Source organism: Hordeum vulgare, chromosome 3H (genome assembly GCF_904849725.1).
Source record: "Hordeum vulgare subsp. vulgare chromosome 3H, MorexV3_pseudomolecules_assembly, whole genome shotgun sequence".
Lineage (NCBI taxonomy): Eukaryota > Viridiplantae > Streptophyta > Magnoliopsida > Poales > Poaceae > Hordeum > Hordeum vulgare.
Window position 1 is genome coordinate 197912118 of NC_058520.1, and position 72089 is coordinate 197984206.

Consider the following 72089-nt stretch of genomic DNA (forward strand, 5'->3'; position numbering starts at 1 on the left):
GTGCCTTAATGCTCAAATAATGACCCTACACCAAATATTGGATTTGTGGGAATTTATTTGAATAGGGTCCTAAGCAGAAACTCATTTCTTCCCATTTCTAGGGTTTTCCAAGTCTACATTGGAAAACTTGTCCAGCAAATCCCAAATTTGGTGTGCAAGCCAATTTTCATCTATTATTTGATCCTGTTAAGTTTCATAGCCATTGGAATTCATCTGGTAGCCCAACCACAGATCAAACACCTTGTGTGCACTCACTAATTTGGCTTCTATTGCCCCTTCTACTTTTACCCTTGAGCTCAACTTTCTACCACTGCCTCAACTAGTTACATTTCACCTCCAGTAACTTTCCCATGGCCACTGGTCAATTATTGGGGAAGGTCCCTTTGTAAGTTTCTCTCATTTTTACCCTTGGCAGCACTGTTTTACCTTTCTTTCCATTCTTCTGCTTAACCCAAGACCCCCAATTCTTTCCAGAGCCTCCCTTGTGTGCCAAAGCATCATTTAGAACCAAGTTATGGCATGCTCATGTAGGAAAAATGAGCAACACTTCTTCAAATAGATTTCTGGCTGAATCTTGGTTTTGAACATCTAGTACTAGCTACACTTGTTTTCTCGAGCTGCAACTTTGCAGTCTTGTAGTCCTTCTATAAACAAGAGTGCTAGACATTTTTTCATTCCATTATCACTTCTGCTAGTGCCCTCATTAGTAGCCCTAAGATTCTTGTTGCAAGCTTAAGCCCAGTCAAACCCTATTCAAATCAGCCCCACTAGGGACCAAACTCCTCATTCACCTTCCTGGTAGAATGCCCCACCTCCCAGACATAATTTACTGGTCGTTTGGGCCCTGTAGGCACAGGTGGCCGTGGTGACCACCACTCTGGCCTGCAGTATGGGCGCTCTGCGTCTTGCCTCCTCCTTCCAGGCCTCTTTCGACCGTTTCATCGCGTCTCAGAGCACCGGGGTATCTCGTTTGACTGGTCCAACCCCCTCCACGACGCTAGCTAGCCTCCAAGACGCCCAAAGACGCATGTCTTCCCCGTGCTCTCAGAGCTCCAGAAAGCTCCCGAGCTGTCCTTCTCTCTCTCCTCTCTTATCTTCTCTCCCGAGCCCCCAGTATCTCTTTCCTCCTCCCCTGGCTCCCATTTGGCTTCTCCTCTCTCCCTTGAGGCACCCCATTTCTCCTCCCGTGCTCTGTCTTCTCTCCCATGGCCGAATCTTGCCGGCGGCTTCCGTTCCAACTTGGCCAGGACCGAGGCTCCCCTCGCCCTAACCTCCCCTGCGGGCGCTCCGGTATGGAGTAAGCACGTTCCCCTTCCTTAGGGCCTTCTCCTGGTGCCAAGGACCCGGGACTGGAGGAGGTTGCGGCCACCTCCACTTCCCTAGGAACCGGCGACGCTCGGGCCTTCTCCGGCCGGAAGGAGCCACCCAGTTGGGCGCAGCTCGTGGCCCTGGTGCCCACCGACGGCTGGGCCATAGCCAGAGGTGGCCGGAGGCGTGGGTCACCGGCGGCAAGACTCCCCTCCTCCTCTGCTGCCCGTTCGGCGGGAGGTTGAAGAAGGGCCGCGGGCCCCGCACGTTAGCGGGTTGGCGAGACCGCTAGGTGGGCCGCGCCACTTAAGTGGCAGCGCCCCCACCCTTGCCGTCTCCCTGCCCGGAAGGCGTATTCCTCGCTAGGGCGCCTCCTGCATGGCTTAGCTGGCCAGCTAGCGCAGCTGGGCCGGCCTGGAGGCCTACCAAGCGCCAGTGCGCAGGATAGCCCCCAAAGCTTAGTTTTTCTCTTTTTCAGATTTGCTTCAACTTCAAAAATCCATTACAAATTCATTCTAACTCCAAATCTGTTGATTCAAACTCCTGCAGGATCCTAAAATGAAGCTCTATCCGAATATGTGCCTTGCACATTTTTCCAAGAAAACTTTCTGTGATATTATTATTCAAATGCAGATTTGAATATATTCAAATGCAGATCGGAAATGGATTAGATTTATGATGTGTCGACCGTCCCAACCTTACCCAGTACGACCACGATACCCCTTTATGGGACGGGGCTTTGTTGAATACTCTGGTCGGTGCTAGCAAAGAGCCACATTACTAGTGGCGGGAGTGATCGGTGTCACTCTCGTGATGGGGTCGTGCCAGGTAGGACGACTATGCCATTATTATGAGTTCCAGGCACACCGTTGGTCCCTGCATGGTTGATACAGTCCAGAGTCGGTGCTCGTAAGACGTACAACATGTGGGCTGGGTACCAATCGAGTGGATCTCTTTGTCTAGTATTGTCAGGGGAAAGATGATGATCGGATACTTACCTCGGGTATATGTGATATACCGCGAGTCGTGGATGACACGGAAGTATTTCGTTTCTCGTGGGTCCAGCGTACTACCTCTGCAGAGTGTAAACTATTCGAATAGCCGTGTCCACGGTCAAGGACAGTTGGGTGGTGCTGCTTAAACTACGTCCAGAGTTTCCACATAAACCAAGTGTGTGTGCGTGGTATTAAAAATGTGTTGTTATGACAATCACAATAATATGATCAAGTTCGGTGACTTGACATATAGGGTAAACCCGGATGGTTTAGCCCTCACTAATAAATTGAGATTATGACAAGTCCGATGACTTGGCATATAGGGTAAACCCGGATGGTTGAGCCCTCAATAATACATTGAGGTTATGACAAGTCCGATGACTTGGCATATAGGGTGAACCCGGTGTGTTCAACCCTTAGCAGATATGTTGATATCTGTAACCTGTTCTTCAAAAGTAATTCTTTAACCTGATGCATATACATGATCATTCCACCCAGTTGAGTTACACTAAAGATGCATGATACTGTCATCCTTCACTTTCATTGTTCGTATCATGGGCTGTTTGCGAGTACATTCAAAGTACTCATTGGCTTTCCACTGGTTATTTCATTGACCAGGTATGAAAGTCAGGGTATGGTGAAGATTAACTCGGTGACATTCTTGCGAGCTAGGATGCTTCCCTGTCAGAATGCCTGTAGGTTAAGGCTGATGGCATCGGTTCACGCTTTCAACCAAGAATTCCGCTATTGGTCCAGTTTGGTGCTTTGGCCTTTAAGGCCCTATGTATGTAAGACTCGACCGAAGTGGTCATTTATTGTATCAAACGGTATGTATGGATGTAAGACTCTATTATTCAGTATTTGTGTTCAGTGAGCATTGATCCTTGGGATCACTAGGCATGGCGATCTCGACTTACCAGTCGGGGTCCCCACAAAACAGGAACTTGCACTGGGTTATTTCCCAAAAATGATGTAAAATAGCATATTATTGCATATAAAGCATACACGGTAGATAATAAAGTAGCATGAAGCAATAAAAAATTATAGATACGTTGGAGACGTATTGATGTCTACTATGCAACTTTATATTTGTAGATGTTGTTGGGCCTCCAAGTGGAGAGTTTAGTTGGACAACAAAAAAACTCCCTCAAGAGGATGACCTAAAGTTTATAAATCCATGGGAGGTGTAGGATGAAGACGGTCTCTCTGAAACAACCCTGCAATCAAGTACAAGAAATCTCTTGTGTCCCCAACACACCCAATACAATGGTAAATTGTATAAGTGCACTAGTTCGGCAAAGAGATGGTGATACAAGTGTAGTATGGATAGTAGAGATAGATTTTTAGAATGTCAATAAATAAAAAACAAGGTAACAAGTGGCAAACAACAAGCAAAGCATTGTATAAATGCTTGGAAATAGGGCATAGGGTTCATACTTTCACTAGTGCAATCTCTCAACAATGCTAACATAATAGGATCATATAATCATCCATCAACGTGCGACAAAGAGTCACTCCAAAGTTTCTATTAGCCGAGAACATAAGAAGAAGTTGTTGTAGGCAGCGAACCACCTCAAAGGTATCCTTTATGATCAATCCATTAAGCTATAAGTGTCACAAAGTGCCCTAGAGTTTGTACTAGAATAACACCTATGGTACATATCAATCAACCCTAATATCACTTAGATACTCCAATGTCACCTCAAGTATCCGTGGGTTAATTATTCGACATGCATCAAATAATTTTAGATTAATCGTATTCAATCCAACACAAAGAACTACAAAGAGTACCCCAAGATTTCTATCAGATAAAGTAGGACAAGAACGTGTATCAACCCCTATGCATAGATTACCCTAATGTCACCTCGGGAATCCACAAGTTGAGTACCAAAACATATATCGAGTGAATCAATGGAATACCCCATTGTCACCATAGGTATCCACATGCAAGAAATACATCAAGTGATTTCAAATCCAATATTCAATCGAACATATAAAAGTATCAAAGGGAAATATTCAATTCATCACATCGAGATAGCAAGGGACGGACACCATATGATCCAATTGTATTAACAAAGCCCGTGATACATCAAGATTGTGGCATCTCAAGAACAAGAGTGAGAGAGAGAGATCAATCACATAGCTACTGGTACATACCCTCTGACTCGAGGGTGAACTAATCCCTCCTCGTCATGGTGGTCACCAGGATGATGAAGATGGCCTCGAGTGAGGAGTTCCCCCTCCGATAGGGTACTGAAAAGTGCTCTGAATGAGATTTCTTCTACCCAGAGAGTTGCACGGCAGAGTGGAAGTTCTAGGTTAACTTTTAGGGGTTTGTGGATTTATAGAAATTTTCAGTGTTGAAATCATGTTAGCATGAGCCATGTGGGCCCCATAAGCTAATAGGGCGCACCCATGGGGGGTGCGTGCGCCGTGCTGGCTTGTGGCTCACAGGTGGCTCCCCTCTGGTGGTTCTTCACTCTGCTCTTTCTCATATTGTCCATAAAAAAATTCAACAAGTTTCGTGCGATTCCGAGAACTTAAAAACAACACCACGACAATTCTGCTAAAAACAGTGTCAGTCCGGGTTAGTTCCAAATAATTCATATATAAGGCAACCAAACCATATAAATGTATTGTTGACATAGGTAAATATGACATGAATACTTCATAAATTATCGATACATTATAGACGTATAAGCATTCCCAAGCGTAATTCCTACTCGTCCTCGAGTAGGCAAATGTAAAAAAGAAATAATTTATGAAGTGTGAATGCTAGCATAGTGAATAATTTTGATCAAGGGAATTTCTGTCACTTTTCTAGTATCATAACCCATAACTTCTTCTCACGAAAGTAATTATGATAGATTAACAATCAATTCACATGTCATGGTTCAAACAGTGCATTCTCTTGAAACATAATAACATGTTCTTAGTCATTAAACAATTTCAATGCATCATAATTTCAACAAAGTCTAAGTAAGAGTTGCACATAGTCAATTATCATATAGTCTTCTATGATTACGAATAATCATAGCATATTTTTAGAACAAACATCATCCATCAAAAACAAAGAAAGATAGGGGCTCAGTGTTTCGCCTACCAACATACTTATCATGAAGATAATTGTCAACAATAATGAATCATGATCAAATATATTTGACTGGATATATGTGTTTGGATCTTTCCCCACCACATGTGCTTGTCAACTAATAGAATAAGTTTGGAATAAGAAGTTTACCAAACATGAAAAGTAAATAACATGAAAGGAAATGAATTGCCCCTTCGTAGAGGGAAGCAGGGATTTGCAGAGGTGCCAGAGCTCATTGATTAAAACATAGACGAATATATTTTGGGTGATGCGCCTTTCTTGTCAATGTTACAGCAAGGGATTTCAATATCTTCGAGGTTAATCAAATTATTGGCAATTCCCAAACAGAATCAAAATTTACTCCCCCTCAATCATTCAAACACTTTCCATGGCTAGCCGTTGACTTCGTGTGACAACAGTCCTTCCCTTGCAATGGCACCAGAAGAATGCCGCTAGCACTCCCGGGTAACGAAACTAGAATAATGTTGTTGACGGCCCACCAACGCGTGTGATCATAGCAGTTTTCGAGGGTAGAGTATTCAACCCAAATTTGTTGATCGCCAAACAGGAGGTGAGAGAATACTCTCGAGTATTAGCAGCTGAATGTGTCAGATTCAACCACACCTGAAAGATTAGTATCTGCAAGCAAAGTAGTAACATCAAAGTTGTATGATAGCAACGATGTGAGAAACGATCTGTTGATGGCAGACTATTCCTAACTGTCGTATCAATGGCGCCAAGTTGCCCGTTGACGGAAATTGTCTTTTCCCGTCAACACCGAGCGAATCAGTACTGTAGCAGGTAGCAACAGTGTAACGAGTAATAGCAGCGGCAAGGAACAGTAGTAGTGACAGCAGTAGCAAGTAGCAACAATAGCAAGCAACAGTAGTAGCCGCAGAGCAAGACATGTAACAGCAGCAGAGCAAGACAAGTAACAGCAGCAGAGCAAGACAAGTAACGGCAGTAGCAGCAGACCAAGACAAGTAACAGCAGTAGCAGCAGAGCAAGACAAGTAACAGCAGCAGTAGGACAAACTCGTAGGCAATGGGTCAGTGATTCTTTTGGATGATATTCATCATGCAACAGTTATAACACGGAGAGATATGTGGCTAGCTCCCGTTCGTCAATGTGATGTAGGCATGCATTCCGTGTGTCGTCATACGTGCTTAGGGAAAAGAACTTGCATGACATCTATTGTCCATCCCTCCCGTGGCAGCGGGGTCCAAAAGGATACTACGGGATATTAAGGTTCTCCTTTTAATAAAGAACCGAAACAACGCATTAGCACTTGGTGAACACATGAACTCCTCAAACTATGATCATCACCGGGAGTGGTTCCGGTTATTGTCACTCCGGGGTTGCCGGGTCATAACACATAGTAGGTAACTACAACTTGCAAGATCGGATCTAAAACACACATATATTGGTGACAACATAATAATTTTAGATCTGAAATCATGGCACTCGGGCCCTAGTGACAAGCATTGAGCATGGCAAAGTAGTAGCAACATCAATCTGAGAACATAGTGGATACTAGGGATCAATCCCCGTCAAAACTAACTCGATTACATGATAGATCTCATCCTACTCATCACCGCCCAGTGAGCCTACGAATAGATTACTCACGAACAATGAAGAGATTCATGGAATTGGAGAGGGAAGAAGGTTGATGATGACGATGGCGACGATTTCCCCTCTCAGGAGCCCAAAACGGACTCCAGATCTGTCCTCCAGATGAAGAACAGGATGTGGCGGCGCCTCCGTATCGCAAACGCGACGAAATCTTATCTTCTGATTTTTTTCTCGGCGAAAGTGAATTTATAGAGCTGAGATTGGGGGCGGCAGAGCCACGTGGACCCCACAAGCTTGGTTGCCACGACCAGGGGGGAGGCCGCGGCAACAGGGCTTGTGGCCCACTGGCCCACCCCCTTTGGTGATCTTGGCGCAGGTATTTTTATATTTTCCATAAAAATTCTCCGTAAATTTTCAGGACGTTCCGAGAACTTTTATTTCTGCACAAAAACAACACCATGGCAATTCTGCTGAAAACAGCATCAGTCTAGGTTAGTTCCATTCAAATCATGCAAATTAGAGTCCAAAACAAGGGCAAAAGAGTTTCGAAAAGTAGATACGACGGAGACGTATCAAACTCCCCCAAGCTTAAAACCTTGCTTGTCCTCAAGCAACTCAGTTATCAAACTGAGAGATAAAGAAAAACTTTGACAAACTCTGTTTGATCTTGTTGTTGCAACTATGTCTAACTCATAACCAGAATTTCAGCAAGATCACAAGTTAACCACATAAGCAAGTGACACAAAGGTCTCACGGTAAACTAATATCAATGGCATAATCAACTAGCGAGCAAATAATAATGAGTTTCAGATACCAACAATTCAATCAAAACAGGCATGAAGCAATATGAATAGGTGGTATCTCGCTAGATCTTTCTCAGACCGCAAAACATAAATGCAGAGCACTTTCAAAGATCAAGGATTGACTAAACATTGTAATTCATAGCAACGAAGATCCAGTCATAGTCATACTCAATATCAATCAAAAGCAAGGCATAAAAAAGACAGAGGTGCTCTCTAATTGGTGCTTATAGAAGAGGAGGATGACTCAACAGGAAAATAAATAGACAGGCCCTTCGCAGAGGGAAGCATTGATTTGCAGAGGTGCCAGAGCTCAATCTTTGAAAACAAAGATAATAATTTTGGGTGGCATGCTTTCATTGTCAACACAATGACCAAGAGTTCTCAATATCTTCCACGCTACTCATGCTATAGGCGGTTCCCAAACAGAAAAGTAAAGTTTTAACTCCCCCACCACGAATCAATCACACTCCACGGCTAGCTGAATCCTCGGGCACCGTCCATACTAACATCAATCCAGTGGAGTCTTGTTTTACAGTTATGTTTTCGATTTAAGCGTGGAACTGGGCATTCCAATTACCGGCCCCTTTCTCGTGAATGACAGTGAATAAATACATGTCGAGGATAACACGCCTAACATGGAAGATACCAATAGCCCTCTGTCACCACATGAGCGGTTCGGGCATGCAAAACAGATTGTTTCTTGAAGGTTTAGAGAATGGCACATGCAAATTTACTTGGAACGACAGTTAAATACCACACATAGGTAGGTATGGTGGACTCTCATGGAAAAACTTTTGGGTTTATGGAAGTGGATGCACAAGCAGTATTCCGCTTAGTACAAGTGAATGCTAGCAATAGACTGGGAAGCGACCAACAGAGAGCGACAACAGTCATAGAATGCAATGAGTTTGACTAACATGGAGTGCAAGCATGAACAGGATATAAATCACCATGAACACGAACATCATAGAGGCTATGTTGATTTTGTTTCAACTACATGCATGAACATGCGCCAAGTCAAGCCACTTGAAACATTCAAAGGAGAATACCATCCTATCATACTACATCATAGTCATCTCAAAATCTATGTTGGCATTCAAGACAAACCATTGTAAGCTCCTAGCTAAATAAGAATGGCATCAGAAACTATGATCTCTAAGTTGTCATTGCAAACATGGTTCTCTCACAACAAAGCTGAATCTAGGACGACAAGCTAGTCATATTTACAAAAACAAAATAAATAGAGTTCATACCAGCTTTTCCAGTCTCAGTCACTTCATCATGTATCATCATTATTGCCTTTCACTTGCACGATCGAACGATGTGAACAATAATAAGCGTACTCGTGCAATGGACTAAGCTGAAATCTGCAGGCAAACACAAAGGAGAAGACAAAGTAATATGTCTCTTTGAAAGATAAATAGGTATGCATGCGAGAGCCACTAAACATTGTAACCAATATCTTCTACCTTGACCCACAGATAAAGAAAACTATTTACACGGGAAAGCTCCCAACAAGCAAAAGAAGAAAGGAAAATATTTTTGGGTTTTCTCAAAAGTACACAAAACAAGAAAACAAGAAAACAAAAATAAACAAGCATGGATAATACAGTGGCAAAGTGTGAACACCGACGAACAAAGTAAAAGCATAAGCATGAATGTAAGGTCGGTGAGAACACGTACTCCCCCAAGCTTAGGATTTTGGCCTAGATTGGTCTATTCCCAAGGACGGTCCTGGCGAAATCCAAAATCATAATCGGGGTTATACGGGAGCGCTGCAGCCACTGCCTGAATAGCTGCCTCACGAAGACGAGCAGCCGTCGCCTCCCTCTCATACTCCTCTGCCTCTCCTATGGTTATGTAGTATCTCCGTTTTACCTGAAAGTCAAAGAAAGCAGGAGCAGGAAGGGTAATATGGAAGACACGCTACCGGTTAAATATCAATCGGTATAGGAGGGATTCATCATCCCTCTCAAGAAACTAGTAGCGTGTCAAAGCGACGCGGTCAAGGAAAGCTGGATGGAGCGGGGGATCTCCTGCGTGGATGGGTACTCCAAGAAAATTTGCTATGCGAGTAGCATAGATGCCGCCAAAGAAATCACCCTCAATAGCGTTCTTATTCAGCCTCCTTGCTATAATAGCTCCCATGTTGAAGCTTTTGTCACCCGTAACTGCGCTCTTAAGGATAGTAAGGTCGGATGCACACAGATGGCAATGTTCAACCTTACCGTTAATGCATCTACCTATAAAGAGGGCAAAGTAGTGCAAGGCAGGGAAATGAATGCTTCCTATGGTAGCTTGCGTGATGTCTCTAGTTTCTCCAACAAATATACTAGAGAAAAAAAAATCTCTAACCGAAGATTTAGCAAGATCTTTAAGATTACCCCCATCAGGTATTTTGCAAATCCTATTGAAATCCTCCAAATCCATGGCATAGGATTTATCATACAAGTCAAATAGTATGGATGAGTCACGTCCAACTGAAAATTTAAATGTACGCACGAAAGAGGCAGTGAGCATAGCATATTGTTCACATTTATGTGAAAGGAACTCTTCTAACCCGGCATTGCGGACAAGTGTATCAAACTCATCCTTGAAGCCTGCTTCGATCATGAACTCATCGGAAGGCCATTCACATGGTTGTACCGGTGCGTCCCTTAGTTGATAAGGATCGGGCTCCCAAAAAGAAAGACGATAACCCTTCTTACTTGAGGAACCACCATGAAACTTCCTCCTGAACATAATTTCTCTTTGCTGAAATTTCGAAGTTCAAGAGAAAAGTGAATAAAGACCAACCATACCTTGTAGCAACTACTCCTACTATTGCCTAGAGACCGTATCACGCGCTAAAACTACTTTGGACCAGCTAAAATCAACATTTCAAGCTCAAGAACAGGGTCACCAAGGTAGCAAGAATACGCGAAGGATAAAGCATTAGATCAAAAACTAATTGGACCAATGGAGGAGTTACTTACCAAGGAGTAATTTCCCCAAAACGGTTCGAAGAATGGTGCTTTGAGCAAGGAGATCGAAAATCACACCCAAATGAGCAAGAACACGGGTTTGAGGTGCGAAACAATTTTTTCTGGAGGAAGAAGAAGAGGATAGATGCTGGAATGAGTGGAGGGGCCCCCTGTGGGCCCCACAAGCCTGCTCCCCGTAGCCAGGGGGTACCCCGCGGTGACAGGGCTTGTGGGCCACTGGGGTGGCCCCCAGGCCAGCTCTCTGTCCCAGTATTTTTCAAATATTCCATAAAAAATCATACTAGATTTTCAGGACCATCGGAGAACTTTTATTTTCGAGGTATTTTTCTCCGGGACGCTAAAACAAAAAACAGGAAAAACTAAACTAAACCTATCATTTTTCTTCTAAGCAACAGAAAGTGAAAGATTAAAACAAAGGTATGTGACTCTTTGGTTCATCCATTTCATGGTCATCGAAAGAAATCCGTCAATGGGGTTGATCAAATCCTTATGACAAAACTTTCTCGAGTCGCAAGAGAGAACGAAGAATTTTTGAATAGCCACTAAGTCACCTCAATGGGGATATGAATCTCCCCAACAAGCAATTCATACTTCATCTTGACACGAGGAATAGGGCATTCAAAGCTCCCAATAAGAATTGATGAAGTTTTTTCGATAGCATTGATGCAATGTACTTGATATCGTTTCTTCAGAAAGTGCACGGTATGCTCATTACCGTTGACATGGAAAGTGACATTGCCTTTTTTGCAATCTATAACATCCCCTGAAGTGTTTAAAAAGGGTCTTCCGAGGATGACCGCCATGGCATCGTCCTCGGGAATATCCAAGATAACAAAGTCTGTTAAGATCATGGTGTTAGCAACCACAACAGGCACATCCTCGCAAATGCCGACAGGGAAAGCAGTTGATTTGTCGGCCATTTGCAGAGAGATTTCAGTGGGTGTCGACTTATCCAGTTCAAGTCTACGATAAAGAGAGAGCGGCATAACACTAACACCAGCTTCAAGGTCACATAAGGCAGTTCTTACGTAGTTTCCTTTAATGGAGCAAGGTATAGTGGGAACTCCGGGATCACCAAGTTTCTTAGGAGTTCCACCTTTGAAAGTGTAATTGGCAAGCATGGTGGAGATCTCAAGATCTGGTATCTTCTGTTTATTAGTCACGATATCTTTCATGTACTTGGCATACGGAGACATTTTGAGCATATCAACTAACCGCATCTGCAGAAAGACGGGTCTTATCATTTCAATAAAGCGCTCAAAATCCTCATCATCCTTTTTCTTGGATGGCTTAGGAGGAAAGGGCATAGGTCTCTGAACCCATGGCTCTCTTTCTTTACCATGCTTCCTAGCGGTGAAGTCATTCTTATCGTATCTCTTAGGTTGTGGGTTATCAGGATTAACCGTAGGTTCAATCTCCACATCCTTATCATTGCTAGGTTGAGCATCATTATGAACATCGCTGTCCATATTGTCACCAGGTTCATGTTCATCACCAGATTGTGTTTCTGCATCAGACGCAGAAATATCATTTGGTTCTTCAGGTGTGACAGTATTTGGTGAACTAACATGCAGGTTTCTATCATCCTTCTTCTTCTCCTTAGGACGACTGGGTGCATCAGCATTAATTCCTTGAGAATCTTGATCAATTCTCTTAGGATGACCTTGAGGATACAAAGGTTCCTGAGTCATTTTGTCTCCTCTAGTAATGACTCTGACAGAGTTGTCATTTAATTCATTGAGCAAGTTATTCTGAGCTTTAAGTACTTGTTCTACTTGAGTAGTAATCATAGAGGCATGTTTACTCAGAAGCTTCAGATTATTGACATTTCTGTCTACACAAGCACTTAAATGACTAAGCATACGAGTACTTTGTTCCAAATGTCTGCTAACATAATCATTGAAACTCTGTTGTTTGGCAACAAAGTTGTCAAATTCATCAAAGCATAGGCTAGCAGGTTTATCAAAACAAATATCACTCTCATCAAACCTACGCAGAGAATTTACTTCCACTACCTGTATCGGGTAATCGAGACCATGGATCTCTTCGATAGGTGGTAGATTTTTGACATCTTCAGATCTAATGCCTTTCTCTTGCATAGATTTCTTAGCTTCTTGCATATCTTTGGGACTAAGGAATAGAATACCTCTTTTCTTCGGAGTTGTCTTAGGAGGTGGTTCGGGAATAGTCCAAGCATTATCATTGATCAAGATGTTATTCAGTAGAGTCTCAGCTTGTTCTACTATTCGTTCCCTAAAAACACAACCGGCACAACTATCTAGGTGGTCTCTAGAGGCATCGGTAAGTCCGTTATAGAGGATATCAAGTATCTCGTTCTTCTAAAGAGGGTGATCAGGCAAAGCATTCTGTAGCTGGACGAGCCTCCCCCAAGCTTGTGGGAGACTCTCTTCTTTGAGTTGAGAAAAGTTGTATATTTCCTGCAAGGCAGCTTGCTTTGTTATGGGCAGGGAAATATTTCTCACAGAAGTAATAGATCATATCCTGGGGACTACTCACACATCGAGGAGCAAGAGAAGTAAACCAGGCTTTAGCATCATCCTTTAGAGAGAAAGGAAACATCTTAAGGATATAGTAGTGGTGGATCTTCTCCTCACTAGTGAAAAGGGTGGCTATATCGTGTAGTTTGGTAAGATGGGCTACGACCGTTTCAGACTCATAACCGTGGAAAGGATCAGATTCGACTAGAGAGATTATTTCAGGATCGACAGAGAATTCATAATACTTATCGGTGATAAAGATAGGTGAAGTGGCAAACTTCGGGTCGTATTTCATCCTAGCTTTTAGAGATTTTTCCTTCTACTTGAGAAGTAATTTCTCAGCATCATAGGCATCCTTACACGCAAGAAAATCTTCAGCTATCTCTCCCTCCATAACGTAACCCTCAAGTATATTAGGCAATTCATATCTAGGAGAGCTAGATCTAGTAGGGGCAAAAGCAGGTTCTATCTCAATAGTATCGGTAGTTTTAGAAGCATCATGAGCATTGGCAGTAACTCTAGCAATATGAGCATCAAGGAACACCCCTAGTGGCACATCAGGCAAAGTAGCATCTCTAGCAGTATCAAGCATAGCATCATCAGGCAAGATAGCATCTCTAGCATCATCAGGCAAAGCAGTATCAAGCATAGCATCTCTAGCATCATCAGGCATAGTATCTTTAGCAGTATCAGGCATAACATCATAAGCATCATCAAGCACAGGGACATATCAAGATTTCTAGCAGGAGGTGATGTTGCAAACTTACTCATAACTGAAGGTGAATCAAGTGCAGAGCTAGATGGCAGTTCCTTACATCCCCTCGTAGTTGAAGGCAAGACTTTGGTTTTTGGATCCTTCAAATTCTTCATAGTGATCAGCAGATATAAATCCCAAGTGACTCAGAGAATATAGCAATACCTCCCCGGCAACGGCGCCAGAAAAATGCTGACTCCGTGTGACAACAGTCCTTCCCTTGCAACGGCACCAGAAGAATGCTGTTAGCACTCCCGGGTAACAAAACTAGAAGAGTGTTGTTGACGGCCCACCAGCGCGTGGGATCGTAGCAGTTTTCGAGGGTAGACTATTCGACCCAAATTTGTTGATCGCCAAAGAAGAGGTGAGAGAATACTCTCGAGTATTAGCAGCTGAATGTGTCAGATTCAACCAGACCTGAAAGATTAGTATCTGCAAGCAAAGTAGTAACAACAAAGTAGTATGATAGCAACGGTGTCAGAAACGATCTGTTGACGGCAGACTATTCCTAACTGTCGTATCAATTGCGCCAAGTTGCCCGTTGACGGAAATTGTCTTTTCCCGTCAACGCCGAGCGAATCAGTATTGTAGCAGGTAGCAACAATGTAACGAGTAATAGCAGAAGTAGTGACAGCAGTAGCAAGTAGCAATAGTAGCAAGCGATAGTAGTAGCAACAGAGCACGACAAGTAACAACAGCAGAGCAAGAGAAGTAACAGTAGCAGAGCAAGACAAGTAATGACAGTAGCAGCAGAGCAAGACAAGTAATAACAGTAGCAACAGAGCAAGACAAGTAACAACAGCAGTAGGACAAACTCATAGGCAATGGGTCGGTGATTCATTCGGATGATATTCATCATGCAACAGTTATAAAACGGAGAGATATGTGGCTAGTTCCCGTTCATCAATGTGATGTAGGCATGCATTCCGTGTGTCGTCATACGAGCTTAGGGAAAAGAACTTGCATGACATCTATTGTCCATCCCTCCCGTGGCAGCGGGGTCCAAAAGGATACTACGGGATATTAAGGTTCTCCTTTTAATAAAGAATCGGAACAACGCATTAGCACTTGGTGAACACATGAACTCCTCCAACTATGATCATCACCGGGAGTGGTTCCGGTTATTGTAACTCCGGGGTTGCCGGGTCATAACACATAGTAGGTAACTACAACTTGCAAGATCGGATCTAAAACACACATATATTGGTGACAACATAATAATTTCAGATCTGAAATCATGGCACTCGGGCCCTAGTGACAAGCATTAAGCATCGCAAAGTAGTAGCAACATCAATCTCAGAACATAGTGGATACTAGGGATCAATCCCCGTCAAAACTAACTCAATTACATGATAGATCTCATCCTACTCATCACCGCCCAGCGAGCCTACGAATAGATTACTCACGAACGATGAAGAGCTTCATGGAATTGGAGAGGGAAGAAGGTTGATGATGACGATGGCGACGATTTCCCCTCTCCAGAGCCCAAAACGGACTCCAGATTTGTCCTCCAGATGAAGAATAGGATGTGGCGGCGCCTCCGTATCTTAAACGCGACGAAATCTTCTCTTCTGAGTTTTTCTGGGCGAAAGTGAATTTATAGAGCTAAGATTGGGGGCGGCAGAGCCACGTGGGCCCCACAAGCTTGGTTGCCGCAGCTAGGGGGGGAGGCTGCAACAACATGGCTTGTGGCCCACTAGCCCACCCCCTCTGGTGGATCTTGGCGCAGGTATTTTTCATATTTTCCATAAAAACTCTCCGTAAATTTTCAGGACATTCCGAGAACTTTTATTTCTGCACAAAAACAACACCATGGCAATTCTGCTAAAAACAACGTCAGTCCGGGTTAGTTCCATTCAAATCATGCAAATTAGAGTCCAAAACAAGGGCAAAAGAGTTTGGAAAAGTAGATACGATGGAGACGTATCAACCGTATCCCCGGGTGCCCTCGAAACAATCAACTTTCTAGAGGGAGTTCTTGTTGATTTATTTTTGTATTATGTAGGACTGAAAATCCTTTTTACTTGTCTCTCTCATGTAATGACAAGTGAATAAACACTCATCGTGAGTATAACCCGCTTAGCATGGAAGATATTGACCTCCCCGGTCGCTCCATGAGCGGTACTGACACACAAAACGGATGTTTGTTTGAAGGTATAGAGGTGGCATATGCAAATTTACTTGGAATGGCAGTGGAATAAAATATATAGGTAGGTATGGTGGACTCTCATGGAAGAACCTTGGCTCAAGGATTTGTATGCACAAGTAGTATCTCTACTTAGTACAAAGTTTTGGCTAGCAAAAGGTTCTAAACAAGCACCATATATTGGAGGATACATAACAATATAACATCTACGGAAATATACCCAAACATAACTATTATGTTGTCTTCCTTTTCCAACTTCAATAATTTGATCAAGGTTGAAAATAATTAATGGGTATTCACAATCCTAAAGGTTGTCCAAGATAAGATATTTGTATGTGAAAGTTCTCTTACTTATACTAATCATTCATGATTGCTTGTATGACCAATATTGTGATTGCTAAACTTTAATTGATTTTAATTTCTATACCAAATGATAATATAGCACATGAATAATTTCATGTTTATGATATTACATTCATTCACATTTTATTCTTAGGATATAAGTGAAGCACAAGAGTAAACATCAAACTACTCTCAAAAGATGTAAGTGAAGAACAGTGAGTAGTTACACAATTAAGTAGCTATGTGAGTATTCTCTATCAATAAATAATTTTATATCTGAGAATTTAATTCAAACAGCAAACAAAACAAAAGACACTCTAAGAAGAACACATATCATGTGAACGAATAAAAACTTAGGATCAACATAGGCTAAGGGATAGTTGTTGACGAAGAGAGGTGGGATGCATATTATCTCCAAGACTAGATGCTTGAGACTTTTTTTAATATTTACTTGAGGTGCCTTGGGCATCCAAATCTTTAGCTTTTGCATCTCATTCAATCCTCTCATATCCCGGTTTCACCTAAGTCTCAAAAATTCCATCCACACAAAACTTGAAAAGAACTAGTGAGATAGGTTAGTACACATAATAATAAATCAACACTTCTTGTAATTTCAAGACAAGTTTTAGAATAATTATAAAATATTAGGTACTGTATAATATCATTTTCATAATTTATATCAATCAATATAAGCCATGAAAACTCTAGGATAAGTAGATAACAAAACTATGACAACAATCTGTCTAAACAGAACAGTTTGTAGCAATCAATTTGAAATGTGAACTTATGTATCTCAAACAATTATGAAAATATAGGAAATGATAAAATAATTGTACGAAATTACTATGTATTTTTTTAGAAACTTCCCATGTTCGAGTAAAATCTGCTAATTCAAATACTACAACTAATGTTTCTGTTTTTGTAATGCACACATCGTATATGCAATTCAAGCATTCTAAAGGAAATTCTTGGAACATTTTATTGAAAACATTATTATAAATAATATCTAACATATAAACAATTATTCTCCAAGTAAAACACATAACATGTGACGAATAAAAATATAACTCCAAGTAAGATATACTAATAGTGTTATAGACGAAAGAGGGGTTGCCTTCCGGGGAATCCCCAAGCTTAGACGCTTGATTATTCCTTGGATATTACCTTGGGGTGGCTGGGGCATACCGAAGCTTAGGTTCTTGATGCTTCGTATTCCGCTCATATTGGTATCTCACCCGAAACATGAAAACTTCATTCACACAAAACTTAAGGGAACTTCGTGAGATGGGTTATTTTAATAAATATAGATAATTCACTTTGGTACTATCAAGACATGACTAATAAGTGTTATCACACAATACCTACTGTATTATATCATTCCCATAATTTATATAACTCAATATAAGCTATGGAAACGCTAAAACAAGCAAACTATGCTTGCGAAACAGAATTTGTCAAAAAGAGAACAGTCTATGAAGACGTGGATGAACACCATACTTCCCCGACTCTTAAAATTCTGAACAATTAGGAAAACGCATATAATTTGCATGTCATTTTTTTAATAATTTCAAAAAAATACGCTCTAGTAAAATCAGAGAAATTCTGCGATGGACGTAAAAGCTTCTGTTTTTTGCATAGAAACAAACTAAGAAGTATCCACACTATCCCAAAGGCTTTACTTGGCACTTTATTAAAACAAAAGGCACAAAACATGATTAATACAATAGCTTAATCGTGTTAACACACAAAAACAGAAAGTATAAATATTGGATTGTCTCCCAGCAAGCGTTTTTCTTTAAAGCCTTTGTAGCTAGACATGATGATTTCTATGATGATCACATAAAAGTAAACAATTCAAACACAATGGGAGCATCATGAAGCATATGACACACACATTTATGTATAGTACACTTCCTATGTATAGGGATCTTGCAAGCAAACAATTTATTGTAGCAAGAATCAACTTGCATACGAAGGCAAAACAAGCATGACTTCATAACTTTGAACACATAGGGAGGAAACTTGATATTATAATAACACCTACAAGCATATGTTCCTTACTCATAATAATTTTTAGTAACATCATGAAGGAATTAAACAATATAATTATCACATAAAACAATATTTTCATGATCCACAAGCATATAATTTTTATTACTCACCGCATAAGCAATTTCCTTCTCATTCATAATAGTGGTGGGAGCAAACTCAAGAAAATAACTATCATGTGATACTTGATTGGAATAATCCAATTGATTCATGAAAATCATGATGACAAGTTTCATGGTTATTATTACTATTTATAGCATACATGTGATCACCATAATCATCATAGATAGCAACTTTGTTGTCATAATCAATTGAAACCTCTTCCAAAATAGTGGACTCATCACTAAATTAAGTCATGACCTCTCCAAATCCAATTTCATAATTATTCCAATAAGATTCGACACCCTCCAAAATAGTGGGATCATTAGTAGCTAGAGTTGTCACTCTTCCAAATACACTTTCATCAATATAATCATCATAAATAGGAGGCATGTTTTCATCATAATAAATTTGCTCATTAATACTTGGGGGACTAAAAATATTATCTTCATCAAACATAGCATTCCCAAGATCATGGCTTTGCATATCATTAGCATCATGGATATTCACATAATTCATACTAACAATATTTCTATCATTCTCATCATTCAAGTATTTCACATTAAATATTTTTATAAAACAATTCCTCTAACAACTAAGCACAATTTTCTGAACCATCATTTTCACGGAAGACATTATAAAGACGAAGCATTTGAGGCAACCTAAATACCATTTTTTGTAGTTTTCTTTTTTAAACAAAACTAGTGATAAACAAGAAACTAAAAGATTCAATTTCAAGATCTAAAGATATACCTTCGAGCTCTCACCTCCACGGTAAGGACGCCAGAAAAGATCTTGATGTCTATTATGCAACTTTATTCTTGTAGATGTTGTTGGGCCTTCAAGTGCAGATTTTTTAGGACAATTACAAATTTCCCTCAAGTGGATGACCTAAGGTTCATCAATATGTGGGAGCTTTAGGATGAATATGGTCTCCCTCAAGCAACCTAGCAATCAAATACAAGAAATCCCTTGTATCCCCAAGACACCCAATACAATGGTAAATTGTATAGGTGCACTAGTTCGGAGAAGAGATGGTGATACAACTATAGTATGGTTAGTAGAAATATATTTTTATAATCTAATAAATAAAAAAAGCATGGTTTAAAGCGGAAAACAGCGAGCAAAACATTGTATAAATGCTTGGTAATAAGGCCTAGGCTTTATACTTTCACTAGTGCAATCTCTCAACAATGCTAACATAATCGAATCATATGATCATCCATCAACATGCAACAAAGAATCACTCCAAATTTCCTATTAGCAGAGAACATAATAAGAAGTTGTTGTAGGCAGCAAACCACCTCAAAGTTATCCTTTCCTATCAATCCATTAAGCTATTCCTCTAAGTGTCACAAACATCACTAGACTTCATACTAGAATTACACCTATGGTACATATGAGTCAACCCTAATGTCACCTAGGTACTCTAATGTTACCTCAAGTATCTGTGGGCTAATTACTTGACATGCATCAAACAATTTTAGATTCATCATATTCAATGCAACACAAATAACTACAAAGAGCACTGATACGTCTCCAACGTATCTATAATTTTTGATGGTTACATGCTATTATCTTGTCAACTTTGGATGTTTTATATGCATGAATATGCTATTTTATATCTTTTTTGGGGCTAAGCTATTAACTCAGTGCCAAGTGCCAGTTTCTGTTTTTTCCGTGTTTTTGACCCTTTTTCAGACGGAGTCCAAATGGAATAAAACTTTCGCGATGATTTTTTTGGGACCAAAAGAGACCCCCGAAGCTTTGGAAGAAGGCCAGAAGAGCCACGAGGGAGTCACAAGCCCGTGAGGCGCGCCCCCCTAGGCCGCACCTACCAGGCTTGTGACCTCCTCGTGGGCCCAACCGACGTAATTCCACCGCCATAAATTCCTATAAATACAGAAACCCCCAAAAAGAAACATAGATCAAGAGTTCCGCCGCCGCAAGCCTGTTTACCCACCAAAAACCAATATGGAGCCCGTTCCGGCACCCTGCCGGAGGGGGAATCCATCTCCGGTGGCCATCTTCATCATCCAGGCGATCTCCATGATGAGGAGGGAGTAGTTCTCCCTCGGGGCTGAGGGTATGTACCAGTAGCTATGTGTTTGATCTCTCTCTCTCGTCTTCTTGAGATGTCTTGATCTCGATGTACCGCGAGCTTTGCTACTATAGTTGGGTGTAATGAATTGAGTTTTCCCTTTGAAGTTATCTTATCGGATTGAGTTGATGTATGTCTTGCACGTGTCTATCTGTGGTGATCAACTTGCGGGTTTGTGACATAGGGAACCTATGCATATGGGTTGGCACACGTTTGGATATTCATGTGAGTACTCGATGTATGTTTTGGTGATCAACTTGCAGGTTTTGTGACATTGGGAACCTATGCATATGGGTTGGCACACGTTTTGACTCTCCGGTAGAAACTTCGGGGCACTCTTTGAAGTTCTATGTGTTGGTTGAATAGATGATTCTGAGATTGTGTGATGCATATCGTATAATCATGCCCACGGATACTTGAGGTGACAATGGAGTATCTAGGTGACATTAGGATCTTGGTTCATATGTATCTTAAGGTGTTATTCTAGTACAAACTCTATGAAAGATTGAACGGAAAGAATAGCTTCATGCTATTTTACTACAGACTCTTGAATAGATCGATCAGAAAGAATAACTTTATGGTGGTTTCGTACCCGACAATAATCTCTTCGTTTGTTCTCCTCTATTAGTGACTTTGGAGTGACTCTTTGTTGCATGTTGAGGGCTAGTTGATCCAATTAGGTTATCATTGTTGAGAGAACTTCACTAGTGAAAGTATGAACCCTAGGCCTTGTTTCCACACATTGCAATACCGTTCGTGCTCACTTTTACTACTAGTTACCTTGCTGTTTTTGTAATATCAGATGACAAAAACCTATATCTACCATCCATTTTGCACTTGTATCACCATCTCTTCGTCGAACTAGTGCACCTATACAATTTACCATTGTATTGGGTGTGTTGGGAACACAAGAGACTCTTTGTTATTTGGTTGCAGGGTTGCTTGAGAGAGACCATCTTCATCCTACGCCTCTTGCGGATTGATAAACCTTTGGTCACCCACTTGAGGGAAAATTGCTACTATCCTACAAACCTCTGCACTTGGAGGCCCAACAACGTCTACAAGAAGAAGGTTGCGTAGTAGACATCAAGCTCTTTTCTGGCGCCGTTGCCGGGGAGGCTAGGTAAGCGGCACTCACCTCCCGTCAACGAAGCTCTTTTCTAGCACCGTTGCCGGGGAGGTTAGCGCTTGAAGGTATATCTTTAGATCTTGTAATCGAATATTTTTGTTTCTTGTTCTTTCACTAGAAAACTAAAAAAAATGGAATTGAGGATGCCTCATATGCTCCATCTTTTTAATGTCTTCCGTGAGCATGATGGTAAGGAAAATTGTGCTCAAGTGCTGAAAGAAGAATAACATAGAATGCTTGGCATAGAATATGCGAATGATGAGCATGATTGCATTGTTGTTAGCATTAATTCTTTGAATACCCATGATGCTAATGATATGCAAAGCCACAAGCTTGGGGATGCTATATTTGATGAAGATAATCTTTTTAGTTCTTCCACTTTGAATGATCAAAATCATTTTGATGAAAGCATGCCCCCTATCTATGATGATTATTGTGAGGATACTTATGCTATAAAGAAGAGGGATGATAAACTTGTCATACTCTCGAGAACCACTTTGCTAAACCTTTCTTTTTCATTGTGGACACAATTTGTAGTGCTCAAGTCTTTTACGATACTCCCACTACTATTCTTGAGAATAGATTTCCTTATGTGGAGAGTAGTAAAATTCCTATGCTTGTAGATCATGCAAAGAAAGCCTTAGGTGCTGGTTATATTGTTGAATTCATTCATGATGCAACTGAAAATTACTATGAGGGAGGATCATATGCTTCTACTTATTGCAATAGTATCAAGCTTCCTCTCCATGTGTTAAATTTTTTGAAGCTATGCTTGTTTTGCCTTCCTATGCTAGTTGATTCTTGCTCCAACAAGTTGTTTGTTCACAAAATCCCTATGCATAGGAAGTGGGTTAGACTTAAATGTGCTAGCCATATGCTCCATGATGCTCTTGTTGTGTATCAATCCTTACCTTTTATGTGAGCATCATTGAAATCAATGCCTAGCTAAGGGCCTTAAACGATAGCGCTTGTTGGGAGGCAACCCAATGAATTTATTTTTGCTTTTTGCTTTATGTTTTGCTTTTTCCACACCATCATAATTCTGTTATGATTGTGTTTTTTTGTGTTTTAATTAGTGTTTATGCGAAGTAAAGCCTTTATGATTAGGTTGGGTGATAGCTGTTTAATCATGCTGAAAAAGACAGAAACTTTCTGCTCACAAAATTATTTTTAATTTCTATCCAGAGAGAGATTTTGAGTTTATTATTTTTTCTGCAGATTGATACGCAAATTTCCCTAATATTAATAATTTTTCAGAATTTTTGGAGGTGCATAAGTATGGTTCTCATTCAGATCATTAGAGACTGTTCTGTTTTTGACAGATTCTGTTTTCAATACATAGTTTGCTTGTTTTGGTGTTTCCATAGATTATTTTTAGTAATATAAATTGTGTAAATAGTAAGATACAGTATTCATTGTGTGAAAATAAGTATCAGTCTTGTTTTGACAGTACCCAAGTGATTTATTTGCTCGTTATCATACTAACCCATCTCACGAAGTTCCGTTAAGTTTTGTGTTGTTAAGTTTTCAAGTTTTGGGTAGAGTTTCGATGGACTATGGAACAAGGAGTGGCAAGAGAATAAGCTTGGGGATTCCCATGGCATCCCAATACATATTCAAGGATACCAAAAAGCCTAAGCTTGGGGATTCCCCGGGAAGGCATCCCCTCTTTCGTCTTCAATCCATCGGTTACTTTACTTGGGGCTATATTTTTATTCACCACATGATATGTGTTTTGCTTGGAGCGTCATTTTATTTTGTTAGAATAGGGTACTTAGGATCTGAAATTCTTATATGGCAGAGTCTCCACATAGCCAAATAATTATTCAACTACTCATTGAGCTTCACTTATATCTTTTGGAGTAGTTTGTCTTTTGCACTAGTGCTTCACTTATATCTTTGTAGAGCATTGCAATGGTTCTATTTTATAGAACTAGTTGAACTCTCGTGCTTCACTTAGATCATTTTGAGAGTCTTAAACAGCATGGTACCTTGCTTAGGTTATGAATCTAGTCCTAATATGATAGGCATCCAAAGAGGATAAAAACCTTCATATTCATGTGCATTGATTAGTAAGAGAAGTTTGATTCCTCTCAATTGGTTTTGAGATATGGATATGGTAATATTAGAGTTATGCTAGTAGGGTGTTGTGAATCTAGAAATACTTGTGTTGAACTTAGTGATTCCCGTAGCATGCACGTATGGTGAACCGCTATGTTAGGAAGTCGGAGCATAATTGATTTATTGACTTTCATCCTTTATGTGGCGGTCGGGATCGCGCGATGGTTAACACCTACCAACCCTTCCCCTAGGAGTATGCGTTTAGCACTTTGTTTAGATTACTAATAAAAACTTTCGCAATAAGTACATGAGTTCTTCATGACTAATGTGAGTCCATGGTATAGATGCACTTTCACCTTCCACCATTGCTAGCCTCTCTAGTGCCGCGCAACTTTCGCTGGTGCACAAACCCACCATATGCCTTCCTCAAAACAGCCACCATACCTACCTACTATGGCATTTTCATAGCCATTCCGACATATATTGCCATGCAACTCCCACGTTCCGTCTCATGACTTGTGCCTCCACTCATATATTGCCATTGCATGATCGTAAGATAGCTAGCGATTCATACGCTAAGCTAGATCGTTGCACATCGCGGTACACTGCGGAGGCATTTCCTATAAGAGTCAACATTGCTCTAAGTATTGAGATGTGAGTAAATGAAAGTGTGATGATGATCATTATTAGAGCATTGTCCCATGTGAGGAAATAAAAAAAATAGGCCAAAGTTGCCCACAAAAATAAGAGATATGGAAAGAGGCCAAAGAGCCCAAACAAAAATAATAAAAAAGAGAGAAAAAGAGAGAATGGACAATGCTACTATCCTTTTCCACACTTGTGTTTCAAAATAGCACCATGTTTTTCATGATAGAGAGTCTCTAGTTTTGACATCTCCATATACTAGTGGGAATTTTCATTATATAACTTGGCTTGTATATTCCAATGATGGGCTTCCTCAAAATTGCCCTAGGTCTTCGTGAGCAAGCAAGTTGGGTGCACACCCACTAGTTTTCCTTTTGAGCTTTCACACACTTATAGCTCTTGTGCATCCGTTGCATGGTAATCCCTACTCATTCACATTGATATCTGTTGATAGGCATCTCCATAGCCCGTTGATACGCCGAGTCGATGTGACCATCTCCTACTTTTTGCCTCACAACCTCCACCACACTCTATTCCACCTATAGTGCTATATCCATGGCTCACGCTCATGTATTGCGTGAGATATGACAAAGTTTGAGAAAGTAAGAGTGCGAAAACAATTACTTGGCCAATACCGGTGTTGTGCATGATTTAAATTCGTTGTGTGGGGATGGTGGAGCATAGCCAGACTATATAATTTTGTAGGGATACCTTTCTTTGGCCTTGTTATTTCAAAAGTTCATGATTACTTTGCTAGTATGCTTGAAGTATTATTATTTTCATGTCAATAGTAAACTATTGTTTTGAATCTTACGGATCTGAACATTGATGCCACAAGAAAGAATTTACAAAGGACAAATATGTTAGGTAGTATTCCACACCAAAAATTCAGTCTTTATCACTTCCCTATTCGAGGACGAGCATGAGTTAAGCTTGGGGATGCTTGATACGTCTCCAACGTATCTATAATTTTTGATGGTTCCATGCTATTATCTTGTCAACTTTGGATGTTTTATATGCATGAATATGCTATTTTATATCTTTTTTGGGACTAACCTATCAACTCAGTGCCAAGTGTCAGTTTCTGTTTTTTCCGTGTTTTTGACCATTTTTCAGACGGAGTCCAAATGGAATCAAACTTTCGCGATGATTTTTTTTGGACCAAAAGAGACCCCCGAAGCTTTGGAAGAAGGCCAGAAGAGCCACGAGGGAGTCACAAGCCCGTGAGGCGCGGCCCCCTAGGCCACACCAACCAGGCTTCTGACCTCCTCGTGGGCCCAACCGACGTAATTCCACCGCCATAAATACCTATAAATACAGAAACCCCCAAAAAGAAACCTAGATCGGGAGTTCCGCCGCCACAAGCCTGTGTAGCCACCAAAAACCAATCTGGAGCCCGTTCCGGCACCCTGTCGGAGGGGGAATCCATCTCCGGTGGCCATCTTCATCATCCCGGCGATCTCCATGACGAGGAGGGAGTAGTTCTCCCTCGAGGCTGACGGTATGTACCAGTAGCTATGTGTTTGATCTCTCTCTCTCGTGTTCTTGAGATGTCTTGATCTCGATGTACCGCGGGCTTTGCTACTATAGTTGGATCTTATGATGTTCTTCCCCCTCTCCATTCTTGTAATGAATTGAGTTTCCCCTTTGAAGTTATCTTATCGGATTGAGTCTTTGAGAACACTTGATGTATGTCTTGCACGTGTCTATCTGTGGTGATCGACTTGCGGGTTTGTGACATTGGGAACCTATGCATATGGGTTGGCACACAATTGGATATTCATGTGAGTACTTGATGTATGTTTTGGTGATCAACTTGCGGGTTTCGTGACATTGGGAACCTATGCATATGGGTTGGCACACGTTTTGACTCTCCGGTAGAAACTTCGGGGCACTCTTTGAAGTTCTATGTGTTGGTTGAATAGATGATTCTGAGATTGTGTGATGCATATTGTATAATCATGCCCACAGATACTTGAGGTGAAATGGAGTATCTAGGTGACATTAGGGTCTTGGTTGATATGTATATTAAGGTGTTATTCTAGTACGAACTCTATGAAAGATTGAACGGAAAGAATAACTTCGTGCTATTTTACTACGGACTCTTGAATAGATCGATCAGAAATAATAACTTTGTGGTGGTTTCGAACCCGACAATAATCTCTTCGTTTGTTCTCCGCTATTAGTGACTTTGGAGTGACTCTTTGTTGCATGTTGAGGTCTAGTTATATGATCCAATTATTTTATCATTGTTGAGAGATCTTAACTAGTGAAAGTATGAACCCTAGGCCTTGTTTCCATGCATTGCAATACCGTTCGCGCTCACTTTTACTACTAGTTACCTTGCTGTTTTTGTAATTTCAGATTACAAAAACCTATATCTACCATCCATTTTGCACTTGTATCACCATCTCTTCGCCGAACTAGTGCACCTATACAATATACCATTGTATTGGGTGTGTTGGGGACACAAGAGACTCTTTGTTATTTGGTTGCAGGGTTGCTTGAGAGAGACCATCTTCATCCTACGCCTCCCGCAGATTGATAAACCTTAGGTCACCCACTTGAGGGAAAATTGCTACTGTCCTACAAACCTCTGCACTTGGAGGCCCAACAACTTCTACAAGAAGAAGGTTGCGTAGTAGACATCAAGCACCCCAAGATTTCTATCGGCGAAAGTAGGGCAAGAACATGTATCAATCCCTATGTATATATTAACCCAATGTCACCTCGGGAATCCACGAGTTGAGTACCAAACCATAAATCAAGTCAATTAATAGAACACGCCATTGTTACCATGGGTATCCACATGAAAGACATAAACCAAGTGATCTCAAATCCAATATTCAATCCAACATAATGAAATCTCGAAAGGAAAGATTCAATTCATCACATCAAGATAGCAAGGGACAAACACCATATGATCCAACTATATTAACAAAGCCCATGATACATCAAGATCATGACATCTCAAGAGCACGAGAGAGAGAGAGAGAGATCACATAGTTACTGGTACATACCCTCAACCCCGAGTTTGAACTACTCCCTCCTCGTCATGGTGGGCACCAGAATGATGACGATGGCCTCCGGTGATGAGTTCCCCCTCCGGTAGGGTACTGGAAAGGGCTCCAAATGAGATTTTTTCTACCCAGAGAGTTATGGCGGCGGAGCGGAAGTGCCAGTTAAATTTTGTTTTTTTTGAATTTATCGGAATTCCGAGCGTTGTAATCATGTCAGTCGGAGCCACGCGGGCCCCACAAGCTAACATGGCGCGCCCAGGGGGCGTCCTGTTGGCTTGTGGCCCATACGTGGCGTCCCTCTAGTGTTTTGTCACTCTGGTATTTCTCATATTCTCTATAAAAAATGTCAAAAACTTTCGGGAGATTCGAGAACTTTTATTTTGTGCATAAAACAACACCACACTCATTGTGCTGAAAACATCGTCACTCCTGGTTAGTTCTATGTAAATCATACAAAATGCATCAAAACCATATAAAAGTATTGTAAATATAGGTAAATATGGCATGGATACTTCATAAATTATTGATACATTGGAGACGTATAACGTATCAACATCTTCAAGCTTAATTCATGCTCATCCTCGAGTAGGTAAATCTTAAAAAAGAATTTTTTATGTGTCATGCTACCCAACATGTAATCTCATACACGTATAAGTGTTGATAAACGATGAAGTAATAGATATCAACATAATAATATTCATAAACATAAGAAACATAATCATTACTATTCTGAAACATATGATCCTTAAAGAATGTTATCCCTACTCACTTTATCATATTAACATGGCATGACTTCATCTTCATCGTATAAGTATAAATCTTGAGCACCCCGGTGTCGAACTAGGCAATTGAATCATACCTCTAACGCGCTTCAGCATTTTCAACTTCACGTCATACATGAGTGTGGGCCATGGATATAGCATATAGGCCAAATATACTATGATGGTAAAGATGAAAGGAGTCAAAAGGTGGAAGAAAGTCTTGCATCACCAAGGCAGACTAACTAGCTATGGAGACGCCCATCAAACGATATCAATGTGAGGATAGGGATTGCCATGTAGTGGATGCACTAGAGCTCTAAGTGTATGAAAGGTCAAATGAAACTAAGTGGGTGTGCATCCAACTTGCTTGCTCATGAATACCTCGGGCATATGAGGAAGCCTATCATAGGAATATAGAGGCCAAGTTTTGTAACAAAAATCCCCACTAATATATGAAATTGACAAATCAAGAGACTATCTATATGAAGAACATGATGCTACATTGAAGCACAAGTGTGGAAAAAGGATAGCAACATTGCCCCTTCTCACTTTTTATCTCATTTAATTTTTTCTCTTCCTTTGTCTCCTTTTTCTTTATTTTTTCTGTTTTTTCTTTTTCTTGCTCGACTCCTTTGGCATGCCTTATTTTTTTATTTTTTGTCCAAAGTATCATCCCAACTTGTGCGGGAATCACAACCTCCATCGTTCTTTTGCTCACTGGGATTTTACCATCACGCGCCCCCGATTCAAATAACACAATATGATTTCATTTTAGAAATAAAAATGCTCAGACCTCATCACCATGCCATGATAAATATTTAGGTGAGAAGTAAATAACAAGTTTTAACACCGATTTATACTAACCAATGATCATGAACCTATATTATTTCACATTACTACCTCAATATAATTAAACCAAGCGTTTCTTCTTTGGTGAGATACATGCAAGTTTTTATTATATCCTCCTTGAATACATATCCTTTCTGGAGTCCTCTTATAACATATGCAAATTTCCATTCCTATTACTTAGAATCTTAAAAATATTAAGTGAAGCATGATAGTGCAAATATTTATTTAAAATATAACGGTGCTCTAAAGATATAAGTGAAGCACTAGAGCAACATCCTACCTCAAAAGATATAAGTGAAACACATAGAGTATTCTAACAAATTATGATGAAAACGTGTCTCTCTAAAATAAGCATGTGTCTAGAAAACACTAATTGTGCAATCTAAAAAAATCAAACTATAATACACAATGTTCCAAGTAAAACTCATATCATGTGATGAATAAAAATATAGATCCAAGTGACATACCAATAGATTTTAGATGAAATAGGGATGTCATTTCGGGCACCCCCAAGCTTAGACACTTAGGTATTCCTTCAATATTACCTTGGGTTGCCTTGGGAATCCCGAAGCTTGGGATCTTGCCTCTTCTTATTACTTCATTCATCATGATCTCACCCAAAACTTGAAAACTTTAGCACACAAAACTCAACAAAAACCTCATGAGATCCGTTAGTATAATAGGTAAATCATAAACTTTAGGTACTATTGTAAATTGATTAATATTTAATTATGGCATAAGGTTACTGTATTATAAGTTCTCCATGACTTATACCCCCCGATATAATCTATAACATCATTAAAACAAGCGAACTATGCAAGCAAAAAGAGAGTCTGTCTAAAATAAAACAGTGTGTAAGTGTAACGATCAGAACCAAAACCATAGTTTTGTAACTCCGAAAATTCTATTTGTTTTGGAAAACCTGGGCAATTTGTATATGAATATTGTGTAGAAAATTCAGATCAAAACGACATTTCACTAAAATCACAGAAATTATGCACGGTACGTAAAAGTTTTTTTATTTGCATAGGATCAATTCTATTATGTTCTAAATCATTCAAAAGTCTTTACTTGGCACAAACACAAATTAAAACATAAAAAACACAAATACAACAATATCAAAACTTAAGCCAAACCCAGTTCCTATGCATAGGCATTTTAGTTACGTTTTAAAATAAAAACGAAATAATAACTATTGGGTTGTCTCTCAACAAGCTATTTATTTATAGCTATTAAGATAGGCTTGAGATTTCACGGATGCTCACAAGAAAGATAATAGTTGAAACACAAAGAGAGCATTGTAAAACATGTAACCATCAAATTTAAGTCTAACCCAATTCCTATGCATAGTCATTTTATAAATAACAAAATTATCAAGGAAAGCCCCACATAGCATATGCACGTAAGAAGGCGGAAAAATAGCAATTTTAACACAAAGAGCGGTAATTGAGTAACAAGAAGATTTCTATGACCATATTTTCCTCACTCATAATAATTACATGTAGGATCATAATCAAACTTAAAATTATAGCTATCATATAAAATATTATCTTCATGATCCATATGCATAATTTTCTTATAATCTTCCAAGATAGTGGGATTAACATGAACTAAAGTCATGACCTCTGCAAACCCACTTTTATCAAAAATCTCATAAGATTGAACAGTGTCCGAATATGTGGGGTTATTTTTACACTCTTCCAAACCCACTTTCAATATTATGGCAAAAATATTAACAATAACATATTCATCATGAGGCTTAAATAAATTTTCAAGTAAAAAAGAAACATTATCACCCCAATCATGATCATTGCAATAAGTAGTGGACTTAACGAAATCAAAATTATCATCCCCAAGCTTGTAGCTTTGCATACCGTTAGCACAACTGACATTAATAGAATTTATAATAACATCATTGCAATCATTTTTGGGACTAACCTATTAAATCACTGCCCAATGCCAGTGGCTATTCTTTGCTTGTTTTCTTGTTTTCTTAGAAAATCAATACCTAACAGAGTCCAAACATGGCGAAACTTTTTGATGATTTTTTCTGGACCAGAAGGCACCCTAGAAGCTTTGGGGGACGACCAAAACCTACGAGGAGATGGCAAGACAACAGGGCATGCCCTGATGTCTTGTGGGCCCCTCGTGGCTTTGTCTGACCTAATTCCACTTGTACAAATTCTCTAATATCCCCCAAAACTCAAAGCAAGACCCCAAACAATATTTCAGCCACAACAAGTCTTTGTTCTTCCATGATCCCATTTGGAGGCCTTTTTTGTTACTTTGTGGGAGGGGGAATCAATCACGAAGGCTCATACGTCTTGAATGTATATAATTGTTTTATTGTTTCATGCTACTATATTATCAATCTTTTATGCTATATATGCAATAATATGCTATTTTATATCATTTTTGTGATTAACCTATTAACCTAGTGCCCAATGCTAGTTCCTATCTTTCTTGTGTTTTTGACCTTTGTAGAAAACCAATGCCAAACAGAGTCGAGACACGATGAAACTTTTTTGTAATTTTTTATGGAGCAAGTGGGACCAATGAAGCTTCCGGAGGAGTCTGCAAGCCGCATGAGGAGGTGACAAGCCTGGAGGGTGCGCCTATCAGCCTTGGTTCTCAACTGACGGAAATACTTACCCCTACTATATTACTTCACCCTTACTCTTTGGGGAAAAACCCAACGCGGCCTACAAGTAGCAGGAAGAATTTCTGGCACCGTTGTGAGGGAGACACCATCAAATTCTCAAGAGGTACCTACATACAAACTACCATTTACTTGCTCTACTTTTTATTTGCCTTTACTTGCTTTATTAGTCACATCAAAAAATATTATCTTGCTTGCAATAACTATGTTATCACACAAAAATAGAAAATAAAGATTTATGGATCCACTTAAAATTTTCTACTTAGATCATCTTTGATCCATTTGTGCTCGTGTTGAAACCCAAAATAGCTTAGATGAGGGAAAATCATTATATGAGCATGCTTATTTTGTGTGCCATCGGTTGTCTAAAAAACGGAGACACTTATGGAATCAAATGAATTTTTGCTATGCTATGCTTCAAATCTATATGAAATGTATGATTTTAATTGTTGCCATGAAAACCCTTAAAACACCTTTCGTGCCTATGTGAGTCTAGTGATAATGAAATCTTATCTTCTTATGCCAAGTTTTTATAGTTACAGTGATATCAAACAAATTGAAGGTGTAATAATCATGCACAATAGAATTTAGAGAAGACTAAATTACTTTCAATGAATAACCTAATCATGAACCCATAATTCACTTGTGTCACACACTGTGTTTGTACCACTTTGTCACATTATGTTTTGCAAAATATGGAACCAATTAAATTTTTTTGAGTGATTGTGATGACTGATTTGATTGCAACTTGCTTGTGTGCTTGATTCTGTTTTAATTCACCAAAACTATCTTCTCTCTAATAACTCCCCTCCTTGGCCCAAACCTTTCCAAATGATCATGCCATGTGTATTGGGTGAGAAACTATTTTTAATAAAATATTATTTCAACAAAAGGCACTTATTTATTTTTAAAGCTTCAAAACCCTTGAATTGGGATTTGCACTACAAGTCCTTGATTTAGGAGGGATGTTTTACCCCAAAGATTTTTCTTTGATTCTATTATTAAAATAACTTCCCAAAACCACAAAATACTCATTTTAAAATTTATTTTACTATTTTATTTAAACACCCTTTTTTGAGGCCAAAAATGGTATTTCATAGAGGAAAATTATTTTCTTACCTTAAAAGTATTTTAGAAAATTTAGGGAAACCCAGAGGACATATATTTTCCACATATATGAGTTTCAACACTTGGTCATGTTCAAAATATTGGGCAAAACTCCTCAAAACCCTTTTTGCCTATTCTAAGCTTTTAAAATATTTCCAAAGTAAATGTTCTCAATAAATCCCAGGAAAATTCTAGCCTATCCCACATGTTATATGAGGCGAACCTGCAAAGTTTCATCTCCATCCAAGTTGATTGAGTTCACCTAAGATACCCAAAACACTTCCTATCCAGAACCAAGCTATATCAACTTTACATTGCTAAGTTTTCCCTATTGTTCTCAAACTTTGCAGGAGTGATCCAGCCCCCAAATAAGGGGGACACACCAAGTTGTGCATTTGTGGGAGTTGGTTTAATCACCTTGATTCACAAAAAATCCGATTCTTCCCATTTCTAGGGTTTTCGATGCCTACATTGCCAACCTTGCTCAAATGAGCTCAAACTTGGTGAATCCTACTATTGTGTCCATCATTTAATCATGTTAAGTCTCGCAACATTTGGTGAGGTTTATCTTGCTCAAACTAGCATCAAACATCTTTTGGTGATTTAGTAAAACAGCCACTTTCACCCATTCTACCTTCTTCCCTCACTCCAAACTTTTATCACAAGTATGTTGTTCAGCCCCACATCTGCAGCCAAGAGCCCCAGCTCTAATTCAATGAGAGGAGGACAAAATATTCAATTCCTTTTCTGGTTCACCCACACGTTGTCTGGCCTTGAGTGCCTCGACGATCGGTGCCAGCGCGACGTCAGGCCCCTCCTCTCTTCCTTTCTCCTCCCCTGGCGACGCGTGGCCACGCCCACCCGAAGCGGTCAGGTGGGGCTTGCCACCGCGATGCGCCGGGTACCAGCCCTGCTCCCCTCAATCCCTTTTTGGGTGTAAACCACACCCATGAAGAACATAGGCTCATTCTTGAGCCTTCTGTCCTCCTCTAGCCGTTGCCACGGCCTCGGTGACGCACCACCTTTTTGTGGACCGCACCCCGCCTATATAAAGGCCAGCCTGGCCTCTCTCCCCCTCTGGAACCTTTCTCTCACATCCAATCGACCAACCTATCACCCTGGTTGAGCTCCCCGAGCATGAGTGCTCGAGATCGACCGGGGCGCCGCCGCGTCGGGGCTCTATGGATCTAGGGACACAAGCCCGCTTCGGCCCCCATTTCTCCTCCATCGTGACCGTAGAAAGCCCCAGCCACATGTCCACCTCTCCCCCGCTCCTTTTTCTTCGCTGAACATCGGCACCAACCACATCCCGACGCCCTCCATCGCATCCTCCTCGCCACCGGCGACTCCGGCCACCTCAACCACTCCCTCGACCTCCATCCGGACGGCGATAGTGCGAGGAGTCTGTTCCTGCGCTCACCTTCTCTCTCCATGGACGGAGCCGACACGAGTGAGCTCCTCCCCTTCTATCCCGAGGTAGAAGACAACCCCGACAAGGGGACCCCACCTGTTGGCCTGTGCCTCACACTCTCTCCCTCTCCCAGTCGCTGACCACACGACCCCGCGTGTCAGGTTCAAACCTGACGGCGTGCGTGCTTGGGCTGGCTGGCTGGGCCGGCCCAGCTGCTGGCCGAGGGTGCTATGACCCTTTTCTTTTTTTCTTATTTTCTGGCATTTGCCAAATATTCCATAGGGAAAACTAATCCTCCAAATACAATTATTTTTCCACCATAAATCTTCTAAAAATTTGTAGTATTTAATAACACTACTTGTGTAATTTTTACAAAAACTTTTATACATGGGTTTATTTTAAAACCTAGTTTTAATTATTTTTAACCTCTGTTAAAATAGATTTCAAAACCTTTTTCACTCCAAAACCAGAGACAAATATTGTTAGATGTGAAGTTAGTATTTTACAAAGTAGGGTAACATTTTAGGAGTGAGTTATGTGTTCTATTCTTGTCGTGGTCCTTATTATTGCTATTACTATCACGAGGATAGATCACGTGGACGACGAAGGAGTTGGACCCGAAGACTTTGAAGACCCCGGAGACTTTGTTGACCAAGGCAAGCAGCCCTTTGACCATGCCTAAGAAACTTTTATTTGCATGTCATATGGTACCTTACTTATGCATAAATTCATGTTGGATCGGAGATCCCCTTGTTGGGTTGTCCCCGAAGAACACCTCGTTGGAACCTGCATTTGGGCATGACCCTACGACCTATGAGGGTTGTGCATGTGGGAGATAGTTAGTTGCTAGTACTTGCTACACAAATAGGGATGTGAATATGCATGGTGACGATGGAGGGAGTGTTTACAAAGACTTTTTCAAAAAACCCGTGGGTGCCACTAATGCCCGAGGGTGATGGTGTTGAGATGGTTGACCACTTGATAAAGGAGTGGTGTACCAAGAAAGGTTTTATGTGTGTGGTTTAGGAAACGGGGTTAGATTTAAGATTTGTCGACTGTCCCAACCTTACATGTGCGACCATAATACCCCTTATGGGACGGGGCTTTGTTGACTATTTTGGTCGATACTAGCACAGAGCCCACATTACTAGTGGCAGGAGTGACGTGGTCACTCTCAAGACGGGGTCATGCTAGGTAAGGCAACTATGTTGTTTTTATAGGTTTCGGGCACACCGTTGGTCCGTGCATGGATGATACGATCTAGAGCGAGGCTCGTATGATGTACATCATGTGGGCTGTGTGACAAACGAGTGGACTCTTTGTTCAGTGTTGCCGGGGGAAAGGCATTGTTCGGGTGCTTACCTCGGGTATGTAATATACCGCGAGTCGTGGATGACACGAAAGTTCCCCGAGTCTCGTGGGTACATCGTGCAACCTCTGTAGAGTGTATAACTATCTGAATAGTCATGTCCACGGTTAAGGACAGTTGGGTAATCATGCCTAAACTATGTCTAGTTGTTTCCGCATAAACCAAGTGTGTGTGTGTGTGTGGCGGGGGGGGGGGGAGTATGAGAAAAAGGTGGTGACTGATACGTCTCCAACATATCTATAATTTTTTATTGTTCCATGCTATTATATTATATGTTTTGGATGTTTTATATGCATTTATATAATGTTTTATATTATTTTTGGGACTAACCTATTAATCTAGAGCCTAGTGCCAATTTCTGTTTTTTCCACGTTTTTAAATATTGCAGATAAGGAATATTAAACGGAGTCCAAACCGAATAAAATCTCCAAAAAGATTTTTCTGGACCAGAAGACATGCAATAGACTTGGAGTAGGGGCAAGGAAGTTGTTGGGAGGCCACAAGCCTGCAGGTCACGCCCTGGGGGTGGTCACGCCCCTGGCTTGTGAGCCCCATGTAGGTCTCCTAACCCTAATTCTTGCCTATAAATTCCCAAATATTTCAGAAACACAGAAAAGAGCAACGAGAATACTTCTACGCCGCCGGGAGCCTCTGTTCCCGAGAGATCCAATCGGGAGCCTTTTCCGATAATCTACCGGAGAGGGAATTGATCACGGAGCGCATCTACATCAACTCCATTGCCCCTTTGATGATGTGTGAGTAGTTCACCATAGACCTACAAGTCCATAGCTAGTAGCAGATGGCTTCTTCTCTCTCTTTGATCTTCAATACCATGTTCTTCATGATCTTCATGGGGATCTATCCGATGTAATACTATTTTGCGGTGTGTTTGTTGAGATCCGATGAATTGTGAATTTATGTTCAGATTATCCGTGAATATTATTTGAGTTTCTTCTGAATTCTTATATGCATGATTTCATATCTTTGCAAGTCTCTTCAAATCATTTGTTTGGTTTGGCCAACTAGATTGGTAATTCTTGCAATGGGAGAAGTGCTTAGTTTTGGGTTCAATCTTGCGGTGTCCTCACCCAGTTATAGTTGGGGTAGTGAGGCATGTATTGTATTGTTGCCATCAAGGGTAAAAATATGGGGTTTTCATCATATTGCTTGAGTTTATCCCTCTACATCATGCCATCTTACTTAATGCGTTACTCTGTTCTTCATGAACTTAATACTCTAGATGGAGGTAGGAGTCGATCGATGTGTGGAGTAATATTAGTAGATGTAGAATTGTTTCGGTCTACTTGATATGGACGTGTTGCATATACGCATAATCATTGCATTGGATATCTTCATAATTATTTGTTTTTCTATCAATTGCTCAACAGTAATATGTTCACCCACCATATTGTTTTCCTTTATGAGAGAAGCCTCTAGTGAAACCTATGGCCCTCGGGTCTATTTTGCTTATTATATTTTCAGATCTATAAACCAAAAATACCAAAAATACTTTGCTGCAATTTATTTACTTTAGTTTTACTTTCAGATCTATCAATATTTTATATATATCTCTATCAGATCTCATCCTTGCAAATAACTCTGAAGGGATTGACAACCCCTTTATAACGTTGGGTGCAAGTGTTTGATTATTTGTGTAGGTACTACTATTGGAGTCTCGCTTGTTCCTCTTACTGGATTGATACCTTAGTTCTCAACAAACTAAGCGAAATACTTATCTACTTCGCTGCATCAGCCTTTCCTCTTCAAGGGAAAACCAACGCAAGCTCAAGAGGTAGCAGTGACATGGGAAAGATGATGCTTGAGCTAAGTCAAGTGACTTGGCATGATGGGTGGACATGGGATGTTCGACCCTCAGTTGATATTGATATCTATAACCCGTCCATTGGGTTACCACTATGCCTTGTGGTGCATGTCACCCAAGAATTTGATCATGTTGTTACACTAGGGAAAACCTGCTTTCTGCAAAATCAACAAACTAGTATTATGCCATACTTTATTATTGCCTTGTTCCACATCATGGTTTCCGTGCGAGTACATTCAAAGTACTCATTGGCTTGCCACTGGTTATTTAATTGGCCAGGCATGGAAGAACCGGAGTTTGGAGAAGAGTTCATCACAAACTAACACGCGATCTAGGACGCTCCCCAGTCCGAATGCATGTAGGTTAAGGCAGATGGCATGGGTTCACGCTATCAACCAAGTTATCCCCACTCAGTTGTGTGTTGGTGTGTCAGCCTTCGAGGCCATATTTATGTAATTACTTGGCCCTAATGGCCCTATTTGTATCAGACGTTATGTATGGATGTAAGACTCTTGTTATTTAGTATCTGTGTGTTTAGTGAGCATTGATCTTTGGGATTACTATACACGTGCATTTAGTGATCTTGACTTACAAGTCGGGGTCCCAACAGAGCTGGTATCACAACCATCCTGACTGTAGGAAACCTTAGATAGCATGGACGTCAGATGGGACAAAACCCCTTTCAAAAGCTACACCTAACCTTTACACTTAGGGTTTTCTGCATTCCTCACCTCTTCCACTATACCATTCAAACCCCTTTTACTAACACCTCTTCCTAAACCTTGTAGATGGCCGTCGTACCCTAGAGCCTCCTAGAATACGACTTTCCCCTACTCGTGGAGGAAAGCCTGGAGAAGTGTCGGGTTCGCCGATTACCAGTTTTCCTCTACCATGAACACTGGGTAAATGCCAACACGAAGGAGTATCACGTCGATGTGGTCGTGAAGTAAAATGACTCCCCGACCAGTTGGTTCTTTGAAGGACCACAGATGGAGACTCTGGTGTTAGCAGTTGAGACAGCGGTGCGGAAGGCGCTCATCCACCTTCACAACATCATTCCTGAGATGGCCAACGAACCGACTACCCATTACTTACCTTCCGTTAAGGATGAGGTTTGCGGGAGTTGGGCGTTGACTCCATCCCCGGAGGAAGGAGCACCGCTCAGGTTCCATACCTACTTCAGCCTCTCCACCGACAGTCTGGCTCACAACCTGATCAAGGAGTGAGTGAAGCTCCACGAGGAACTTCGCCACGTCCGCAAGCTACCCCGTCAAGCGAAGATGAAGATAGGCAGGATCAAGAAGGATGGAGACCCCGAGGAGCAACCTGCCGTTGTATACAGAGGAAGGATACCACCGCCTAAGGACACCTCCATTCAGAGTCATCGCACGAGTGCCAATGAGTATCGCGACCTCTTTACTGCTCCATCGGTGAAGCATCGTCGGGATGGACCTCCTCGTTCTGCGACACAATCGACAGGAGACGGTTCCCGCACGGATGATGACCAGGAGGAAGACCCACAAGAACGTGAGTACGAAACCGAGCACTCCACTACTTGAGTCCGAGAACCCCTAGGGTAGGACAAGCTATGAACCCCTCATGCCAAGTCAAGTCCGTGTAATGGTTCAAATGAAACCATGTGTGCTTGTTGTTTGCTTTTCTGTTTGTGTCTCGATGCAAGCCGCTCTTTTGCCTTAGGCAGCATGTAAATGGCTACATCACTTATCTTACTTAATGCTTATTTGCTGGGTCTTTTATCCCTTTTGTTTGACACGCTTGCACCGTACCACCCCTCCCCTATTTAGGCATGTTCCCCTCTTGTGTTGTTCGCTTCGTCTATTCCAGTTGTTGACTTGGCTACTCCAAACAAGATGGCGACTGCTACTCGCGCCAGCACTTTTGACAACCCTAGCACTGGCAACTCTAGCCAGCATCCAGGAGCGGGTGCGTCTGCTCAAGCTGGAGTTCACCAGAAGCAGCCACAAGGCGGCATTCCCCCGCCACCGTCTCTTCCGGAGAACCTGACCATGGCTTAGTTTCTCCAAGCTCTCCGGGAGGAATGCCAAGCCAACAATGCCGCTATCCAGCAGATGGCTCAGGTCCTTGGAAATAACCCGCAACAGGGCTGGAACGGCAATGGTTGCTCCACTCTGTCGGATATCATGAGGACTCCCCCCGACCTTCACCGAGACAACCGAGCCTTTGGATGCAGATGAGTAGATCCGCACCATCGAGGACCTCCTTGCACTGGTCAACTTCAATGAGGATTGTGAGAAGGTTCTTTATGCCTCTCATTGTCTCGGAGGTACCGCCAAGGCTTGGTGGGACCGATTCAAGGTCATGCAAGGCGAGCATGCTACCACCTGGGATGAGTTTAAGCAAGGATTCCATATTGCCCACATTCCCTCTGGGATGATGGCTATCAAGAAGCGAGAATTTCACGCGCTAAAGCAAGGAAGTGGCTCAGTTAAGGAGTACCTGCAGAAGTTTAACCTCTTATCAAGGTACGCACCTCATGATGTCAGCACTTAGGCCGCCAAGATAGAACATTTCATGGAAGGGCTTCAGCAGTCGCTGCAATACCAACTTTTTGTGTGTGACTGTCGAACCTTCTTCGATCTGGTGAACAAGGACCTCATGCTTGAATATAAGCGTCGTGCTATGGAAGACATGTGCAAGCGCAAGCTAATCAACATCGATGGTTCCAGCAACTAGAAGACTCGCCCCTTGCAATCAGCCACGTCAAGGCCAAGCTATCAGCCTCGGCACCCCAAGACTCCTACACCTCGATCGAGCTACGAGCCTCATCCGTATGCCAACTCCAAGTGTCGGTGGTGCGATGTCGACATCTATGAGAATCCACGTGAAACCCTTGTGATCGTAGGGCGGGAGAGGTGACGCCAAGGGCAGAGCTAACGATCAGCACCTGGCAAGCCTTTTTACCCAGGTTCGGGCCGCTTACGCGTAAAACCCTACGTCCTGCTTGTCTAGTTGTATTAAGTGTTTTGTTGTTGATTGTTACAGTGACTGTTGATAACCTTCTTCTGGGCCAATGTCCAAAGAGTCTAACCCCTTATGAATGAGCTAAGGGCCTCCTTTTATAGGCAAATGGCTCACCTACAGTGCTCGGTGGTAGGTTCACGAGAAGTTAAAGTGAACCTAGGGCGGTGCTTATCCATATACCGCTGTCAGGTGCATTAAATGCACGTCTTGTCCTTGCCAACGATGTGCTGGTGAAGACACATATCCAGGTGTTTCGACACCTAGATGCTGCGCTGGCGCATGCGGAATGTGCTCGAACTTGGGGGCGGTGGCACTGTGGCAAGGGCGGTCGCCCTGCAATGCCTAGCCCTGTCATCCCGGCAAGGGAGCTTGCCGGGGCCTTGGGTCCTTGTCCCGGCAAGGGAGGCTTGCCGAGGTTTTGTATTTGGTGAGTTCATCACGCCCACCAAATGAGCGTGGCCTTGGTTATCTTCCCGACAAGGCAGGCTTGCCGAGGCCTTGGTAATCTTGGGGGTTGTATCTTGTCTGCGTCCTACCATGCCCTGCCGGCAGGGGCTCTTTGCGCCCGTGCACAACCATGGGGCACTAGGGACCCCAGTCTTTAGTGCGTCGACAGGAGCCCCCGGGCCTGGGCCACACGCGCGCGTGAAGCATTGTTGGGCCAGGCCCAAAGAGGTGCACGGGCCTTCGTGGCTGGATCTTGCCGGCGGTTGCTTTTCCCCATATTGAACGCACGGAGTGGGGAGTCGTGCGCGTAGTGGCCTAGGCGGCTGCGAGCATGGGGAACCGTTGGTTGAGTAGGCAAAGGGTCGGCCCGCGTCCCCATAAGAGGGGGAAACACGAGCTCTCCTCGCCCACAGTTCTCGGTCCTTTTCCAATCTCAAACGCCGCCGCTGTCGCCACCCTCAGCTAAAGGTTCCCCACGCCTCCCTTTCCTCCCTGAGGTTCCGCTTCGGGCGACACCGTCCATCTTCCGCCGTCGCTATGCTGCCGAAGGCCTCCAGGGGAAAGGGAGCTACCATGGAGAAGGATTTGGCGAGGCTGCGGAATAAGTATGCTACTTCCCCAAGGGTGTGGATATGGCCACTTTGAGGAGCCGCTACCAGGTTATGTGGGTTGTCGAGACGAAGGCGCATCCGGCCACCCACGTGCTCCCCGGGACGGGAAGCAGGGGGCTGAACTAGTTCCCCTTCTTCGCCGATTACTTCTTTTGCGGGCTTTGCCCGCCATTCTCAGAGTTCTTCGTCGACCTCATGCACACCTATGGCTTCCGCCTCCTTGATGTCTACTACGCAACCTTCTCCTTGTAGACGTTGTTGGGCCTCCAAGTGCAGAGGTTTGTAGGACAGTAGCAATTTCCCTTCAAGTGGGTGACCCAAGGTTTATCAATCCGTGGGAGGCGTAGGATGAAGATGGTCTCTCTCAAGCAACCCTGCAACCAAATAACAAAGAGTCTCTTGTGTCCCCAACACACCCAATACAATGGTAAATTGTATAGGTGCACAAGTTCGGCGAAGAGATGGTGATACAAGTGCAATAAGGATGGTAGATATAGGTTTTTGTAATCTGAAATTACAAAAATAGCAAGGTATCTAGTAACAAAAGTGAGCACGAACGGTATTGCATGACGTGGAAACAAGGTCTAGGGTTCATACTTTCACTAGTGAAGTTCTCTCAACAGTGATAACATAATTGGATCATATAACTAGCCCTCAACATGCAACAAAGAGTCACTCTAAAGTCACTCATAGCGGAGAACAAACGAAGAGATTATTGTCGGGTACGAAACCACCACAAAGTTATTCTTTCTGATCGATCTATTCAAGAGTCCGTAGTAAAATAGCACGAAGCTATTATTTCCGTTCAATCTTTCATAGAGTTCGTACTAGAATAACACCTTAAGATACATATAAACCAAGACCCTAATGTCACCTAGATACTCCATTGTCACCTCAAGTATCCGTGGGCAGGATTATACGATATGCATCACATAATCTCAGAATCATCTATTCAACCAAGACATGGAACTTCAAAGAGTGCCCCAAAGTTTCTACCGGAGAGTCAAAACGTGTGCCAACCCCTATGCATAGGTTCCCAATGTCACGAACCCGCAAGTTGATCACCAAAACATACATCGAGTACTCACATGAATCAAACGTGTGCCAACCCATATGCATAGGTTCCCAATGTCACAAACCCGCAAGTTGATCACCGCAGATAGACACGTGCAAGACATACATCAAGTGTTCTCAAAGACTCAATCCGATAAGATCACTTCAAAGGGGAAACTCAATTCATTATAAGAAGGGAGACGGGGAAGAACACCATAAGATCCAAGTATAGTAGCAAAGCCCACGGTGCATCGAGATCAATACGTCTCAAGAACACGAGAGAGAGAGATCAAACACATAGCTACTGGTACATACCCTCATCCCCGAGGGAGAACTACTCCCTCCTCGTCATGGAGATCGCCGACATGATGAAGGTGGCCACTGGAGATGGATTCCCCCTCCGGCAGGGTGCCGGAACGGGCTCCAGATTGGTTTTTGGCGGCTATAGAGGCTTGCGGCGGCGGAACTCCTGATCTAGGTTTCTTTCTCGGGGTTTCTGAATTTATAGGAATTTATGGCAGTGGAATTGCGTCAGTTGGGCCAACGAGGAGGTCACAAGCCTCCACGGTGCGGCCTGGGGGGGGGGGGGGGTGGCCGCACCGTGAGGGCTTGTGACTCCCTCGTGGCTCTTCTGGCCTTCTTCCAAAGCTTCGGGGGTCTCTTTTGGTCCAAATAAAATCATCGTAAAGTTTCATTCCATTTGGACTCCATCTGAAAAAGGGTCAAAAACACGGAAAAAACAGAAACTAGCACTTGGCACTGAGTTAATAGGTTAGTCCCAAAATGATATAAAATAGCATATTCATGCATATAAAACATCCAAAGAAGACAATATAATAGCATGGAACCATCAAAAATTATAGATACGTTGGAGACGTATCACTCCTCGCCTTCACGCCGAACGCGGTGACGTGCATGTCCACCTTCATGCACCTCTGCGAGAACTTCATCGGGATCACTCCCAACACAGCCTCTTCCGCCACTACTTTATCCCTCGCATCCAGGGTGGGGAGGCCCTTTCAGGCTCCATTGCCTGGGTCCCAAGGACCGGGTGCAAGGAAGCGTACCCGGGAGGTACCCTCCGCGAGAAGTGGGACGAGTGGTAGGGGAAATGGTGTTGGATTCGTCAGGAGGGGTACCTGCCCTGTTGCGAGCCCAGGACCTCCAGGATTGGGTCCCGGGGAGAGGGCTAGAGCGATCTGTCCCCCGACGATGATAAGCTGGCCATCGCCACCACCAGGATCCCGCGCCCCAGGGCCACGGGGTTGACGATGGACATGGTGGCCGCCGATTTCGTCCGCACGCACATCGCCCCCTCCAGTACAGGGGGAGGCCGGCTTCGACCTTTGTGAACGCGACGGATGTCATGCGGCTGCGACCGGGGGCAGACAACAATCTGACGGCCATGGAACATGGGTACTTTTGTCAGAAGTTGTTCAGCTCTGAGGTGAAGATCCGGCTACCACGGGGGGAGGGGGGGTCTTTCCATTGTGCAACAACTCGGCCCTGAGCAGTCTCACGACAATGATGCCGGATTGCGATGCTCACGGCGTGGTCACGACCTGGCTAGAGCCCGTGGTGGAGGTAGTCTCGTCTTTCTTCGACGGATTGTCGGAGGTCTCCATTTGAGAGGAAACCGGCCTCGTACGCGAGAGCACCGCTGATGAAGAAGCGCACATCACCCGCCGGGTGGAGGAGCATACCCTCGCCCTCGAGGCTGGGGACATGGGCTTCCACGACAGAGAAGCGGTTAGTGAAGAGGTGCCGCCGCAAGCAGAGTTTGCCGAGGGGGCCGCCTAGAGGAACGGGCGCCCGTCGTCAGGGCGCAGGAGGTGGGGGAGGAGAAGGAGGAGTGCTTGGCTCACAGGCAACCCAAGCGAGTCCTCTGCCGCGTCGGCTCCAACATCCCGATCTGCCAAGGTCCGCCTACCGCACCTGCCAAGCGTTCGAGGGCAGCGCCCCCCTTAGCGAGCGCCGCGACGGAAGTGGATTATGATATCTCGACTGTGAGTTTGGAGGAGGAGGACGACGAGTAAGAGTTCGATCTCCCGTCTCCCCCTCATCCTTGCTCGTTTGGTGCTTTTGCTGACTTGATGCTGCCGTCTACCCACAGGGACACCGAGACGTTGGCACAAAGGTTGTCGAAGAGGGCCAAGGTGTCAGCCACCGGCGAGCCGTCGGCGAGAGCGGACACATCGGCTGGTGGGGTGCCCCCGGCAAGCCACAAGCGGCCAGCTGAAGGCGATCCCTTGGTGGATGCCGATGCGTCAGCCGGTGATGGGCCCCGGCAGGCGCCACGGAGCCAAACAGCGACAACCCCTTGGCGGATGTTTCGGAGGCTTCGCCGGCGCCTCCGGCCACTCCCGTAGCCAGCCCCGGCAAAGCCCCCAGCGTGCATCGCCTGAGCCTGCGGAGCTCGAGGACAAGCCCCCGGCAATGTACTATATCGGGGAGGGGACAATTACCGTCCACCAGCAAGAGGAAGGTGAGCGTCTGTCCAAAAGCAGTCACAAGTTGGGACTTGATTCTTCTTCTTAATTAATTCGTCTGATCTTGATTATTTCTCTTCTCTTCCTGTCCCACAGATCCTTCTCCCGCGGAGGAGATGGACGTTGACGCCGTGGTTACAGAGGTTGCCTGCGAGGCGGCAGCTGAAGCCTCCGACGCCATGGCGCGCGAGGCCACCCACGAGGAGCGGGAGCAGGAGGAGGATATCTAGGAGCCTATAGAGGGATCCATCTAGGGGCTGGGGGCGCGTCCTGACGACCCTTCGCTTGCCGGGGCGAGGAATCCCAGCCCGCCTTAGGAGAGGCGGGCCACGGTCAGCCTCCGAGGCCCGAGTATGTCCCGGGCAGCGCGTACCTCCGCGTCGGCGGGGAGACGTTCGTCGTCCTGCCGGGGGCGGAGCGATCGAGGGTCTTGGTGGAGGGGGAGAGCGTTGACGCGGAGCTTTCCGCCGGTCTTGGTCCCGACGCCTCGGTGGGGTTGGGAGCCAGCGGTGAAAAACTCAACGAGGAGCAGCTCTTCCTGTCCATGAGGGACCATGTCGGCCAGCTCCAAGCCTTGTATCGCGCCAGGAGGGAGAAATTGGACTCCCGGGAGGCGGTCATTAAGGCGTCGGAGGAGGCGTTTGAGAAGCGTTTTGAAAAAACGCGGGCTCACTTCGACGAGGCCTACAAGGCGCTGCAGAACGAGCGCGAGAAGCTGAAGGCCGAGGACCAAGCGCTCAACCTTCGGTTGGATGACGTCCAGAAGGAGGAGGAAGAGTCTCGGCGTCGAACTTCAGCCGAGGAAGCCCGCCTCACCAACATCCAGATCGGCATAGAAGACCATGAGAAGGAGCTTGCCGCTCGCGAGCGCGCGTTCAGCGAGTGGCTCCGTGCCAAGGACGAGGAGGTCAAGAAACTGGTGGCGCAGCGTACTCAGGAGCTCGCAGGCCAATTCAAGAGCGACCTCGATGCTCAGGCATTGGAGTATGTCGGCAAGGTCCAGGAGGCCGCCGACCGAACGTCTGCTGCCAAGGTTGCCAAGGATGGGCTACCCGGGATGGTGAAATAGCTCGACGAAGAGCTTGATGGCCTCCGTGACGGGGTATTGATGCTCTCTTCTGCGAAGGACAAGGCCCTTGCCAACTTGAGGGACGCTGGGGATGGTGCGACTTACAAGGCCACCCAGCTCTGTAGCGCTGATATGTCTCCATCGTATCTACTTTTCCAAACTCTTTTGCCCTTGTTTTGGACTCTAATTTGCATGATTTGAATGGAACTAACCTGGACTGACGTTGTTTTCAGCAGAATTGCCTTGGTGTTATTTTTGTGCAGAAATCAAAGTTCTCCAAACGTCCTGAAAATTTACGGGGAGCATTTTTGGAAAATATGAAAAATATCTGCGCCAAGATCCACCTAAGGGGGTGGGCCAGTGGGCCACAAGCCCTGGCTCCGCCACCACCCCCTCGTGGCGGTGGGCAGGCTTGTGGGGCCCACACGGCTCTGCTGTCCGCAACCTCAGGTCTATATGTTCACTTCCGTCCCAGAAAAAAATAAAAAGAGAAGTTTTCGTCGCGTTTGCGATACGGAGGCTCCGCCACAACCTGTTCTTCATCTGGAGGACAGATCTGGAGTCCGTCTTGGGCTCCGGAGAGGGGAAATCGTCGCCATCGTCATCATCAACCTTCTTCCCTGTCCAATTCCATGAAGCTCTTCATCGTTTGTGAGTAATCTATTCGTAGGCTCGCTGGGCGGTGATGAGTAGGATGAGATCTATCATGTAATCAAGTTAGTTTCGATGGGGATTAATCCCTAGTATCCACTATGTTCTGAGATTGATGTTGCTACTACTTTGCCATGCTTAATGCTTGTCACTAGGGCCCGAGTGCCATGATTTCAGATCTGAAATTATTATGTTGTCACCAATATATGTGTGTTTTTGATCCGATCTTGCAAGTTGTAATTACCTACTATGTGTTATGATCCGGCAACCCCGGAGTGACAATAACCGGAACCACTCCTGGTGATGACCATAGTTTGAGGAGTTCATGTGTTCACCAAGTGCTAATGCGTTGGTCCAGTTCTTTATTAAAAGGAGAACCTTAATATCCCGTAGTTTCCTTTTGGACCCCGCTGCCACGGGAGGGATGGACAATAGATGTCATGCAAGTTCTTTTCCCTAAGCACGTATGACGACACACGGAATGCATGCCTACATCACATTGACGAACGTGAGCTAGCCACATATCTCTCCGTGTTATAACTGTTGCATGATGAATATCATCCAGACAAATCACCGACCCATTGCCTACGAGTTTGTCCTACTGCTGTTGTTACTACTGTTGCTGCTGCTGTTACTTGTCTTGCTCTGCTGCTGTTACTACTGTTGCTGCTGCTGTTACTTGTCTTGCTCTGCTGCTACTGTTGCTACTACCGTCGCTTGCAACTGTTGCTAGTTGCTACTGTTGTCACTACTGCTGTTCCTTGCCACTGCCGTTACTCGCTACTTTGCTGTTACTACTTTGCTTGCAGATACTAATATTTCAGGTGTGGTTGAATCTGATAAATTCAGCTACTAATACTCGAGAGTATCCTCTCACCTCCTGTTTGGCGAATCAACAAATTTGGGTTGAATACTCTACCCTCGAAAACTGCTATGATCCCACGCGCTGGTGGGCCATCAACAACATTCTTCTAGTTTCGATTGCCGGAGAGTGCTAGCAGCATTCTTCTGGTGTCGTTGCAAGGGAAGGTCTGCTGTTACGGAGTCAGCATTTTTCTGGCACCGTTGCCGGGGAAGCACAACTGACATCAACATTTTTCTAGCGCCGTTGCCGGGGAGATATTGCTATATTCTCCGAGTTACTTGGGATTTATATCTGCTGATCACTATGAAGAATCTGAAGGATCCAAAGACCAAAGTCTTGCCCTCAACTACGAGGGGAGGTAAGGAATTGCCATCTAGCTCTGCACTTGATTCACCTTCAGTTATGAGTAAGTTTGCGACATCACGTCCTGCTAGAAATATTGATATGTCGCCTGTGCTTGATGATGCTTGTGATACTAGTGCTAGAGATGCTATGCTTGATACTATGCCTGATATTGCTAGAGATGCTATGCTTGATACTGCTAGAGATGCTATGCCTAATACCGCTTTGCCTGATGATGCTAGAGATGCTATTTTGCCTGATGATGCTATGCTTGAAACTGCTAGAGATGCTACTTTGCCTGATGTTCCACTGGGGTTATTCCTTGATGCTCATATTGCTAGAGTTACTGCCAATGCTCGTGATGCTTCTGAAACTGCCGATACTATTGAGATAGAACCTGCTTTTGCTCCTGTTAGATCTAGCTCTCCTAGATATGAATTGCCTGATATACCTGAGGGTTACGTTATGGAGGGAGAGATAGCTGAGGATTTTCTTGCGTGTAAGGATGCCTATGACGCTGAGAAATTACTTGTCAGGTGGAAGGAAAGATCTTTGAAAGCTAGGATGAAATACGACCCAAAGTTTGCCACTTCACCTATCTTTATCACCGATAAGGATTATGAATTCTCTGTCGACGCTGAGATAATCTCTCTAGTCGAATCTGATGCTTTTCACGGTTATGAGTCTGAGACAGTCGTAGCCCATCTTGCCAAACTACATGATATAGCCACCCTTTTCACTAATGAGTAGAAGATCCACCACTACTATATCCTTAAGCTGTTTCCTTTCTCTTTAAAGGATGACGCTAAAGCCTGGTTCACCTCTCTTGCTCCTGCATGTGTGAGTAGTCCCCAGGATATGGTCTATTACTTCTGTGAGAAATATTTCCCTGCCCATAAGAAGCAAGCTGCCTTGCAGGAAATATACAACTTTGCTCAACTCCAAGAAGAGAGTCTTCCACAAGGTTGAGGGAGGCTCATCCAGCTACAGAATGATTTGCCTGATCACCCTCTTAAGAAGAACGAGATACTTGATATCCTCTATAACGGACTTACCGATGCCTCTAGAGACCACCTAGACAGTTGTGTCGGTTGTGTTTTTAGGGAACGAACTGTAGAACAAGCTGAGACCCTACTGAATAACATGTTGATCAACGATAATGCTTGGACTATTCCCGAACCACCTCCTAAGCCAACTCCAAAGAAAAGAGGTATTCTACTCCTCAGTCCCGAAGATATGCAAGAAGCCAAGAAATCTATGCAAGAGAAAGGCATTAGATCTAAAGATGTCCAAAATCTACCACCTATCGAAGAGATCCATGGTCTCGATAACCCGATACAGGTAGTAGAAGTGAATTATCTGCGTAGGTTTGATGAGAGTGATATTCCTTTTGATAAACCTGCTAGCCTATGCTTTGATGAATTTGACAACTTTGTTGCCAAACAACAGAGTTTCAATGATTATGTTAGCAGACACTTGGGACAAAGTACTCGTATGCTTAGCCATTTAAGTGCTTGTGTAGACAGAAATGTCAATGATCTGAAGTTTCTGAGTAAACATGCCTCTATGGTTACTACTCAGGTAGAACAAGTACTTAAAGCTCAGAATGACCTGCTCAATGAATTAAATGACAACTCTGTCAGAATCATTACTAGAGGAGGCAAAATGACTCAGGAACCTTTGTATCTTGAAGGTCATCCTAAGAGAATTGATCAAGATTCTCAAGGAATCAATGCTGATACACCCAGTCATCCTAAGGAGAAGAAGAAGGATGATAGAAACCTACATGCCAGTTCACCAAATACTGTCACACCTGAAGAACCTAATGATACTTCTGCGTCTGATGCAGAAACACAATCTGGTGATGAACATGAACCTGGTGACAATATGGACAATGATGTTCATAATAATGCTCAACCTAGCAAGGATGAGGATGTGGAGATTGAACCTACGGTTAATCCTGATAACCCACAACCTAAGAGATACGATAAGAATGACTTCACTGCTAGGAAGCATGGTAAAGAAAGGGAACCATGGGTTTAGAGATCTATGCCCTTTCCTCCTAAGCCATCCAAGAAAAAGGATGATGAAGATTTTGAGCGTTTCATTGAGATGATAAGACCCATCTTTCTGCAGATGCGGTTAACTGATATGCTCAAGATGTCTCCGTATGCCAAGTACATGAAAGATATCGTAACTAATAAACGGAAGATACTAGATCTTGAGATCTCCACCATGCTTGCCAACTACACTTTCAAAGGTGGAACTCCTAAGAAACTTGGTGATCTCGGAGTGCCCACTATACCTTGCTCCATTAAAGGAAACTACATAAGAACTGCCTTATGTGACCTTGAAGCCGGTGTTAGTGTTATGACACTCTCTCTTTATCGTAGACTTGAGTTGGACAAGTTGACACCCACTGAATTTTCTCTGCAAATGGCTGACAAATCAACTGCTTTCCCTATCGGCATTTGCGAGGATGTGCCTGTTGTGGTTGCTAACACCACTATCTTAACAGACTTTGTTATCTTGGATATTCCCGAGGACGATGCCATGGCTGTCATCCTCGGAAGACCCTTTTTAAACACTGCAGGGGCTGTTATAGATTGCAACAAAGGCAATGTCACTTTCCATGTCAACGGTAATGAGCACACAATGCACTTTCCGAAGAAACGATATCAAGTACATTGCATCAATGCTATCGAAAAGACTTCATCGATTCTTATTGGGAGCTTTGAATGCCCTATTCCTCGTGTTAAGATGACGTATGATTTGCTTGTTGGGGAGATACATATCCCCATTGAGGTGACTTAGTGGCTATTCAAAAATTCTCCGTTCTCTCTTGCGATTCGAGAAGGTTTTGTCATAAGAATTTGATCAACCGCATTGGCGGATTTCTTTCGATGACCATGAAACGGATGAATCAAAGAGTCACATACCTCTGTTTTAAGCTTTCATTTTCTTTTGCTTAGAAGAAAAATGATAGAATTAGTTTAGTTTTTCCTGTTTTCTGTTTTAGCGTCCCGGAGAAAAATACATGAAAAATAGAAGTTCTCCATGGTCTTGAAAATTTATTATGAATTTTTTTGGAATTTTTGAAAATTACTAGGCCTGAGAGCTGGCTTGGGGGCCAGACCAGTGGGCCACAAGCCCTGCCACCGCCACCCCCCTGGTGGCGGAGGGCAAGATTGTGGGGCCCACAGGGACCCCCTCCACTCATTCCATCTCCCAGCCTCTTCTTCCACCTCCAGAAAAAATTGTTTCGCAGCTCAAACCCGTGTTCTTGCTCATTTGGATGTGATTTTTGATCTCCTTGCTCAAAGCACCATTCTCCGAACCGTTTTGGGGAAATTACTCCTTGGTAAGTGACTGCTCCATTGGTCCAATTAGCTTTTGCTCTAGTGCTTTATCCTTCGCGTATTCTTGCTACCTTGGTGACCATGTTCTTGAGCTAGAAATGTAGATTTTAGCTGGTCCCAAGTAGTTTTAGCGCGTGATACGGTCTCTAGGCACTAGTTGGAGTAGTTGCTACAAGGTGTGGTGGGTCTTCATTCACTTTTCTCTTGAACTTCAAAAATTTCAGCAAAAAGAAATTATGTTCAGGAGGAAGTTTCATGGTGGTTCCTCAAGTAAGAAGGGTCCTCGTCTTTCTTTTCGGGAGCCCGAACCTTTTCAACTAAAGGACGCACCGGTACAACCATGTGAATGGCCTTCCGATGAGTTCATGATCGAAGCAGGTTTCAAGGATGAGTTTGATACACTTGTCCGCAATGCCGGGTTAGAAGAATTCCCTCAGATAAATGTGAATAGTATGCTATGCTCACTGCCTCTTTCGTGCGTAGATTTAAATTTTCAGTTGGCCGTGACTCATCCATACTATTTGATCTGTACGATAAATCCTATATCGTGGATTTGGAGGATTTCAATAGGATTTGCAAGATACCCGATGGGGGTAGTATTAATGATCCTTGTAAGACTTTGGTCAGAGACTTTGTCTCAAGTATAACTGTTGGAGAAACCAGAGATATCACGCAAGCCACCATAGGAAGCATCCATTTCTCTGCCTTGCACTAGTTTGCCCTCTTCATAGGTAGGTGCATTAACGACAAGGGTGCACATTGTCACCTATGCGCTTCCGACCTTAGTATCCTTAAGAGCACAGTAACAGGTGACAGGAGCTTCAATATGGGAGCTATAATAGCAAGGAGGCTGAATAAAAATGCTAGTGAGGGGGATTTGTTTGGTGGAGTTTATGCTACACGATTAGCAAATTTTCTTGGAGTATCCATCCGTCCAGAATACCCTCCTCTCCGTACAGTCTACCTTGATCGTGTCGCTCTAACACGCTACCAGTTCCTTGAGAGAGATCATGGATCCCTCCTATACCGCTTGATATTTAACCGACATCGTGTTTTCCATATTACCCTTCCTACTCCTGCTTTCATGGACTTTCAGGTAAAACGAAGATACTACATAACCATAGGAGAGGCAGAGGAGTATGAGAGGGAGGCGACGGCTGCTCGACTTCGTGAGGAAGCTATTCAGGCAGTGGCTGCAGCACTCCTGTATAACTCCCATTATGATTTTGGGTTTCGCCAGGACCAAGCTAGGCCAAAAGCCTAAGCTTGGGGGAGTACGTGTTCTCACCGACTTTACATTCATGCTTATGCTTTCACATTGTTAGCCGGTGTTTACACTTTGCCATTGTATTATCCATGCTAGTTTTTTTCATTTTCTTGTTTTCTTGTTTTGTGTCCTTTTGAGAAAACCCGAAAATATTTTTCTTTCTTCTTTTGCTTGTTGGGAGCTTTCCTGTGTAAATAGTTTTCTTTTTCTTTGGGTCAAGGTAGAAGATATTGGTTTCAATGTTTAGTGGTTCTTGCATGCTTACTTGTTTAGCTTTCAAAGGCCATATTACTTTGTCTTCTCCTTTGTGTTTGCCTGCAGATTCAGCTTAGTCTAATGCACGAGCACTCTTATTATTGTTCACATCGTTCGATCGTGCAAGTGGAAGGCAATAATGATGATATATGATGAAGTGAGTGAGACTGAAAAGCTGGTATGAACTCTATCTATTTAGTTTTTGTAAATATGACTAGCTTGTCGACCCAGATTTAGCTTTGTTGTGATAGAACCATGTTTGCAATGACAACTTAGAGATCATAGTTTCTGATGACATGCTTATTTAGCTGAGAGCTTATAATGGTATGTATTGAATGCCAAGATAGATTTTGAGATGACTATGATGTAGTATGATAGGATGATATTCTCCTTTGAATGTTTCAAGTGGCTTGACTTGGCGCATGTTCATGCATGTAGTTGAAACAAAATCAACATAGCCTCTATGATGTTCGTGTTCGAGGTGATTTATATCCTGTTCATGCTTGCATTCAATGTTAGTCAAACTCATTGCATCTTGATGACTGTTGTCGCTCTCTAGTTGGTCGCTTCCCAGTCTTTTGCTAGCCTTCACCTGTACTAAGCGGAATACTGCTTGTGCATCCACTTCCATAAACCCAAAAGTTTTTCCATGAGATTCCACCATACCTACCTATTTGCGGTATCTACCTGCCGTTGCAAGTAAATTTGCATGTGCCATTCTCTAAACGTTCAAGAAATAATCTGTTTTGCATGCCCGAACCGCTCATGTGGTGACAGGGGCTATTGGTATCTTCCATGCTAGGAGTGTTATCCTCGACATGTGTTTATTCACTGTCATTCATGAGAAGGGGCCGGTAATTGGAATGCCCAGTTCCACGCTTAACTCAAAAACATAACTGTAAAACAAGACTCCCCCTGGATTGATGTTAGTATGGACGGTACCCGAGGATTCAGCTAGCTGTGGAGTGTGATTGATTGGTGGTGGGGGAGTTAAAACTTTACTTTTCTGTTCAGGAACCGCCTATAGCATGAGTAGCATGGAAGATATTGAGAACTCTTGGTCATTGCATTGACAATGAAAGCATGCCACCCAAAATTATTATCTCTGTTTTCAAAGCTTGAGCTCTGGCACCTCTGCAAATCAATGCTTCCCTCTGCGAAGGGCCTGTCTATTTATTTTCCTGTTGAGTCATCCTCTTCTTTTACAAGCACCAATTAGAGAGCACCCCTGTCATTTTTATGCTTTGCTTTTGATTGATATTGAGTATGACTATGACTAGATCTTCGTTGCTATGAATTACAATGTTTAGTCAGCCCTTGATCTTTGAAAGTGCTCTGCATTTATGTTTTGCGGTCTCAGAAAGAGCTAGCGAGGTACCACCTATTCAAATTGCTTCACGCTTGTTTTTATTGAAGTGTTGGTATTTGAAACTCATTATTATTTGCTCGTTAGCTGATTATGCCATTGACATTAGTTTACCATGAGACCTTTGTGTCATTTGCTTATGTGGTTAACTTATGATCTTGCTGAAATTCTGGTTATGAGTTAGACATAGTTACAACAACAAGATCAAATAGAGTTTGTCAAAGTTTTTCTTTCTCTCTCAGTTTGTCAACTGAGTTGCTTGAGGACAAGCAAGGTTTTAAGCTTGGGGGAGTTGATACGTCTCCATCGTATCTACTTTTCCAAACTCTTTTGCCCTTGTTTTGGACTCTAATTTGCATGATTTGAATGGAACTAACCTGGACTGACGCTGTTTTCAGTAGAATTGCCTTGGTGTTATTTTTGTGTAGAAATCAAAGTTCTCCAAACATCCTGAAAATTTACGGGGAGCATTTTTGGAAAATATGAAAAATATCTGCACCAAGTTCCACCTGAGGGGGTGGGCCAGTGGGCCACAAGCCCTAGCTCCGCCACCCCCCTGGTGGCGGTGGGAAAGCTTGTGGGGCCCACACAGCTCTGCCGCCCCCAATCTCAGGTCTATAAGTTCACTTTCGTCCCAGAAAAAATAAAAAGAGAAGTTTTCGTCGCGTTTGCGATACGGAGGCGCGGCCACAACCTGTTCTTCATATGGAGGGTAGATCTGGAGTCCGTCTTGGGCTCCGGAGAGGGCAAATCGTCGCCATCTTCATCATCAACCTTCTTCTCTCTCCAATTCCATGAAGCTCTTCGTCGTTCGTGAGTAATCTATTCGTAGGCTCGCTAGGCGGTGATGAGTAGGATGAGATCTATCATGTAATCGAGTTAGTTTTGATGGGGATTGATCCCTAGTATCCACTATGTTCTGAGATTGATGTTGCTACTACTTTGCCATGCTTAATGCTTGTCACTAGGGCCCGAGTGCCATGATTTCAGATCTGAAATTATTATGTTGTCACCAATATATGTGTGTTTTAGATCCGATCTTGCAAGTTGTAGTTACCTACTATGTGTTATGATCCGGCAACCCTGGAGTGACAATAACCGGAACCACTCCCGGCGATGACCATAGTTTGAGGATTTCATGTGTTCACCAAGTGCTAATGCGTTGGTCCGGTTCTTTATTAAAAGGAGAACCTTAATATCCCGTAGTTTCCTTTTGGACCCCGCTGCCACGGGAGGGATGGACAATAGATGTCATGCCAGTTCTTTTCCCTAAGCACGTATGACGACACACGGAATGCATGCCTACATCACATTGACGAACGGGAGCTAGACACATATCTCTCCGTGTTATAAATGTTGCATGATGAATATCATCCAAACAAATCACTGACCCATTGCCTACGAGTTTGTCCTACTGCTGCTGTTACTTGTCTTGCTGTGCTGCTGTTACTACTGTTGCGGCTGCTGTTACTTGTCTTGCTCTGCTGCTACTGTTGCTACTACTTTCGCTTGCTACTGTTGCTACTTGCTACTGCTGTCACTACTGCTGTTCCTTGCCACTGCTGTTACTCGCTACTTTGTTGTTACTACTTTGCTTGCAGATACTAATCTTTCAGGTGTGGTTGAATCTGATAAATTCAGATGCTAATACTCGAGAGTATCCTCTCACCTCCTGTCTGGCGAATCAACAAATTTGGGTTGAATACTCTACCCTCGAAAACTGCTGCGATCCCACGTGATGGTGGACCGTCAACAACATTCTTCTAGTTTTGATTGCCGGAGAGTGCTAGCAGCATTCTTCTGGTGTCGTTGCAAGGGAAGGTCTGCTGTTACGGAGTCAGCATTTTTCTGGCGCCGTTGCCGGGGAAGCACAACTGACATCAAGCGCCAACGCCTCCGAGGTCGCCTTGGAAAAACAATTGACTCCTATGGAGGAGGAAGTCAAGGAGGGTGCGGCCCGGGAGGAGGATTTGACTCGGAGGCTCCAGGCCGCGGCGGAACAGCTCGATGCCGCCTCCGCCGTCCACGACGGGTACGTGAAGACCGTCAAGTTGTGGACGGAGCGCCTTGTCAATGCTGCGTCCACCATTGCCCATCAGTTGTCCACCATGAATCTCCAAGGCCATGGGTATTCTCCTTCTCCACGGGTTCCTGAGAGCGTCAATTTGGCCTTGTACTTCGAGAGTCTGATCGATGCCCTGAAGCGTCTTCAAACCGAAGTGGCAACGGAACTGGCGAGCGAGGCCCGACGGCTGTGCCCGAACATCCTCCTCAAGGTGCTCACAAAGATGGCGTACAGGAACCCCGATCTGAACCTCTCCATGGTACGTGTGCCGAAGGACGTGGACCCCAAGACTTTTGAGGAGAAGGTCATGCCTATTGTCGATAGGATAGACAATGTTAAGAGAGTGGAAGGTTCATGTCGGGACTAGCCCCCGTGCCCCTTGTTACTGCAATTTGTGTTTTAAACATAATTATTGTTATTTGCAGTATACTCAGCGCTTCGCTTGAGAGAGTAGTGCTTCTCTTCTTCTACAACCCCTTACTCTCTCTCCTCCCTTTTTTTACCATGGTCTGCCTTTGTGTGTTCGCTGGGGAATCGTTGGCGTGATGGGCCTTGTTACGAGCACCTCGGGGGAGGGCGGTACCTTGCCGGAGTCGTCACTACCGGCAGGGCATTTAGCTCCCTTCCAGGCTTTGCCATGGGTCGTCGAGCACGCTTTTTACAAAAAGGGGTGTGCCGGACAAGCCACCTTGGTTGCTAAGCGTGCTTCGAGACGACGTCTGGAAGGCTTATGATAGTGATCCCCAGCACACAGGTTTTCCCACGTGAGAGAATCGAGGACGCTTAGAGAGGAGGGGGATGTACTTACCCGACGACTTACTCAAAGTGTTTGCAACTTATATGCCGGCTGCGCTTACTTTTATCGGCCTCGAGTGGGTTATCTTGGCTCTTGCTATTGTTGTGAGCGTCCCCACTATCTTTGCCAGGGAGAAAGAAGAAAGGGAAGATATCTGTCGGGGCTACGGTCCCCTTGTTAGTTTATGCGTTTCACAAAATCATAGATGCATGCATGTTTTCTATCATGAGGATCCATATGATGATGCGGAACGCTATGCTTTATTTAACTGCGCTCAGGGTCTTTGCCTGGCTTTGTACAAAGGACTACATGCGACTTTGGCAAGACTTGTACAAAAGGTGGTCGCCGGTCAGCCCGGTAACCTCTCCCTACGGGTAGAACTTTCGAAGATGCTCAATGTTCCAGGAGTTGCTCACCTGTAAGCCGTCTTCGGTCTCCAGGCGGACAACACCGAGCCTGGTGACTCGCACTACCCGATATGGGCCTCCCCACTTCAATGTCAACTTGTTTGTATTCTTGGACGATTGAACATGCCGAAGAACAAGGTCACCTTCCTCAAGACTTCTGGCTCATACCTTGCGGCTATGATAGCAGTGCAAGGCTTGCTGATAGCGAGAGGCTCGCACAGCCGCCTGAATCCGTCTCTCCTCGAGGAGCACTACGTCGTCCGGACGCAATTGCTCTTGCTCAAGCTCATCATAAGCGAGCACACGAGGTGACCCATAAATGAGTTCTGTGGGAAGAACTGCTTCTGCCCCGTAGACCAGGGAGAAGGGTGTCTGGCCGGTGGCTCGATTCGGCGTCGTTCTGATCGACCAAAGAACTGTCGGCAGTTCATCAATCGAGTGCTTTCCATGCTTGTGCAACATGTCGAAAGTTCTGGTCTTGAGCCCGCGCAGTACCTCGGCATTTGATCTTTCGGCTTGACCGTTGCTCCTTGGGTGAGCGATGGAAGCAAAGCATATTTTGCTGCCGAGGTCCTGGGCATTTTGCATGAAGGTGCAACTCGTGAATTGGGTGCCGTTGTCGGTGATGACCCTGTTTGGGACGCCAAAGCGACAGACTATCCCCTTGAAGAACTTGACGGCTGATTGCGCTGTCACCTTTCTCACAGGCTCCACTTCTGGCCACTTTGTGAACTTGTCGATTGCGACGTACAAGTACTCAAAGCCCCCGGCAGTGCGGGGGAAGGGCCCGAGAATACCGAGCCCCCAGACTGAGAATGGCCATGAGAGAGGGATCGTTTGGAGAGCTTGTGCTGGTTGACCAGGCTTTCTTGAATGCAACTGGCACGCTTCAAACTTGGTTACTAGTGCAGTTGCATCCTGGAGGGCTGTGGGCTAGAAGAAACCTTGCCGGAACACCTTGCCGACAAAGGCCCTCGACCCTATGTGGGATCCACATATTCCTCCAAATATTTCGGCCAACAACTCCAGTCCTTCCTCCCGGGGAATGCACTTTGGCTTCACGCCGCTCAGTCATCTTCTGTAGAGGGAATCATCTACGAATTGGTACATGCCTGACTGGTGGGCTGCTTTTTTTTGCTTCTTCAGGCAATACCCCAGATTGGAGGTATCGGACTATGTGCTGCGCCCATGCCGGAGCATGGGGCTCGACGGCGAGGACTAATGGCATGTCTTTTACCAGGGTGGGATCCCCCGGTAGGCTTTGCTTCTCGTCCGACAACTTCTTCCTCGGCAAGATTCTTGCCGGGGCTCCTTGACAGGTCTGTCGGGAAGTACTTGCCGGATTTAAGCTTCTTCCTTTTGTCTGGCTTGGTTTATGGTGCTACAGAGGTTTTAGTCAGTCGTAGCACGGAAGTTCCTGGTTCCACAAGAAGTTTAAGTGTTGCACGCTTTGATAGGTCATCTGCGATGGTGTTTTCGGCATGGGGTACGTGCTCCATCTGTAGACCGTCAAAGTGTTCTTCCAACCTTCTCATCTCCTCCACATAGGCTTCCATCAACAGGCTCTGATAGTCTTTGTTGACTTGCCGGATGACCAGCTCGGAGTCACCTCTGATGATGAGCTTCCGAATTCCAAGATCTATCGCGATCCTGAGTCCGTCAGACAACCCTTCATACTCTGCGGTGTTGTTGGTTGACTTCTCCCGGGAGAAATACATCTGGATTACATACTTGACATGCTCTCTAGTAGGCGTGACTAGCAGCATGCCAGCCCCGATGCCCTGGAGGCAGAACGCTCCATCGGAGTACATGACCCATTCCTGATCTGACTCCCTCCCCGGGAGGGTTGATTCTGGTGTTTCTTCATCCGACGTCAGGGTCTATTCTGCAATCAATTCCGGCAAGGCCCTGCTCTATATGGTTGAGGTGCTCCCGAACTTGAGGCCGAAGCTAGACAACTCCAATGCCCACTCCACTATCCTGCCAGTTGCATCGGGGTTTCGCAGAACCCTTTGCAGCGGGAAGTGAGTGACGACGATAATCTCATGTGCTTGGAAGTAGTGGCGCAACTTTCTTGAGGCCATGAGGAGGCCAAAAAGCAACTTCTGCACCCAGGAATATCTCGTCCTGGCCCCTTGTACGAGGGAGCTGAAGAAGTAGACTGGGCGTTGCACCAACTTCTTCTTTTGCATAGGCCCACCGGTCGGCGAGGACTTCTCTTGGTTGCCCATGATTCCGTAGGGGGCCCTTGTTCGCCATCGTGCGCATCCTCATTGAGTGGCGTCGCCTTTGCCGGGGCTCCATCGTCCTCCTCCCTCTGCGCCACCAAGGCAGCACTGACCACCTGGTTGGTCGCCGCTAGATACAAGAGCAGTGGCTCTTGGGGTCTAGGGGCCACCAGCACGAATGCGGAGGAGAGGTACTTCTTCAAATCTTGTAGTGCCACTTCCACCTTAGGAGACCACTTCACCGGCCCCGCCTTCTTCAGGATTTTGAAGAAGGGCAGGGCGTGCTCAGCGGACTTGGTGATGAACCGGCTCAAGGCAGCTACGCAGCCGGCTGGGCGTCGCACATCCTTGATGCGCTTCGGTGCCTCAATCTGTTCAATGGCCTTGATCTTGTCGGGATTGGCTTCGATCCCACGTTGGGACACGAAGAACCCGAGAAGCTTTCCGGATGGGACACCGAAGACACATTTCTCGGGGTTGAGCTTGAGGTTGATTTTGCGCAGGTTGGCAAACGTTTCTTCCAGGTCTTGCACAAGGGTCGACCTGTCTTTGATTTTGACCATTATGCCATCCATATAGGCTTCCAGATTTTTATGGAGTTGGGCTTCAAAACCAATTTGGATCACCCTTGCGAAAGTCGAACTGGTGTTATTTAACCCGAAAGGCATTCACACAAAACAGTACGTGCCACATGGGGTGATGAACACAATCTTTTCTTCATCTTCCTCAGCCATGTAGGTCTGGTGATAACTGGAGTAGGCGTCGAGGAAGGACAACAGGTCACAGCCGGCGATGGAGTCAACAATCTGGTCGATGCGCGGTATGGGGAAGGGATCCTTGCGATAGGCCTTACTGACGTCGGTGAAGTCAATACAAAGCTGCCACTTCCCGTTTGCCTTGCGCACAATGACTAGATTGGCCAATCATGTGGGATGGATGACCCATCGGACTAGGCCTGGTGCTTCTAGATTCTTGATCTCCTCGGCAATAAACTCTTGCTGCTCCAGGGCCTGTTTCCTCACCTTCTACTTGACCAGTCGCGCGTGTGGACAAACGGCAAGGTGGTGCTCAATCACCTTCCTCGGAACGCCGGGGATATCTGACGGTTGCCAAGCAAACACATCAAGATTTTCTCGCAGGAAGGCGATGAGCACACTTTCCTATTTGCTATCGAGGGTGGAACTGATGGTGAAAATTCCACCCGAGCCGTCTTCCTTGGCTGGCACCTTCTTGGTCTCAGGTGGAGCGGCCCTGGAGTTTTTGCTCTGTGCGGTGGAGCTTCCAAGCACGTCCTTGTCGGCAGCACAACACTCTGATGAGGTGTGCTTGCCGGGGTCGACGCGGGAGGTCCTCTTGCCGGCCTTCTTCTCACATGGGATCTTTGTGGCGGAGGAAGGGGCCCTGGCGGCGGGCGCCGCCACAGCCTCCCGGTACAGGCGGTCGGTGCACCGGAGCGCGTCCCTCTTGTCGGCGCGGTTGACGATGACACCGACCAGGCCAGGCATCTTCAAGGTACCGTAGGCATAGTGTGAGGTCACCATGAATTTGGCCAACGTAGGGCGCCTATGGATTCCATTGTACGCGAACGGGTTATCGGCGACGTCGAAGACGACCTTTTCCGTTCGATAGTTCTGATCACTGCCGAAAGTTTCCAGCAACGTGATCTTTCCCTTAGGCTGGATCTTCTCGGGGTTGATCCCTTGGAACGCGCTTGTGTCCTCAAGGTCTTCTTCGGGGATATGCAACTTTTGGATCACATCAGGGGAGATGAGATTCAGGCCAGCCCCTCCGTCTACCAACATTTTCGTCACTCTAAGGTTGCGGATTGTTGGTGATACCAACAACTGCAAGCACCTGACCGCACTGACGCGGTCTGGGTGGTCCTCATAGTACAAAATGATCCGTGTCTGCGACCATCTCAGGGGCTTGTGGACGCCGATGAAGGGCTCTACTGCAATCACTTCACGCGCCCATTTCTAGAGCTGGCGGTGGGAAGAATGCAGCAAGGCGCCTTCTTCAAGGCACATCATGTTCGTTGCCCTCTGGAATTCGTGGTCGCTGGAGTCGTCGTCAGGGCAGTCTTCATCATCATCGTCTAGCGCCAAAAGATGTCGACGGTGTGAGGTCGACACCTATGGGAATCCACGTGAAACCCTTGTGATTGTAGGGCGGGAGAGGTGACGTCAAGGGCAGAGCTAACGATCACCACCCGGAAAGCCTTTTTACCCATGTTCGGGCCGCTTACGTGTAAAACCCTATGTCCTACTTGTCTGGTTGTATTAAGCGTTTTGTTATTGATTGTTACAGTGACTGTTGATAACCTTCTTTTGGGCCAATGTCCAAAGAGTCTAACCCCTTATGAATGAGTTAAGAGCCTCCTTTTATAGGCAAATGGGTCACCTACAGTGCTCGGTGGTAGGTTCACGAGAAGTTACAGTGAATATAGGGTGGTGCTTATCCATCTACCATTGTCAGGTGCATTAAATGCACGTCTTATCCTCGTCAGCGATGTGCTGGTGAAGACACGTATCCAGGTGTTTCGACACCTGGATGCTGCGCTGGCGCATGCGGAATGCGCTGGAACTTGGGGGGCGGTGGCACTGTGGCAAGGGCGGCCGCCCTCCAGTGCCTAGCCCCGTCATCCCGACAAGGGAGCTTGCCGAGGCCTTGGGTCCTCGTCCTGGCAAGGGAGCTTGCCGGGGGCTTCGGTCGTCATCCCGGCAAGGGAGGCTTGCCGAGGTCTTGTACTTGGTAAGTTGATGACCCACAAGTATAGGGGATCAATCGTAGTCCTTTCTATAAGTAAGAGTGTCGAACCCAACGAGGAGGAGAAGGATCTGACAAGTGGTTTTCAGCAAGGAAAAATCTGCAAGTACAGAAATTGTCGGTAACAAGTGATTGTGTGGTGAGATGATTCGTAGCGAGCAACAAGTAACAAAAGTAGCAACAGTGCAGCAAAGTGGCCCAATCCCTTTTGTAGCAAGGGACAAGCCTGGATAAAGTCTTACAAGAGGAAAAACGCTCCCAATGACACACGGGAATTTATGTCATGCTAGTTTCATCATGTTCATATGATTCGCGTTCGTTACTTTGATAGTTTGATATGTGGGTGGACCGACGCTTGGGTACTGCCCTTACTTGGACAAGCATCCCACTTATTATTAACCCCTCTTGCAAGCATCCGCAACTACAAAAGAAGAATTAAGACAAAGTCTAACCATAGCATTAAACTAGTGGATCCAAATCAGCCCCTTACGAAGTAATGCATAAACTAGGGTTTAAGCTTCTGTCACTCTAGCAGCCCATCATCTACTTACTACTTCCCAATGCCTTCCTCTAGGCCCAAATAATGGTGAAGTGTTATGTAGTCGACGTTCACATAACACCACTAGAGGAAAAACAACATACAACATATCAAAATACCGAACAAATACCAAATTCACATGACTATTATTAGCATGACTTATCCCATGTCCTCAGGAACAAAAGTAACTACTCACAAAGCATAATCATAATCATGATCAGAGGTGTAATGAGTAGCATCAAGGATTTGAACATAAACTCTTCCACCAAGTAATTCAACTAGCATCAACTACAAAGAGTAATCAAGACTACTAGCCACCTTACAAGTACCAACCGGAGTCGCGGGACGGAGATTGGTTACATGAGATGAACTAGGGTTTGGAGATGAGATGGTGCTAATGAAGATGTTGATGGTGATGAGTCCCCTCTGATGAGAGGAGTGTTGGTGATGACGATGGCGACGATTTCCCCCTCTGGGGGGGAAGTTTCCCCGGCAAGATCGTCCTGCCGGAGCTCTAGATTGGTTCTGTTGAAGTTCCGCCTCGTGGCGGCGACGAAATCACGAAAAAGCTCCCTTCTGATTATTTTTTCTGGACGAAACCCTCCATATAGCAAAAGAGGGGGGGGCAAGTGGGCCAACAGGGTGCCCACAAGCCCCATGGCGCGACCTGGGGGGTGGCCGTGCCGTGCAGGCTTGTGGCCACCCCGTGGCCCTCCTCCGGTACTTCTTCGGCCCTGTATTTTTTATATACTGGGAAAAAAATGTCCGTTGATTTTCACGGCGTTTGGAGTTGCGCATAATAGGTATCTCAACTTTGCTCCACTTTCAGGCCAGAATTCCAATTGCCGGCATTCTCCCTCTTCATGTAAACCTTGCAAAATAAGAGAGAAAAGGCATAAGAATAGTACCGTGAAGTGAAATAACAACCAAGGAAGTGATAAATATCAACGTGAAAACATGATGCAAAATGGAGGTATCAACTCCCCGAAGCTTAGACCTCTCTTGTCCCCAAGCGAAAGCCGAGCTCAATAAATATGTCCACAGGTTTAGGGAGAGAGGTGTCGACAAAACAAGATACGAACATGCATGCATCATGATCATGATCAGAACAACATACCAACAAATAATCTCTCATGCTAAAGTGATAATTCCTTCACAAAGTAAAGCATGGATGACGAACGTTACCGAGAAGTAACAACCGATAGCCTTTAGTCATTGAAGCAATTGTAATTTATCTCAACATGAGAAAGAGTCAAATAATAGCTTGTAAAGCAAATCCACATACTCAATCATTCTTTCATTCTCTATAATTGCTAAAACTCACGTGGTACTCATGAGATCAAAGTTTCAGCTGAACACAGAGAAAGATAGGGGCTTATAGTATTGCCTCCCAACTGCTTACCTCAAGGGTAATGTCAACAACAATAATTCATGAATGCCTACCTCCAAGTTGACATATGAATATAGATCTTTCCCATGCATGTGACGGTAGCCAAGATAAAGGAAAAATAGGGAATTGGTGAAGATCACCATGACTCTTTCACGGGAAAAAGTAAAGGTACAAGATAGGCCCTTCGCAGAGGGAGGAAGAGGTTGTCATGCGTTTTTGTGGTTTGGATGTGTGTCCTCTTAGTGCGGAGGAACGTCACTTTATATTGCCTCCTGTGATAAAGAACTTTATTATGCAGTCTGTCGCTTTTATGTCTTCCTCATCACAGGTTCGTATAAAGCTTATTTTCCACACACTAATAGATCATACATATTAGAGAGCAATTTTTATTGCTTGCACCGATGACAACTTACTTGAGGGATCTTATTCAATCCATAGGTAGGTATGATGGACACTCATGGCAAAACTGGTTTGAAGATTTATGGATGCACAAGTAGAATCTCTACTTAGTGCAGGAGGTTTGGCTAATGCGAGGTGGAAGCAATCGTCACATGCTAAGGGATCTCTAATCATATAATATTGTTCGGAGCCAAGCAAACACAATTTATTATGTTGTCTTCCTTGTCCAACATCTAGTTCTAGGCATGCAATAGTTTAGTGAGTGTTCACAATCATAGATGGTGTCAGAGATGATATATTTGTATGTGAACCTCTCCTTCTTTATCACTTCCTATTAATTGCAACAATGACCAAGGTCTACGTTTTCCTACCCTCAACAAGTTTCAATCCTCATTCTTTTTATATGCGAAGCCATCACTTCCCATAAGATCACTACATGATCTTTCATGCTTTTGTTCTATTCTCACTCTTTTGATCATGTCAAGAGGCAAAGCCTTGAACTAAGACACTCTTTATTATATGGCTCACGAGCAAGAATACATTGGGGGTGACACAAAGCAAAACTCAAAACTAAAACACTAAGACTTTACTCAACTAGAAAAAGAGAAAACTGAAAAGGAAAACTAAAACAAAGGTAAAAGCCAAAGATGTGATGGTGATACGATACCGGGGCAACTCCCCCAAGCTTGGAAAAAGCCAAGGGGATTGCCCATACCAATGCTCAGTTGTCTTCCTTTGGTGGTGATGGTGGAGTTGTTGCAACCTTTGATTCCAAGAGGGCCATCAGTCTTCGATTTATACTTTGGAGATCTGTGATATGTTTCTCCAGCAAAACAACTTCATGAGTGAGCCAAGTATTGCGAGCACAAGTTGTTTCAAAAAACCTCAAGAGTTCAATCAAAGATGGAGATAGTAGGTGGAGGTAGGGTTGGAGGAAATACACTTCTTCAACTTCTTCCTTATTGAGCACATATTGCACTTCGTCCCATGCCTGATCCTTCTCCTTAGCCTTGCCCTTGGTTTCTTTGGGTAGCCTCTCCTTAGCCTCCATGACCTCCATCCTTTTCAGATCAACATGAACTTCTCCATCGAATTGACAGAGGTTGCTCTCCCCCACAGACTCTCGATAAGACATCTTGACCTAGATCTGTGGCAAAAAACAGGCTCGAAACGAAAAATAGAGGAAATCTGCATGATATGGGGTGAGACCAAAGGAAAGTATATATAATGATTTTTTCCAGACCAGAAGGAGTCCCCTGCACGAAAACGGAGTTCCGGAGGCGCACGAGGTGGCCACAAGCCCTCACGGCGCGGCCAGGAGGTGGGCCCGTGCCGTGCAGGCTTGTCGCCTCCTCGCGCACTTTACGTACTACTTCCAATTTTTGTATTTTTTCAAATATTCCAAAACGGAGAAAATTTCCTACAGGAAAAGTTTTGGACTCTGTTTTCTTACCGAATCTCATACCTCTTCGTTTTCGGAGTCTGAAACAGTCTGATAAAAGTCCCTAAGGTATTCTTCCGGAGTTATGGTATTGATGATATTGCTTTCAACATTTATGGGAGTACTTGAGATATAATGCTTGATTCTCTGCCCATTTACCACTCTCGGACAATTACCTTCCGTGTTGTGGATCTTGATAGCACCGGAACGATATACTTCCTCAACAACATAGGGACCTTCCCACTTAGAGAGAAGCTTGCCTGCAAAGAATCTTAAACGAAAGTTATATACCAAGACATAATCACCTACATTGAACTCACGCTTTTGTATCCTCTTATCATGCCACCTCTTAACCTTCTCTTTGAAGAGCTTGGCATTCTCATATGCTTGAGTTCTCCACTCATCAAGCAAGCTAATGTCAAGTAACCTCTTCTCACCGGCAAGTTTGAAATCAAAGTTGAGCTCTTTGATTGCCCAATAAGCTTTATGCTCTAGCTCAAGAGGTAAGTGACATGCTTTCCCATACACCATTTTGTACGGAGACATGCCCATGGGATTCTTATATGCAGTTCTATAAGCCCACAATGCATCATCGAGCTTCTTAGACCAATTCTTTCTAGACCTGTTGACAGTCTTTTGCATAATCAGTTTAATCTCTCTATTACTTAGCTCTACTTGACCACTGGACTGAGGGTGATAGGGAGACGCAATTCTATGGTTGACATCGTACTTAGCAAGCGTTTTACGGAAAGCACCATGAATGATTTGTGAACCACCGCCGATCATCAGATATCTAGGGACTCCAAACCTAGGGAAGATAACTTCTTTCAGCATCTTGATAGAAGTGTTGTGATCAGCACTACTAGTGGGGATAGCTTCTACCCACTTAGTGTCGTAATCAACAGCAACTAAGATGTGAGTATACCCATTGGATTTTGGAAAAGGTCCCATATAATCAAAGACCCAGACATGAAATGGTTCAATGACAAGTGAATAGTTCATAGGCATTTCCCGACGTTTGCTGATATTACCTATTCTTTGACATTCGTCACAAGATAGGACAACCTTACGGGCATCCTTGAAGAGAGTGGGCCAATAGAAACCTGATTGCAATACCTTGTGTGCATTTCTATCTCTCGCATGGTGTCCTCCGTAGGCCTCGGAGTGACACTTCTATCAGATCTATCCCTGTTCATGTTCAGGTACACAACGTCTAATAACACCATCTACTCCTTCCTTATAAAGGTGAGGGTCATCCCAAAAGTAATGTCTCAAGTCAAAGAAGGATTTCTTCTTTTGCTTGTACGTGAAACTAGGTGGTATGTATTTGGCAACGATATAGTTTGCATAATCAGCATACCACGATGCACAACGTGAAGCATTGATGACATTCAGTTGCTCATCGGGAAAGCTATCATCAATAGGTTGTGGGTCATCAAGAACATTCTCCAACCTAGACAAGTTATCTGCTACTGGGTTATCAACACCCTTCCTGTCAACAACGTGTAAATCAAATTCTTGTAGCAAGAGAACCCATCTGATAAGTCTAGGTTTACCGTCCTTCTTCTCCATGAGGTACTGAATAGCAGCGTGATCAGTGTGAATAATGACTTTGGAATCAACAATGTAAGACCTGAACTTTTCACACGCAAACACGACTGCTAAAAATTCCTTCTCTGTAGTAGCATAGTTTCTCTGGGCAGTGTCTAGAGTTTTACTAGCGTAGTGAATAACATTCAACTTCTTATCAACTTTTTGCCCTAGAACAGCACCAACAACGTAATCACCAGCGTCACACATGATCTCAAAAGGCAAGTTCCAATCAGGTGGTTGGACAATAGGTGCAGTTATCAAAGCCCTCTTAAGTATTTTGAAGGCTTGCTCACAATCATCATCAAATACAAAAGGAATATCCTTTTGCAAGAGATTGGTAAGAGGCCTAGAAATCTTAGAGAAGTCTTTGATGAACCTTCTATAGAAACCAACATGACCAAGGAAACTTCTTATCCCTCTGATATCTGTGGCGTATGGCATTTTCTAAATTGCATCAACCTTAGCCTTATCGACTTCGATACCTCTTTCAGAAATTTTATGTCCTAAGACGATGCCTTCATTAACCAGAAAGTGGCACTTCTCCCAATTCAAGACAAGATTGGTGTCTTTACATCTCTGGAAGACTCGATCAAGGTTGCTGAGGCAATCATCAAAGGAAGACCCGTAAACGGAGAAGTCATCCATGAAAACCTCGACAATCTTTTCACAAAAGTCAGAGAATATAGCCATCATACATCTTTGAAAGGTGGCAGGTGCATTACATAAGCCAAAAGGCATACGTCTATAAGCAAAGGTACCGAAATGGCAGGTGAAAGTGGTTTTCTCCTGATCAGATTGTGCAACTGGTATTTGGGAGAAACGAGAATAACCGTCGAGAAAGCAAAAGTGTGTGTGTTTGGATAGTCTTTCTAGCATTTGGTCGATACAAGGCAAAGGGTAATGATCTTTCCTAGTGGCTTTATTCAACTTCCTAAAATCAATCACCATTCTATAGCCAGTAATAATCCTGTGTGGGATCAACTCATCCTTATCATTAGGGACAACGGTAATGCCTCCCTTTTTCGGGACGCAACGCACCGGACTCACCAAATCGCTATGATCAACAGGATATATAATACCTACTTCTAGGAGATTTAGTATTTATTTTCTCACTACTTTCATCTTAGGATTAAATTTGCTTTGATGATTGACTCCATAACAGCAGACCTTCCCTTGCAATGGAACCAGAAGAATGATGCTAGCACTCTCCGGCAATCGAAACTAGAAGAATGTTGTTGCCGGCCCACCAGCGCGTGGGATCGTAGCAATTTTCGAGGGTAGAGTATTTGACCCAAATTTGTTGATACGCCTATAGGAGGTGAGAGGATACTGTCAAGTATTAGCAGCTGAATATGTCAGATTCAACCACACCTGAAAGATTAGTATCTGCAAGCAAAGTATCAGTACCAAAGTAGTATGATAACAACGGTGTCAGAAACGATCTGTTGACACGGCAGACTATTTCTAACGATTGTATCAATGGTGCCAAGTTGCCTCGTTGACGGAAATTGTCAGTTCCCGTCAACGACCAGTGAACCAAAATTGTAGCAGGTAGCAGCAATGTAACGAGTAATAGCAGTGGCAAGGAACAACAGTAGTGACAGCAGTAGCAAGTAGCAACAGTAGCAAGCGACACTAGTAGCTACAGTACCAGCAGAGCAAGACAAGTAACAGCAGTAGCAACAATAGTAACAGCAGCAGAGCAAGACAAGTAACAGCAGCAGCAACAGTAGTAACAGCAGCAGTAGGACAAACTATTAGGCAATGGGTCAGTGATTTGTTTGGATGATATTCATCATGCAACAATTATAACACGGAGAGATATGTGGCTAGCTCCCGTTCATCAATGTGATGTAGGCATGCATTCCGTGTGTCGTCATACGTGCTTAGGGAAAATAACTTGCATGACATCTATTGTCCATCCCTCCCGTGGCAGCGGGGTCCAAAAGGAAACTATGGGATATTAGGGTTCTCCTTTTAATAAAGAACCGGACCAACGCATTTGCACTTGGTGAACACATGAACTCCTCAAACTATGGTCATCACCGGGAGTGGTTCCGGTTATTGTCACTCCGGGGTTGCCGGATCATAACACATAGTAGGTAACTACAACTTGCAAGATCGGATCTAAAACACACATATATTGGTGACAACATAATAATTTCAGATATGAAATCATGGCACTCGGGCCCTAGTGACAAGCATTAAGCATGGCAAAGTAGTAGCAACATCAATCTCAGAACATAGTGGATACTAGGGATCAATCCCCATCAAAACTACTCATCACCGCCCAGCGAGCCTACGAATAGATTACTCACGAACGACGAAGATCTTCATGGAATTGGAGAGGGAAGAAGGTTGATGATGACGATGGCGATGATTTCCCCTCTCCGGAGCCCAAGACGGACTCCAGATCTGCCCTCCAGATGAAGAACAGGTTGTGGTGGCGCCTCCGTATCGCAAACGCGACGAAAACTTCTCTTTTTATTTTTTCTGGGACGAAAGTGAACTTATAGACCTGAGATTGGGGGCGGCAGAGTTGTGTGGGCCCCACAAGCTTTCCCACCGCCACCAGGGGGTGGCGGAGCCAGGGCTTGTGGCCCACTGGCCCACCCCCTCAGGTGGAACTTGGCGCAGATATTTTTCATATTTTCCAAAAATGCTCCCCGTAAATTTTCACGACGTTTGGAGAACTTTGATTTCTGCACAAAAATAACACCAAGGCAATTCTGCTGAAAACAGTGTCAGTCTAGGTTAGTTACATTCAAATCATGCAAATTAGAGTCCAAAACAAGGGCAAAAGAGTTTGGAAAAGTAGATACGATGGAGACGTATCAATGATCAACAACTGATTTGAATTGAGGATTAGTTTTGATCTTGTGCTGGCATAGAGTAGGACTGATGCCCTTAAGATCATCAAGAGTATATCCAATAGTAGCACGGTGCTTCCTCGGAGTTTTTACTAACTTCTTTTCTTCCTGCTCTGAGAGGCTAGCACTAATAATAACAGGATATATCTCCTTTTCATCAAGATAGGCATACTTAAGAGTATCTGGCAACTGTTTAAACTCGAACACAGGATCACCCTTTGGTGGGGGTGGATCCCCAAGCAGTTCAACACGCAAGTTATTCTTAAGGATAGGATATTGTTCTAAGACAACTCTATCTATCTCATCCCTTTCATCCATATGCATATCATTTTCATGCTCAAGCAAGTATTGCTGTAAGGGATCAGTAGGAGGTACGGCAATAGAGGCTAAGGCAATAGTTTCATCCCTACTAGGCGACTCCTTTTCATGAGGTTGTCTACCAAACTTAGAGAAATTGAACTCATGTGACACACCTTCAAAGCCAACAGTGACAGTTTGCTTCTCACAATCAATATGAGCATTGACAGTATTGAGAAAAGGTCTACCAAATATGATGGGACAGAAGCTATCTTGTGCGGTAGCAAGAACGAGGAAATCAGTAGGATACTTTGTTTTACCACGCAAGACTTCAACATCCCTAACAATTACCACATGGCGGATAGTATCTCTATTGGCAAGCTGAATAGTGACATCTATAGGTTCTATCTCAACAGGTGCAATCTCATCTTTGATTTCATCGTATAAGGATTGAGGTATTGCACTAACACTAGCACCCAAGTCACATAAACCATGATAACTATGATCTCCTATCTTAACAGAAACCACAGGCATGCCAACAACAGGCCTATGTTTGTCTCTAACGTGAGGTTTAGCAATTCTAGCAGCATCTTGACAAAAGTGAATATTATGTCCCTCAACTTCTTCAGACAGAAGATCTTTGATAATAGAAATGCTAGGTTCAACTCTAATTTTCTCAGGTGGTGTAGGTGTTCTAATATAGCCTCTACGTATCACAGTTGAAGCTTTAGAATGATCATTTATCCTAACATGGAAAGGTGGTTTCTCAATGTAAGCACTGCGTACCACAGGGTCATTATAGGCAATGACTTTCTATTCAACTGGAGTGGGTTTGACTACATTGACTTCTAAAGGAGGATGAAATTTAAACCACTTCTCTTTGGGGAGATCAATATGAGGAGCAAAGGATTCACACAATGAAGCTACTATCTCAGAGTCAAGTCCAT